Source organism: Alosa pseudoharengus, unplaced genomic scaffold, assembly GCF_046254945.1.
Source record: "Alosa pseudoharengus isolate Yale_2024_CS ecotype anadromous, Long Island Sound unplaced genomic scaffold, YU_APseudo_1.1 YU_APseudo_1.1_scf_10, whole genome shotgun sequence".
In the NCBI taxonomy this organism is placed as follows: Eukaryota; Metazoa; Chordata; class Actinopteri; order Clupeiformes; family Clupeidae; genus Alosa; species Alosa pseudoharengus.
In genome coordinates this window covers 20,165,635-20,218,134 of record NW_027468565.1, presented here as the reverse complement: position 1 = coordinate 20,218,134, position 52,500 = coordinate 20,165,635, and the positions used below count along the sequence as shown (strand labels likewise).

At 43.3% G+C, this 52,500-nt stretch overlaps 3 protein-coding genes and 1 long non-coding RNA gene across 5 annotated transcripts in view; 1 reads left to right on the top strand and 3 right to left on the bottom strand.

Moving 5' to 3' along the window:
* Positions 1–3,918: 3,918 nt before the first annotated feature.
* nfkbib (nuclear factor of kappa light polypeptide gene enhancer in B-cells inhibitor, beta) lies at positions 3,919–10,348 on the top strand. The gene is made up of 6 exons (XM_076267130.1): positions 3,919–4,786; positions 5,044–5,161; positions 6,185–6,389; positions 7,393–7,481; positions 7,765–8,016; positions 8,185–10,348. The coding sequence occupies exons 1-6, from the start codon at positions 4,281–4,283 to the stop codon at positions 8,227–8,229; spliced, it is 1,215 nt and encodes a 404-aa protein (XP_076123245.1). The 5' UTR covers positions 3,919–4,280; the 3' UTR covers positions 8,230–10,348.
* A 272-nt stretch (positions 10,349–10,620) lies between these two features.
* On the bottom strand, positions 10,621–21,546 carry poglut3 (protein O-glucosyltransferase 3). Of its 2 annotated transcripts, XM_076267119.1 has the most exons (8): positions 20,941–21,530; positions 19,922–20,119; positions 13,922–14,205; positions 13,503–13,719; positions 12,897–13,093; positions 12,546–12,740; positions 12,311–12,415; positions 10,621–12,107 (listed from the first exon to the last, which is right to left on the bottom strand). In XM_076267119.1, the coding sequence occupies exons 1-8, from the start codon at positions 21,164–21,166 to the stop codon at positions 11,964–11,966; spliced, it is 1,566 nt and encodes a 521-aa protein (XP_076123234.1). In that variant the 5' UTR covers positions 21,167–21,530; the 3' UTR covers positions 10,621–11,963. The 2 variants fall into 2 exon arrangements, with proteins under 2 accessions (XP_076123234.1, XP_076123225.1); XM_076267110.1 differs by having other exon boundaries at positions 12,546–13,093; positions 20,941–21,546.
* A 267-nt stretch (positions 21,547–21,813) lies between these two features.
* Positions 21,814–31,730, bottom strand: LOC143103285 (uncharacterized). Its single transcript, XR_012982767.1, has 3 exons — positions 31,258–31,730; positions 26,347–26,485; positions 21,814–24,779 (listed from the first exon to the last, which is right to left on the bottom strand). It is a non-coding gene; the product is annotated as an uncharacterized LOC143103285 (long non-coding RNA).
* A 17,713-nt stretch (positions 31,731–49,443) lies between these two features.
* Positions 49,444–52,500, bottom strand: part of ano3 (anoctamin 3) — a 41,627-nt gene continuing 38,570 nt past the window's right edge. The window contains exons 23-26 of the mRNA XM_076298626.1: positions 51,902–52,049; positions 51,567–51,653; positions 50,831–50,936; positions 49,444–49,626 (exon numbers count right to left, since the gene is read on the bottom strand). Of these exons, the coding sequence (XP_076154741.1) occupies positions 49,444–49,626; positions 50,831–50,936; positions 51,567–51,653; positions 51,902–52,049 (524 nt within the window). The remainder of the gene's footprint in view (positions 49,627–50,830; positions 50,937–51,566; positions 51,654–51,901; positions 52,050–52,500) is intronic.

The window sequence follows — 52,500 nt, the reverse complement described above, 5'->3', positions numbered from 1 at the left end:
GCGGAGAAGAGTTTGCTGACAAAGCAGATAGAGAGATAGAGCGGGGGAGAGAGAGAGAGAGGGAGAGAGAGAGAGAGGGAACGAGACAAATAATATCAATGAGATAAAGGAATACAAAAGAGGAAGAGATTATAAAAAAGAGAGAGTGTGACAGAATTATAAATTGGATAAAATAATTGCCAATAACATCAAACTTTTGATGTCATTATAAGGCATTCATGTTCATACAGCAAAGTGTACACATACATAGTATAGGGGAACTAACTGCAATATCAGGCATGAAGCTGTATCATGGTCCAGTATATTTGGCCGTCACAAACTCAGTGTATCCTTTTATTTGGAGTGGCATGTCTTTGTCACAGTCCAATTTCATAGTGTTTTTAATTTAACTACATGAATACCTACACCCATAAATCTTATCATCATCATCATCATCATCATCACCACCACAACCATCCTCATCCTCATCTCACATTTCATTCAAATGCCCTGATAGCCTGTGATTGAGCTGCAGCTTCCATTCAAAGCAAGTTCTCCATGGTCAACATGGCCCACTCCTGACTCTCCCAGCAAACCAGAGGGTGATGTGCAAAGCCATTTTACACCTCAAAGACAAACCCAGACAAAATGTCAGCAGCAGACATGCCCTAGCCCTTGAATTTGGCTGTAATAGGAATCTTTAATCATGATGGGAACACACAGGTAGGCTGCATGACAAAAGCATGAGATGAGTTATTAATGTGTTTTCATCAATTATGGATATGGAGAACAGAGGGGCATGAGGTAAAATGTCATCAGACCTGACGCTAAAAAGAGTCACCTCCTGAAATCAGTGTTAGGTCACAAGGTTCGGTAGACTCATGTTTTACAAAAAGAAAAAAACAACAACATGAGAACTATGTCAGTGCATTTTCAGTATTGCCAGACCAGCGTTGTCATATTTCATCATACCAAAACAGGGTCTTCATGAATCAGTTCCAAATCCAGTGTAAGACATGACAGTCTGTCACTACTATTGAAAACACAGGAGGAAGGAGATGTTGTGGTCGCTTAGAAAAAGAAGCCTGTCTAGTAGAGTACAAAGGCTGCTGTTGTAGTTGTGGAATTTTCCTCCCATGGTCTGTGACTACAAAGGGGAATTTACACCTGTTGTATCAGCTGATCCAATGTGTGCTACATAACATGCACTGTAACGTGACACAGATCTTGGAAGCACAGTGCCAAGACCTCAAGACCTCAGCTATGAGACGGCTATAGGAGGTTATTTACTGACACAAAGGGTACTGCCAAGCACCATAACTGCAACAACAGTCTCTGCATACTACTACAGTCCCTGCATACTTTACTTACATACTTTACCTCAATGGTGTAGTCTAGTTAGCTGTAGTGGGTATACTGTGATGTAGTCTAGTTAGCTGCAATGGTATACTGTGATCAACCCCAAATGCATATCCTTGACTATTTAAGTGGGTATACTGAGATGGTAATGCCTTTTAAGTGGGTGTACTGAGATGGTAATGCCTTTTAAGTGGGTGTACTGCATAGTCCTGCTTATCACGTAGACTACACCACTGCTTTACCTCCTCCTCTCCTCCATCTGTGTGCAATCTACTCCACCTCCTCCTCTCCCTGGCTGAGTCCCTGGGCTGGTCTGAGCTGGTCAAGCAAACAAACAAACCTGTAATAGGTCCCTCTGCGGTCAGCCTGCTTCAGCTGCAGTGCTGCAGGCAGGCCTCTCAGAGAGGGTCTGTATGCTCACTGAGATGCTGTTAACATTGGCCAACAGGGGGAGATTATGAAGGATATTGGATAATACCTCAAAAATTGCTATGAAACCAACAAAAGAATCAGGGAAATATGAGCATGTGCCATCTGAGAGGCCCCATATGTTATATTTGAAATCACTTTGGTATATTACTCACTGCAATTTACTGTATCCACAATGGATTCAAAAACACAAGTCCTCAGACTGTTTTATGGACTGGAAGTTCTGGAACGTTCTTCAAATGTCAGCTTTTTACAGTTCCTCTGTTTTGTAACACTGTTAAGTCGCAGAACTCCACTTCTGCTTATAGACTTACATTTTCACAAACAGCAAGCAGAATAATGGAGGCTGTATTCCTGTTTTATCAGAGTACTATGCATCCTACTAAGAAACCACTTATATCTTTGTTATACACTTAGTTTTGTTTTGCTCTGATGGCAACTGAGGACTACTACTGTAGCCTAAAGCCAATATTTAGCCTACTTCATGTCCAATCTTCAATACTTCTGTTTAAACAATGTAACAAAGCTGTCTTCAAATAAAAATGTTCACAAAACAACTAACCTAGTTAACTTCATTAATGCAATATGAAGGCGTAAGAAATTACAGAATAATGTTAGTGGAGACAGTAGAACAAGCAAAAAATAATTGCACAACCAAGAAAATGTATTAGCCTACAGTGGTGTGGTTTAATTATATCTGGGTTATTAAAGCACCTACAAAAGAATGTTTAGGCATGTTTATTGAGAAACAGGAGATGTTTAGGCTACTTTTTATGCTGACTGTAAACAGTAGGCTAGTGAGTCTTCAAAGTCCATTTGGCCAGGGCACGATGAAGACTAAACTTGTAGGCCTAGGCTAGCCTACGACTGGTAAAGTTCATTAAAATGAGAACACTTCCTGATATATAAAAAAGTAAACATGTCAGCAATCAGAGAAAAGTTGTAAAGAAGCAATGTATCACTTAAACTGGCTGGCACACTGATTTAATGATATGTTATAGCCTATGGCAGGGGTCGGCAAATAGTGGCCCGCGGGCCAATTTTGGCCCGCCATCTATTCTATCTGGCCCGCGAGATGACGTTAATTTGCTGTTTAAATAAAAAAAAAAAAATGATTTTTTTTTAACCCCATGTTTTTAAAAAGAAAAAAAGGGCTACAGCAATCCCATCAATTTCAGAACATTTATTGAGGTATAGATGATAGTCCTACTAAAGTGACAAAACAACAGGTGGAACATCCTTGCAGTTATCCATGGCGCACAGGTCGGAACGGTATTGGCACGCGAGCGCGTAATCTTGTGCAAAAAACAAAACAAAAGTGTCCTGTCTCCCTCTTCCAGTGGGCAAGGTCAAAAATAGCTTATGTTTAGTTAAATTAATAGGCTTGGCATTAATAAATGCAGGCAGGCTCAACACATACCTCTGCTTCCATTCTTCTTTGTAGGTCCTGCATTCTGAATCAATTTTTCTTTTCAAGGCTTTTGACAACGACATTTTGCATCGATAACTAGCATATAGCAATGTTCAGCTAATCATTTACACGTCATCCAAAAGAATAATATTTGTACACATTAGTTACGGCAAGTTGCTAGGCAAGTCGCCTGTTTCATGAGAGACGACAGGAGATGCAGCAGGCGGCATAAAACAGCGCACATAAGCAAATAAACGTTTTTAATGGAATTAAATTAAATGCATTTTAAAAGTTAGATTAATAATTTAAATAGTAGGCCTATAACACCCCCCCCCCCCCCCCCCCATTACAAAAGCTATGGCCCGCGATGCCATTGTCTGAAAAAAAATTGGCCCGGGTCCAAACGTAATTGCCGACCCCTGGCCTATGGCCTGGTTTCGTGGTGTCAAACCTGGCTTTGTGCCGCAGAAGTCACCACAATACGAAACATGATACGACAGTGCCACCCCGTGGAATGAACCTAATCGATACGTAATTTTAGCGATTTTACAGTAACTGCGTAGGTCACCTCTATTCAGATAGGGAAAGGAAATCGTAAAATCAGCATTGTCCTTTCTGCATATTTCATTTATGACACATATCTTTCGGTAAATGACGGTGGCTAAACTGACAGAAATATGATATTCTAATCCTGCTGTTGTTTCCCGTTTCAGTAGTAGCGGAACACGTGATGCGCATGCGCAGGTTGTGTTTCATGGGATCTGGGATCTGTCGGGAATTCCCCTGGACTCTCCAGCTCTTGCCAAACAACCTTATCGGGAAGTAGCAAGGCCAACTTAATCATCTCCTCTGCTCTATGACTGAGCTGGGAAGCTAAAATGAGTAAGAAACAGGGCTGAGTGGCTAGCACAGCAGCGCTCTGCGCTGTTGTTTTGGCTTTTATACGATAAAAGGATTGTTCCGACCTGGAGAACATCTGAAGCAATTTCTGACTCTTGCTAGGCTAGCGAAACTGGACTCATTAGCTAGCCACGCAAAATTGTTAAGCAGGGGAACAATTTAATCTACAGACAGGCCTTCTTTTGTGTAAGAAACATTTTAAATGGCGGGGATACAACGGCACTCGATGGAGGATTCCAACGGCGATTCAAGCAACAAATATCCACGGCCTGCGGTCGGCTGCGAGCTCAAACTCGGCAGCCCCAACGCAGCGTCTGATGACTGGTGCGACAGCGGACTGGACTCTATCAGTGGCGTTGGGCTCAGTATCGATGGCTCATATGACATCGAGTCGCCATCAGCCTGGAGTAGCACTCGGCCAAAGGACTGTTGTCCGTCACTGGGTCATGCTGAGGACCGTTCAGAGGACTGCACGTCCGTGGAGCCAGGAGAGAGGCTAGACTCCGCGATCGGGGACTCGATAACAGATGAGACGGTAGGAAGCCTGTCTCAGGGTCTTGGGACTCTTATCCTGGCCGAACAGGCTGTGGGTAACACCGTCGACACCGGACGGAGTGAACGGGTTTCGGTGGTCAGTCCAGAGGAGGAGCGGCAGAGAAGAGAAGAGTTGTTTAACACTCTAAACTTCTTATCCGAAGACGGAGACACGTAAGTTTATTGTTGCAACAGTGCATCAACCAATGCATGCGCACCAGCCAGGGACATCAGTCAGTGTTCTTGGTGTCCCATCCATGAGTTTACATGGATAGAGGGCACACCCTCGGTGACTGTGTTGTACATCCTGAGTATCGGGAGAAGTTGATGCTTAGTACCTACCTTTGGAGTAGGCATTGGCCTTTATGTTCTGGGTTATGATTGTTTGTGTATTATGTATGAGAATGTGGTCGACTTTGCCTTGCTCTCAGGGCCCTGCACCTGGCGCTGATCCACGAGCACAGGGCTTTCGTCCAGTACCTGCTGGGGGTCATCGCCCTGGAAACCAGCTGGACTCCCTACCTGGACATTCAGAATCACCTGGGCCAGGTAAGATGACAAACAGTAGGAGTCTGGAGTAGGAGGACCGTAGGATTCTGTTTGCCTGTAGGCCTACTTTACCCCTGATATGCACTGAATAGCACATACAAAGTATTTTCAAGAACATAGACAGTGCTAATTCAGATGATCATAAAGGTTGATGCTGATAATACAAAATATAATATCCATATATCCAGTCACATTATATTTTTAAATGATGTATGTGGCTGGCATTATCCTCAGAGATGGATGGTGTGCAACAATTTGCCACTTTTTGTCTTTTATCATTGTCAGTTGTGCTGCTGTTGTTGTTGTTGTTTGTATTGGTGTTTTTTTATGCATGCCTCTTTCAGTAGTTTAATTGCTAATTTCCCACCAATGCTCTTGAAATACCCATTTAGAATGATTGAGGTGGGTCCTGCAATATAACAAATATCTGAAGTCCACTTCTCACATAAAGACAGCTACAGTAAGGACTGCAAAAACATACTACGATAGGTGCAATACATGGGGGAAATATAGTGCAGCCTACTGCTGTGAGGTGTTTTGGCAGAAGTGTCTGACAATAACATGGCCTCTTGCATCATGGGTCAAAAAAAGGGAAGCAGTGAGCTCACAGGAATCTTCACGTGCCATCAGGCATCATGACCAGTTCCCCCACTACGCTAGAATGGAAGCACCTCCCGTTCAAACCTAGAGTGCGGCTATGTTTGGACAAGCTACATTGCAACATTGTTGACCCAGATGATCAGTGGCATGCCTATTCGGAGTTGGTAGGGGTGGAAGCATACAACATGAAATCTTATGAACTCTTATGAAATACCATAGCTTGTGGAGAAGAAAGACTTGAGTTAAATTGACTTGAAAACCACAAATGGCATGTTTTTTTTTTCTTATTTATTTTAGTTAACTTATTATCAGGACTCCTTTATCACACAGTATCTCTTTCTTTTCTCCCTCGTTTTCATATTTGCCATATCTCTGTGTTATATTCTTTGTTTTATTAATTCCCCCCTCTCTTTCCTCTCTCAGACGGCATTACACCTGGCGGTGATAGTGGACCAGCCGGAGTGTGTGCGCGGTCTCCTCTGGGGGGGTGCGAGTGCCGAGCTGCAGGAGCGGGGGGGAAACACACCGCTGCATCTGGCGGTGAGGGAGCTCCGCATGGAGTGTGTGAAGGAGCTCACGTCCTGCCCGCGCCTCTCCTACGAACACCTCTCCGTCACCAACTACTCAGGTAAAACACCTGTGCAGGTACACAAACTCATTACCAGTCACTCAGGTATAGTACCTGCTCAGAGAACACCTTACCACCACCATCTGCTCAGGTATGGTACCTGCTCAGAGAACACCTTACCACCACCAGCTGCTCAGGTGAAACACCTGCTCAGAGAACACTTGACCAAATACTCACATGCTGGTCATAGCGCTACTTGGATTCCAATGTTCCAGAAAAACTTCCAAGGAAGGCACCCTCCATAGTAAATCATTCACATTATGGTACACAGACTTAGTAACTCACAGAACACAGTTAGCAACTATTCAGGTATACCTACTATTGTTACTAGACTTTGCCCCATCACCACTAACTCCACACAGCTGAGACTGTGCTTTAACATAGACCCCAAAATGGAACCCTCTCCAACTCATAAACACACACACACACACACTAACACACTGTTTCTTTCTCTCACACACACACCAGAACACTCTTTCTAGCACACACCTTAAGACATAAACACACTAACAAGTGTCGCTGTCTCCTACCTACGTGTGGAGCACAAGCTGACTGTCAGTTTTGCTGAGTGTAGGTAGCACAGAGCGCCTCATTAAAAAAGCACCATGTTTTCATGTACTGCATCAGATACACAGACCCTCTCTGTTTGGCACTGAAACACTGGCATCAACCCCACAGCTCCTGTAAACAAAATCAGGGGAGTCCGTTGCTGAGGGGACAGTGAGTGCACCTCACAGCACTCTCACGGCTGACATGGTCAAGGATGTCAAAGAGTACCGCACGCAATTTGTAGCTGCACATTGTGAAATGTTCACATCTTCTCCTCATCCTTCCCCCTTTGGCTCTCTTTGTCTCTCAAATGTTCACATTTCTACTTTACCATTTCTCTAGCAATCATTGCATGCAGGGCAGGACATGAGAACATATGCAGATCTAGTTCTAGTAGGTCTCCATCTCTGTCTGACTCTGACTCTGTGTCTTGCCTCATTGTTTCCTTTCCCAGGAGTAAGTGCTCTTCATGTGGCCGTGCAGAAAGGCAGAAGTGACATCATCAACATGTTACTCAGTGCAGGAGCGGATGTGAACCAGAGGGTGAGAGAAGAGATGACTCTTCACTCACGCACACTAACACAAATACACACAGACACATCATCTGCTCCTATCATACTGTATGAGAATCCTCCCTCCTGATGCCACCATGTTATTATTTCCTTCTGTCGCTCCTTTCTCTCTCCTGTCATCCTATCGGCAAACTGTCTTCTACGCTCTCTTACCATATTTCACACATGTTTTGTCTTTTTCTTCTCTCTCTTTATTTCACCCTCTCTGTTTCTGCATCTCTGTCTCTCTCCCACGTGCGGCGTCCTGTCTGTAGGACCTGGGTTCAGGTCGCTCTCCCCTGCACTGGGCTGTAGAGGCTCAGAGTGCCCAGCTAGTGGCGCTGTTGCTGAGCGCGGGAGCAGCAGTGGACCAGCGCTCCTATGCAGGCCACACTGCGCTCTACTGCGCCCTCCACAGGCCCAACCGAGAAGTGCAGGCACTGCTGCGCGCTGGCGGGGCAGTGGATACTCCCATGCAGGAGGAAGAGGAGGACGACGATGAGGAAGAAGAACAGGAGAGTGAAGAGGTGAGTATGCAGAGCTCAAGTCAGCTCTCATACTGTGTCTGTCTAGAGCAGTTTTAGTCAGTGTTTTTAAAAGTGATTAGTTAGTGTAAAATGACTGCTAACAGATTGTCTATGTGCTATCTCAAAGCCCATCTAAAATTGATCTGGCCATCTCTCATGTCTTTGCAGGAGGAGTTTGATGATGTCGTCATTAATGGACAGCGTGTGATGTAAATGGGAGGATGCAAGGGTGTGTGTGTGTGGTGTGTGTGGCTGGCTGGCAACGAGCGTGTGTGGAGGAGAGATGCTCGCTCGTGAACTGTCAGCGATCCAACACCTTGAATGGGACTGTGAAGGAGCGGCGGATCAGATGTATGTTGTGAGGTGGTGTGACTTGTCATATGATGCTGTAGGTCGTAGTGGAGCTCAGTAAGCTAAAAACACAAAATCCGCATCTGGCATCTGGCACTGGGGTGGATCTGGGCCAGAGGCTGGCCAGGCGAGGGCCAGATCCACGCCGGAGGCTAATGCTAACTGGGGATGGGATTCATTTTCTGTCTTTTGTGGGGACTTTTGTATTGGACTTTTTGTTGTTGTTGTTGTTGTTGTTGTTTCTGGTGGAACAAAAGCTGATGCTAACTGCTGAACAGATCAACGAGAAACATGTGAAATGGAAGATGGATTCAAGTACAAAAAAGGTTTTTTGACAAGTCATTCAATTTGGTCATTGCCCATCAGTGAAATTAGGGGCCCTCAGAATATGGTTCAGTAGAATCTCACTGGTGCCATTCTACTGCCAGTCTCATTTCTAACTACTTTGGGTTTCACCTTTATTTTTTATTTTTATTCTCAAAACTAAACCTCTATCTGGTGATGGGATTTCAAAAAATAGGTGGAAGTGTGAGAAATATTAGAGATAGAAATTACAGTGAAATGAAGTTCTTGTACTTTTGTTTTCAAGTCTCTGAAAGGAAATCTGCATGTAAACCTCAAATTCCCATCAATTTGCTATTTCCTATTTGCCTAGTTCTGACTTAAACTGTATGATAACGAGACAGACTCATTATTATGGTACTGAGCTAAACAACATTGTTTGAACCAAGGGTATGACAGATTTTTATTTTTCATGCATTTTGAACTTCACATGGGCTCAGTGAAAAGACCATAAGCAATGTAAGGATTGTGGAGAAAAGTCCAGTTAAGAGATCTGATGAACACTGGTGTACACCCCTGGTGATTTGTGGTGTGTTAACACTTGGTGTGTGGACGGCTAAGAGACACACATGGTACTTGTTAGGAGGCTCTTTCTCTTCTCTCTCCTATTTTTTTTCTTTCCTGAAGATGTGGAGACCGTGGGGGTGGCGTGATCATTTTTGTGTGGAGCCCTGTAGAATAAATGAGATTCGTGGAGCATAACACACAATGCCAGGCAGCTAAGAGTGTGGGGATGTTCTCATCTGATGCTAACCTGTCGAAATCAGCGATCTCACTCCCAAGTGTACAGTATTCCAGTAACAAACCTACAAAGGCAAATGGGTCCTTAACCCCACATTAACACATACCCTTTGGTAGGTATTATTGTGTATATATCCTTAATAATTTAATTGAAAAACATGTGTTTGTGTGTGTGTATGGGTGAGGTAAGGTGTGTGTGTGTGTATGTGTGAGCCATCAGATGCATGTTTATGATCTTGTATTTAAGCATTACATGTTGTGCTGTAGCAGCCTGACTACCTTCACGTATAAGGGGCAGAATCCACTCAGTACTCTTATCAAACTAACTGATTGTGTTGCTGGGTGCGGCCAGCTTTTATTGTCATTGTGATATCTCTGGAATTGTGACACAGGGCTACCAATTAAAGTGAATGCTCACCCAAACGCCAGCGGTCCTATCTGCTTCACACCAGTGTGAAATGACTGTACTCAAATCTGTGGTACTGTCCCAAAGGCCAAATATAAACAGCTAATTGTAGATGTTGTGAGGGGTTCTCCTGAGAGCACACTAACATAGTGAGTGTGTTTAGTAGGAGTAAAACATTACACACAGCCAAAGGCAATTTATCACTTAAAGCTACATGTGTAGAATTTATAATGTACAAAGTACTACAGACCACTGGTCACGGTGAAATAGACATTACCTGCTACACATTCAGAAATTTGGGGTCATTTAGAAGTTTGCTTGTTTTCAATAGAAAATAAACAGATTCTCTGAGAAAAGCAATGTTTTCAGGACAATGATTTCAATTAAAAATCATTTATTCTATCCTTGTTTAACTACGTATCCTATTCATTTTGCTATGTTTCCCTTTCCAGAACATTCTGTGGTGTGTTTTCGTAGGAAAGACATTTTGTAAGTCACCCCACCCTTGAACGCTAGTGCATATCTGACCCAATGCACTAATCTTCTGACAATGCTGTCCCACCCACCTCCTTCCTTTTGCACAAGAAATGGAAATGACAAGCTCTCAGTCCAATCAGAATTAAGTCTAGATTGATTACAGGAACAGATGGCTGATGCGTTGGAAATAATCTAACGTGAAACAGGTCTGTAGTGTTACAGCTATTTATTGGCCCATTAATTGCATATTTCATCATTTTTTATAATGCTTTAATATGAGGCTGGGAAAGTGTTGAAATGGTTTATTTTCAGTATAGCACATGTAAAAAGACTACAGTGCTGACAATAATAATGTGAAATTTTAGTGCATCTTCAGGGGTACAACAAAGTAAATACATCAGTGGGACTCCCTGTTTTACATTTTCACTCCACTAGTCACATTAATTCTCTACTCTCAACCAAACACCTCTTAATGCTGTTCATTGACAATAGTTTCGCATCACAAGAGAAAAATATCTGCTAAGTCAATATGGTAACTCTAAACAACATGTGTATTCAACAAATGTACTCAGCCCTTGGCATAAATGTAGCAGAGAAATTCCACAGTGCAGCGTACAGTTCATTATATACTTGACATGACTGAGGTGAGGTCATTGTGGTATGTCGTAATTCACAGATGCAACTAAAACACGGTTCTGGTGATGACTGTCACCTTAACATCTCCCCAATTTCCAGGATAATAATAGGACATTTTCAGCTTATTTTTAAATAAATGTAAACAGCTCTTTTCAGTAAAAAAACATTTTGGCACTATAACATTTAGGCACTATAATATGATTTACCACCATACAGACAACTTGTGTACACATTAAGGTCACTGTTGAGTAATACAGTTCTAACTGTGCTTTTAAATTGACAAGGCCATACACACAGCTGGTGGATGTAACACCATTAAACCCAGGTGAAATAGTTAAGGGCTTGAACACTGCAGTCATACACACATGATCTGACAAGAAATGTATTACATAATATTGGGTCATTTGATGTCTTTTTTATATATTTTTGGCACGGAAGTGACGACAATAAGTGATCCAATTGTTCCAACTGTTGTCCCCTCCTTCCATAATAACGATGATAATACCAACAAGAGTCGGCACAGTTCAGTAAGTTAAAAAAAAACATTCAGTCATTCAGTAATTACGTACCTATAAACCTTTCCTTGCTGTCATTATGTAAGGTTCCTAAAAGCTCTCCTCTCTTGTTGAGCCTAGCATATCTGAAGCAGATCTCTCCTGGGGGTTGTGTCCTAAACTACACTGACTAAAGCCCAAGGTAGCGTTTCCCAAGAGTCTTTTTGGCAGGTTTCAGCACCGTAATTGGACTAACTAAAGACATATACCCCAATGGAGATGCATCTGTTATAGCTTGCCACTCCGCCACCCCCCCCCCCCCCCCCCCGCTTTATCCATCAGAAGTATTCTCCCCTTTTGTTTTAGAACCTCTCCTGAAATACTGTTCATAGAAATGTTTCGCTCCAGCTGTCTTTTCCATCGGAACTCAGCTTGTTTGTCATGAAGTTCATAACAACACGTCTTCTGTTTTATTCATCATAATGTGCGTGTGTTGTCCATCATAACTCATCTTTCCTGGGGCTGGCCCCACTGGCCTGAGGCCCACGTTGGCAGGAGCAGAGGCTTGCGTGGTCGGATGGCTGTGGCACCAGCTCCATGTCAGGATGTACCGTCGGTTGACCCACTTGCCGTGACGCATAGGTCTGAGAAAGCAAAGAAAAGATACATAGCTTCATCACTACCATTGAGAATATTATTTAAAAATGAAGAAACTTTATTCACTTCACTGATATAATGCTGTTTTATAGGATGACACAATAGTATCATCTTGGTCATTGAATTTAATTTACATGATATTGTGATACAATGACCTCTGCATACAAGGTGAAAGGATAGAAATGGTCACCTGTAAGACCAGGTAGTAGTAGCAATACAGTCTGTGGGGCTGAAGCAGCTCCCTGGCCAATCGCTGGCCTTCTTTAGCTATACTCTCTGCTTCGGCATCATGGTCCTGAGAAGGAGATGAGATTGACACAACAAACACACACACACCAAGCCTAACACACACACATACACACACACACCAGCATATCTTAGCCTTTAATCTTATGTATAAGACACAAATGCCCAGACACTCCTACCTTAGCCCACTTGATCTTTTGTATGAGGTCTGCAAGGTTTCTGTCCACAGGGATGTAATGTTTTCCAGGCTTCATGTGTGTGTAGAAGTGCTCATAGTATGGAGACTTCTGTTTCAGGACCAGACTGTTGCCCAGCATCAGGTAAGGGAACCGGTATGCAGCCACCGTGCCATCCACATTCACCTGGTACTTATACTGACAGACAGAAGAAAATAATATCACTGCATTTGGTAATTGTGGATATATGTCAATTGACATGCTGTATCTTTTTAAAGATGTGATGCTGTGTCTACCAAACTGCTCATTTGTGGGAGGGAAAGACGATTCAGAGGATACCAGAGCCTTTCTCACATTGAAGAAGTCAAAGAAGCCAATCAGTGGTGCTTTGCCGAGCTCCTTCTCCTGCTGCCGGAAAAAGAAGTACGCTGTGATCCCAGCGTCCAGCAGCTGAGGGTTGTCTTTGGACAGGGTGACCAGGTGGAGGCGCTCTTCCCGACTGTCTCGGCCTCTAAAGAAAGCCTTCTCTGTCTTATTGGACCACACCGGGCCTGTGAAACAAAGGCTCATAACTGTCTACACAATTTACTGCTCCATGTAATAAAAGAGTTACCATAACAGGACTCCTTATGATAACATGAATATGGCTTTTTGTGATGAAAATACATGTCTGGGGAGAATCTACTGACACTCTCAATGGTAACTATGGAAAAAGAGTCTCACAGTAAGATTTTCTTTTTTTAAATTTCCTACAACTTGATAAGGGCACCATCAACTATGGTTCTAATCTTCGGTCAACACTACTATTTTCATGTGGCCAAATTCCCTCTTACAATTTGGACTGACCATCTCTTGCGGTTACGGAAGTTACATAAAGGTCTTTGGATGTTTATTTTCATTTGCTGAAATACTCTAACCCCTCCTCAGGGATATAGATGGGATTGCTATGGCATCGCCAACCTGTGTGTCCTTGGATAGAGAGCAGGTCATTGGTCACACCCCTCATGGTCTCCAGTGAGGAATGTGTGATGTCATAGGTGGGCAGGATGATGTCACGTGTATCCGTGGAGCCGCACCATGAGATGACGGGCACGGGTCCCGGCGACTCGCCCATGTTCCTCTTCTCCATAGGCCAATCGCCAACGTTCATGTAAAACTCCACATCTGGCAGACGCACCTATCACAAACCCGACTACGAGATCAGTCAACCACTCATGATGACTCTTTCACCCAAATGTCCATACTTAACCACAACTTAACAACTTAACTTAAGCTCTGGAAAACAGTAATTCATAATTACCGTACATACTTTCCCAGAACTGCACAAACACTGTTATGGGCTAGTTAGGTTAAGTCTGACACACGCCATGGCCACTTACCTTTCTCATGACCGACAGCAGCATTTCGTCCGAGAACATCTTGAAGTCGGTGTACTTGCCCTGTGTGCGGCGGTGCAGCTGGTTGTTGAGGATGGTGTAGTGGATCAGGCCGCCCCTCTGGGCGAAGCGCCGAGGCACTTCCTGGCTCAGCCGCGCCAGGTCGATGAAAGGGAACGTCTCAAAGTCGGCCTCAACCTGAGGGTCACCGGCTGGGCAGTCCAACGCCGCCTGCCAGTCCCCAGCGTCCTCCTCAGGGCAGGCACAGTACTCGTGATACACTGGGCCTAGCAGTGGGGAAGCACACCTTTCACATTTGCTCATCTAACAAATACTTTTTTTGGAAACAGCTTGCAACCTAAGTATAAGTATATACACTCTTTTGATCCCGTGAGGGAAATTTGGTCTCTGCATTTATCCCAATCCGTGAATTAGTGAAACACACTCAGCACACAGTGAACACACAGTGAGGTGAAGCACACACTAATCCCGACACAGTGAGCTGCCTGCTACAGCGGCGCTCGGGGAGCAGTGAGGGGTTACATGCCTTGCTCAAGGGCACTTCAGCCGTTCCTACTGGTCAGGGTTCGAACCAGCAACCCTCCGGTTACAAGTCCGAAGCCCTAACCAGTAGGCCACGGCTGCCCCCCCTATGTATGTATGGTCCATGAGATTGGCCTGAGAACCTCAGTGTCACCAGAAGACGCTATCACAGGGTTCCCCACTCTAAGTCAAATGTACAATTCCATGACTTTTCCCTGACAAAAATTCTGAATTTCCATGATGTATAATGAATGGTACAATATACTGACCAGAGATTTCAGAGCAGCCGCGTAGCGTTCAAGGATCTTTGACTTTTTGAGCGGAAGATGAATAAATAGGCATTGAATAAACAAAGTTGGGCTACCCACAATCACTCAAGCAAACAGTAAAGTTGTTAACCAGATATACACCAATTCTGTATGGAAATATATTTGTATTAATATATTTTGGCAAGTACATTTTAAACTGCTACAACACAATTCCCTGATATTCCATGACTTTGGCCCAAATATGATCAAATTCCCTGACTTTCCATGTCTGGAATAGACTAGAATTACATGATATTCCAGAAATCCCATTACCTGTGGGAACCCTGCTATAAGAGTAGTGATTATTCTGTGATTCTGCTGTGGATCTCCTGTCTCACATACCTGGTCTGACAGCTTTGTGTCATTTTCACACTTTAGCACAGATTTTCCGTCTGTCCTGCATTCACTTCCTGTCTCTCTTTAAAAAAATAAAAAAAAAGGCAAATTCTATATATATGGTGAATGCTGAAAATCGGTACTCTTCCTGATTACCAGTTAGTTAGTTGTCCTCATAAATGAAAAGATGGGCTAAAATTTTAGGTAACTCTTATTATACTCTTAGCAGGTTCTATATCTGTAGTACAATCAGGATGTGCAAGTCACATGCAAAAAGGTCACAAGTCTGTCAGGGAGCATAGACATATCAGTCTTGCACAGCAATGTAGAGGAAGTTGAAAGTGAACTGACCTCCCCTCCCCCAACAAAAAGTTTAAAGGTGAAAAAAACCCATAAGTAATATGACTTTCTGTGTATTTTTCTATGTCCCTTACCCATACTCTTACAAAGATGTCCAATGTGGCTTATGACTGGAAGGCTCTGTAGATATATCCTCCAAAGACATACAGTTATTTTCTGTGTATTAGCCGCATTGTGTATAAGCCGCAGGACAGTGTTTTATGCAAGTTAAAAGAAACAAAACCATATTAATACCATATTAACTGCCCCGTGTATTAACCTCATAGCTGAAGAAATATTGCAAAATCAATGTATAAGCTGCGGCTAATAGTTGGGAAATTACGGTAGTCCCAGCGTGACCAGGCTTTGGCCAATTAATTCCAAGAGCAATAGGGAAATGAATTGAACCACACAAGATGAGCACACAATTGTTTGTCTGCTTTGTGTAGTGTGGGTACACACATATATATATTATTGGGACAAGAGGAAGTTAAAATCAACCTATTTACCAATTGCACAAGGTTCATGAGTAGAGGTTGCTGTCTATACCTCCAACACACACAAACAGGCTCCTGTATGAACACCCATTCCAAAGTAAATAACTGGTCTGGGATGATATGCGCGGGACATGACTAACAAAGAAACAGGTGAAGAAAATGAATACTGACGCCCTCTGTGAGCATCCTGCCTCAGCTGAGCATGTTCAGTTCTACTTCCCCATACAAGCCACAAAGCCACGCCATCAGTGTGAAATGAGTGTGCCAGAGGTTTGCTATGCAGACTTTCTGTCTGGTTATATTTAGAGCTACAGAGTCTAAGATGACGAGTGACATCATTAGAATAAGCCTTTAACAGGAAATCTACAAACAAAATGTGTCGACTATTTTGACATGCTGCAATTGCACAGTTACTACTGCATGGTTTTAATCAGATGTGCCTCAGAACCACTTGAAGGGTTCAGTTGCAAAAACAGTTTTTGATGAATTTACAAATATTTGAAATATAGAAATATAGTAGCCTGACGAGCCAAACCCACATCAAGATGTAAGGTCTGGGAACTGACCATTGGCAATGCTCAATCCGAGGGGTGGGATAAATGGTTGTATTTCAAATTCCCTCTGCACGCAATAGGATAGCGCTACAACATGGCTGCCGTCACCAGTACTACATTGTATTGTAGTATTGCCTGGCAATACTAGTTTTCATACATGACATAACCTATACGATTAGCCTACTCAGTAAACATCACTTCACTAGTTCGCCCGTCAGCATGATTGCTATACTGAGTGTATAAGCGAAGCGCGTGTTTGGCATGGTAGCTGGATAGATAAGGAGGCCGGCTTAAATACCCTGGCGGCGGATGAGTTAATTGCTGTCAATCATCCCTAAGGGCTAAACTTTGTTTAGAAAACATCATAAACTGCTGCTACGTTGCGCAATAGCTCATCATCATGACTTGGTGAACAGTGTTTTCCCCCAGTTGTGTAGTCGTGATACGCAGGACTACGCCGTATACTCACTTAAAAAGCAACAATATTGTACCCACTTAAAGCTGCAGTTGGCTAAATCTTTTTGACCATATTCACTGAAACCGAAACTATGCTCCGACAGAACAACGTAAATCAGCTGGTTTAGAGCCTGTTATTTGTTGCAAAAATCCACAGCTCCCGGTTCTTCTGGTCCAATCAGAGCAGGGCTGTGTGAGATCTGACTGTCAATCACAGTCTGGTGCGCACTGACGAGCACAAACTCAATGAGAGGGTGCTTGGTGGTAGTGGGAGAGGGGCATGAGAGTTGTAAACATTCAACATTTTGGCTAAGTCCCCTCAATCTGTCAGACTTGCCAACTGCACCTTTAAAATACACAACAGTTTGTTTTGTAGGCTATAAGCAGTTTGTTTTGCCAGACACTGAATATTTTGCGCTTTCACTAGCAGAATGAGTCTGCATACATTAGGCCTAGGCCTACAACTGATTACAACCGCGATAGCCTTAAATACTTTAATAAAACAAAATATGATGCGTGACATTGGATTTACATTTCTGTCGTTTATAGTTCACTATGCCTGAAATTAGCCACGGTAGGCCTAGGATTTTCATAGGACACATCACCTGTCTACCTTACTATATATATAATTATCATATAATTAACCAACACCTTGTCAACTGCAGTGCCATTTTCTCCCTCCTCTTCATTTCACGTTTGTCCAGCCTTCCTATTTCAGGGGATAGGCTATCCTTCTAAACATCACCATGAAAAAAGTATTGTGACAGTGCTAAGAGATGAAAAGCTATCGTATGCTTGGTCGACATCACAAAATACTGAGGGGTGGATGAACAACTTATAGCATAGTGCATAGCCTAGTATTGCGCTGATAAATAAAAAGTCGCCTTTGAGGCGCAGTCTACTCTGCATTTGTAATGCTAACTAATCCTAGATTTCCATTAAGTGTGTGCGCTTATACAAATAATGATGTGGCCTACACAATATATCCCAATATATGACACTAGTTGAAGGTAATTAGAAGTCATTCTGTACACAAGTCTGTGGACTGTGAATGTAGGCTAGACTAGGTGGCCAGGTTTAAATATGGACCTACAAACTAAACTGCTTTGTTATATCATTCACCAAAGTAATATCCACCCCTTCATATTGTGTTGATGTAGCCTAGTTTATTGTAAAAGCACAACAATTGGTCGTGATGAATGTCCACAGCAGTTAGGCATGGTAGTAATGGGCAGCTGATTATAAAGAGGATGTATTAAAAAGTCCGAAGCGCTAACCAGTAGGCCACGGCTGCCCCCGTTTGTAAAGCAATTTACAAAAGATTCACTAAACAAAAATGCTGATGTGGTAAATTAATTGTGGAGAATGCAATGCAATCAAGCATATTGGCACAAACTGGCAGCAGAACATGCTGAGAGAAAAAGAGAGCGAGAGAAAAAAAGATGCGCATTTAACCAGGGCTTAAATTTCAGCGCGGGATTGCGGGTATTGCGCATAAATTATTATATAAGTATTGAGCATACTAATAAAAGTCCCGCAACTCTAGCCATTATAATGCGAGAAATTCCCACAGATTTTACAGCACTGTCTGACATTAATCTAATAATGGAGCGGCCTAAATGCGGGACTATTGACTGGACGGACCAACTCTAACTTCATTTGAACCCCATGCAGAGACACACACGCGCGCGCGCAGGACCACTTTGGGGCTGCCTCTCTCTCTCATTGCTCTCTCTCTCTCTCTCTCTCTCAGCAGGATTTGTCACCGCTGAAGTCAAATTATAGGTGCTTCTGCTACAAACGTTTAGCGATCAGGAACCGTCAGGAATTTTGCAAACACAGAAGCATGACAGCCTATAACGCGAGAGAATGTAGATGTGTTCTCCATTTGAGGAACGTTATAATCGATTGCGGACGTGAACAGACAGCTACAGACACAGAGTGCATAGCACGTGTGTTTCAGGCATAGCACAAGCACTAATCTCTGACTGAAAGTGCACAGGACTTGTGCATTTCAGAGCGCTCTCTCTAGGCTGTAGACGGTAATGTTTCATGTAGGGTTCATGTCAGTTAATATAAATTAACATTTAAAAACATGTTCAATTATATCATTATTTTCATATATAAGTCGCACCTGACTATAAGTCGCAGGACCAGCCAAACTATGAAAAAAAGTGTGACAAATACGGTACTTTCACAGTGATGGCACCCCTGCGCTACAACCATGAGTCCCATGCGTTTTCCCATCAGTGGAGCTAGTTGGTAGATCAAACTTTTGCCAACTGAAAAAAAGCTTAACTCGAGTTGCGGCCAAAGCCAATTCAAAGGCCACTGTTCGCCAGCAGCAGCATCCATCTTCTTTGTTTTCAGGAATTCACACGGAACCGTCGCAACTCCGTCGTCATTATTTTAAGCCCGCCCACCGACTCTATACACACAATGTGATTGGCCTGACTAGAGTTTGGTTTTTCCAACGCAGAGTTGCTAGACTACCCTGGCTGCAAATTACATTTGCTGCCGCTAGGGTGCATCTAGATTTCTAGGCTAGAAATATATCCATTTTTGATGAATTTACAGAAATATATTCATTTATTTTTTAACTTGATATTGGGTTGTGTTGATTTGATTTATTTTACTTAAAAACAACCAAATGACAGTTTGATAAAAGATTAGCTGGAATTGACCATAAAACAACAAGCATTTTGCACAAGATAGACTTAACTGTTTTTGCATCTGCATTTGTACTTGTAAACATATTTCATAATGCCGGGTTGTTTGAAGATATTATACAGGTGTGTTTAAACTTCTTCTGACCTTGTCAGTTGTCTCCTTCCTGCCTCTCTACAAATGTGAAACACTTCAAGTGCTCTGGAGAACAACTGTAACTCTAAAGTCAATACTTCCAAACTCATTACATTTGTTGAGGTCTTCACATGATACAGTGTGTGGATCTATCTGTGTGTACTGTACCTGTGAGGATGTAAGGTGATTTGGCCACTGGTTTATTCTTGTGCAGGACCTGCACTGAGAGATCTGAGCTGGGGGTGGTGTATAGCCGGTACCTCACAAGGAAGGACCCATCTTCTCTATCCAGGGGAAGAGGAACGTGGATACGGATATGCTCCTTCCCAGACGCAGATGTAATCTGCACCATAAACGCATCTTTACCTGAAATAAAAACATTACATATATTAATTTAGCACACTTTTATCCATAGCGACTTAGAGCAGTGCAGAAACACTACACTCTTTAAACATCTACATCAGTGTTTCCCAAACTTTTTTTCTGGGGACCCACTTTTTAAAAATGACAGACCATCGCGACCCATTTCACTTCAGATCTAACATGCAACATGCATGCAACCACCAATATTTAATTTATTAGACAACATAAATTGTGCTGGCGACCCAAATAAAATCTCCTGCGACCCACCTGTGGGTCGCGACCCAGTCTTTGGGAAACACTGATCTACATCACAAATATAAAACAGTGCAGTGTATGAAAGAATAACTTGTCTTTCTACAAACAGTGCAGTTTTTTTACTTTTACCAATTAGGTCTGTATGGAGGAGAAAGAGTTTGACATTAGTAGCCTGTTGAGAGTAAATAATGCATGATGAGAATGTGAATTGCGTTTTTATTTATTTTCAATAAAAATATTGGAGTTTTAAATAAAAAGTTTATTCACGAGATCATACATCTCGTGTTGCAAAGATTACAACTTTAAAACCAAGGTTTGGTGTGCTCATGCTTCACCATGAATTTAATTCACTTCTTGGCAAACACAAAAAAGATCATACAAGTTAAGCTAATATTAAAGTTAGCTCTCCAAATAAAGCATTCACTTCAGCATGCCACACTAAACCTGTGACCTGCGCTTGTTTTATGCAATTCAGGAATTCTGCCCAGCAGTTGGTTAGGCTACAGGGGCATGTACCTATGTAGGCTACAGGAGGGATGCGCACACAGTGGCACGCCTATATAGCCTACCTGGAGATGTGGTGAAGTTTTGTCCGGTCGAGTCTACTGCCTGAATGTAGAAGTATCGCACTGGAACTACAACTCTTGGATCCAGCCCAGGACCCCAAACAATACTTTTCTCAGGACTAACTTCAGTCTTCTGGCAAAATGCGAAGTTTGACAGGCCGAAAATGGTCACGATGCAAACAACCGTTGAACTCCTCAACTGAAACCAAATATGAATCATTTTAAGCATCGCGTGTTCGCTCGGTCTCTAGTTTTAGTTAGATACAGGCTTGTATGGTCAGACGGAGGCTACTTGCACGAACACATCTTTCCGCAGGCGAGCCACTTGGGGAGAGAGAGGGAAGGGACTACAATTTTGTAACATTTGGCCGCGTTTGATTGGATGCTCAACGAATACGAAACGCGGCACTTCTCGAGTCTACAGACAACACTTTGTAACTATTTCTAAGCGTGGCTATGGTGACTATCAGAGTATTTCTCTTCTTTGTTATGTATTGTGAACGAAAGGCAAATGCCTTTACTTTCCGCACACCTTTCGTTTGCACCAAACAATTCATTCCGATGTAGTCTCATAAAAAGTGTTCCGGGTGGAAACTAGTTCACCTTCATCCATCCTCCAGAGTCCAGACTATCGAAAGAAGTGCATATAGGAATTATTTACGTAGCCTTACCGTGGCAGTCACACACACACACACACACACACACACACACACAGTCTGCACAGTGCACACATAGGCAACAACACATCTGGTATTAGTCATTATCTATTTACTGCTGTGAAATGTTTGTATTTCTTTAACAGCATTCCGGTGTCTATTGACATATTTCTTATTCATTGCACATTCAAAAATTCATTTTTACTCAAGAACCATAAAATGTCTGAAGGGGAAAAGGGTTTTAATAAAGTAGTCTTACCAAATAATATTTCACAGAAACCACCATTAATCAAATATCCATAATGACAACATCAAGGGGAAAACTGAATGAAGGGAATTAAGACTAAGTTAAAAAATAATCTCATGAATGTTCAGTATTTGTGTTATGCTCTTTAGGGACATCTACTGTCATAAGATTGTCATTGCAGAAAGCATGAAGGCCTTTGGCCTAATCTGTATAGTTGTTGTTCACTAACATTGCACAAAAGAAACATTTATGAGGTTGAATAACAGTTGACAATGATTAGGCTAATGCATTTATGCCATACAGGCTAAACAATCAAAATGTTCTTGATCACTACAGTGAAGACTCTAAGTCCTCACCTGAGCCATACAGCCAATATTCACCCTCAGAGAGTGTGTCTGAATTACTGTCCTCTGACTCTATATAAGTGAGGTAGTAGTTGCCCGAGGGAAACGGGCTGTCAAGACACACTTGACTAGGTGAAAGTAAGGAACCGCTGGACGAAGCAAGGCTACCACCACGCCAAAGGTAACCAGTGGTTGAAAGTCTCTGAACTGGTCCACTGGACACAGTCTGATCCAAAGTGCAGGAGAGAGTTCTGGGTTTGGGTGAGATAGCATCATCAAAGTCCTCACAGTCCCTGAGATCTGAAAGAGTAGTGGTCCTGCTTCCTGTGGATATTCGTCGAAGACCTGCAGTTCTGTTCGAGGAGACATTGGACACAGAGACAGATCGACCATGTGACAAATCAAAGCTCCTAGAAGAGTACACATTTGCTCGGCCACCAGTGGATTGATAAACATTACATGAAGATTTGTGATGTGGTTTTAGTCCCTTGTCATATGCAGTGAAGTAGTTCGGGGGACTCGCCTGTCTGCACTGCCCAGGTGAAGTGGAGAAGATGTCATCGTCTGTGCTCTCGGAACTCCAGTCTAAGCTCATCTGGCTACCTGTAGAATCTAACAAAAGCTTACTTGGCTTTGGGAAGGTCTGTTGCTGACTAAACAAAGTCTGATGCTTCTGTGTCCTGTAGTGGCCTTCAGGGTTTCTCAGCTCTGAGACTGATGACCACCTTTTGTTCCCTTTTCCCTTGCAGTATGAGGGACTAAGCCAGTGTTTTTTATATGGGATGTCTGTGCGATCTATCTCTGACCTTCCATTATGGTCCTCCTGGTGATTAAACTGGCCAGCCTGACACGTGTCAGATGGATAATTCCTCTTCTTTTTGTTTGGAACTGGGTCTGCCTTGAAACTGACCATATCTAATGAATGACCTTTATATAATGATTCTCTACTTAAGTTACCTTGGGATCTGAATTTTGAGTATTGTTGGTTGTATCCTCCGATATTTCCTTTGTCTGGAGCAGGTTGTGATTGTCCTAAGCGGCCAGAGGAGAAAACGCTGAACTTCGATTGGTGAGGATATCTATCTTTGGATAATCCATACTTTGGTAATGTTAAGTTGCTTATAGTTAATGATCTGTGTTCACGCAGAAGCTGGGAGTTATCTGCGCCACTGTGACACAAGGGGATTTGTGAATACTGTAATGAATTAATTTCATGAGTAGAATAACTTCTCCCTCTTGTTTGGTTATGAGGTAGCTGAGGTACGTTTAACTCACAATAGTCTCTTCCTGGTTTAAGTCCTTGGGCATGGTGCTTCGCTAAGATATTAATTCTCTCTGAGGAGGACATAGATCTCATGTTAGAAACAGGCTGAGAAAGGCAAATAGGAGAATCTACACTCGCTGCCTTCTGAAGCAGTCTCTCACATGACTTGGCTTTCACCAGAGGAGTTTCAGAGGAGTAGTAGCTGGCCATGGGAGGGCGCAAGGAGCTAACGGCAGCTGGGTAGGAGTTGAGTCTGGGCACAGCATGCTGGTGGTTTGTACCAGCACCCTGGTTCCTCGGTAAGGGAGAATGTTCCTGCACTGAGGAGGAGTGTCTGTGTGAGAGGTGGGACCTCCAGGCCATGATTCTCTGACTATGGCTAGCCGAGGGTGCCCGTGCCGATCCAACCAGATCCATGCCAAGTGAGATGTCTGTGGCAAAACCGTTCGCCCTTTTTGGGTAGTCCAAACTTGTTTCTACAGTCTTGGATGACTGAGAGGCTGTGGACGTTACTGGCTTATTTGAAGCTCTAAAGATACTCTTCTCTGTGAATAATTTGTTAATATCATTTTGATTTGGACTTTTGGGAGCAGCCACAGGGGCCTCTTGTCTAGTGGACACTGACTCCTGTGTGTTTAAAAGATCATCACAGTGTATTTCTGAGACATTGTAATCTGTTTGTAACCATATAGGAGAAAGGCCAGATGTATTAGTTGTTTTGTTCCTATTAGAAAAGTGATGAGAAGAATTTTCTGTTTCTGCACCACCAGGAGTGTGTTTGATGACTTCACTTTTATCACTGTTCTCCAACCTCAATGTGTGGGTTTTATAAAGAGGGATGGACAGAATAGGTTCACGTGAGTCTTTATTCTCATCAGTTGTGCTTGGACCATCTTTTGTGGAGTTACGTGATACCTCAATGGTATGAGTTCCATTGGGAAGGGGGCTTTCCTTCTCACCTGGCCCAGGTATCCAGGTGTCAGGCATGGATCTGTCTTTGTCCCTGAACTCTGTTTTGTAACATGCAGAAGCCTTGCATTGCACTTGGTCTGTTGTTGTTTTGTGTCCCACGATGCTTTGTTGCTCTGACACGCATCCTTCAGATTTGCTCACTGTGCCAAGTTGGATGCTGAGTTCCACTTTGTGTGTGTCCTGCTGTGATGAGGGCTTGTAGCTCGTCCCCTCTGATGGTAACGTTGGTTCTCGCCACGTACCCATCTCAGCTGGTGAAGCCTCTGTCTGTGTTTGGAGGCTGGCTGGACTTGAATGCGCTGAGTTGATGGGTTTAGGAACATGTGGGATCTGCCTGTTGTGTAGCACTTTGTGTAGATCTGCAGGGAGAAAAAACAGATAAAATCATTGAGATGGACATCATGACACTCCTCTCTGCTCATATTCAGCTAATATTAGTACACAGAATGTTGTCTGTCTTGTATGTCTTGGTGTCATGGGAACGCTGGCGACTACGCCGCTCCGTCCGGCATCTTTTGTCTTATTGTCTTTTGTTTTGTGTCAATGTCTTGTATGTGGAGCGCTTTGGGTTGCACTCTGTGCATGTTAAATGCGCTATACTAAATAAACTGACTTGATTTAACTTGACACTCCTGACAATGTAAGGTAAACTACAGGGATTCATCTATTATTTATTTCAATTATTATACTATTGATTCAAGCCTATTCCCCTTATTCGTGAAACCATACTTCCGTCCGGTTTCCTTCCATGTTCATTCTGTTTACTTAACAGAATGAGTTGAGTTTTTCTGTCAACAGCATTCTGATAGCAATTGTAAGAGTTCGAGCCATATCTGAATCACTTGAGAATAATAACAATCACAATTGTAATGTTCATAAAGACTGTTACATTGAATTCAAACATAGGGTAGACTGAATACAGTTGAGAGACTTTTTGCCCACACAAAATCAAACAAAAAAACAAAAAAAGTGATTTTCCACACGACATTCCACATGCCATTTCCTTAGCTTGTAGACTAAAATATTATCAATCAATAATACCCATAAGTAGTTTATATTTTCCACAATTAGCTCATAAACATAAGGTGCATTTTTGTCTTGACTGTGTCTCAACTGTACCCTAGAGTACAGTTGAGACACCTACCTGGTACAGTTGAGACACCCATCTTTAATGATGTATAGTTAACTAACCGTTAGTTAGAAAGTTGAATAAATAAAAAACATAGCAATTGCAAAGTGTTTGTAGTTCAAATTCATTCATTTCATTTAAATTAGCGTTGGTTAAAAGAAATACATTATGAACAAAATGTGACACAGGAACAGATATGGGGAACAGTAGTATAATATAATAGTATAATAATAGTGTCTCAATTGTCCCCTGCTGACCACCTCACACATTTCTCTACATTTTGCAACGACCTTACATGACACAATGCCATAAAATATACCAGTTTTTAGGACACAGAATAATGTTTGTAATGATACCAGTTACGTTAAACAGTAACATAAGTGCAGTGATGGGAGATACTTGTTTCGTTCAAATTTTCCATGATCAAAGAGGGCACTAATACGCATGTGCATAGCAAAAATCACAACTTTGGCTTGCTGTGCAAGCAAGATATTTAAGGTGTCTCAACTGTACACATGTCTCAACTGTACTCAGTCTACCCGTGACCAAGACGTAATGACATGATTCTGCACAACAGCTCATCAAAGCATTGCACCGTAATGTGTTTTCTAACAGCAGAAAACACTCTCCATATCATTTTCTCACATGATTACACTGTGTCGCATGGTCACGTGTCATACCCATTTATAAAGTGTTTTCCTGGTGCAAAATCGGTGTAGTTAACAATTTTGTGGTCAATCTGGTTTTGTGTCCTTGACTCATATACATTATGAGGGGAAGGTCGATTTGTGTCTCACCTGTTGGTGTCTCTGCTTTCAGAGGAATTGTTTGAAGAGGCAATCCTCTTTGTTTATCTGCCTGTTCTGTTTGTTCGTCATTCTCTGACCGTCTCCACATCATTTGTGTCTTTTCAGTGAAAACACCATGGTCATTAACCTAGGAATTCAAACAGATAGGCGATAATGACTTTGACTTTACAGTGGACTTACAGGTTAACCATTAATTGCATTGATGGACTTGTTTTACTGTTTTATAGCAAAGGAGCTATATCCCAGTGCTCGAATTACGTGCAGAGGAAGCTGAGCTCCCATAGAGTGAGGACTGGCTCCCATGAAAGCAACAAAGTCAAAAATCTGAGGGGGTCTCTCATATCTGAAGGTGTCTGGCATTGCAATTTAATCTTAAACAACCGCTCATTATCCATCCATGTGCGATCTCTTAAATACGTTAAATTAAAATATAGGCTGCTCTTGGGTGCTCCTTGTTGGTGCCCCCCCAATCCCAATCCTCCCCCACCTTTCTTATGCAGCCCTTGCCACTTAATCTACTAAACCCCTCTTCTACTGCACTCCCCCCCCCCCTCTATATGCACAAATAGGCTGACACCAGACATCATTTCACTGCATTTCTTACTTCCAGTAACTATATGCATGTGACAATAAACTTCCTTGTATCCTTGTATAAACTTCCTTGTACTACGGGAGGTAGCCTACTGTAGAGCTACCGCTCTTGAACGCAGCATGACTGCACTTCACCACTGGTGGTGGTCACATCACTGGACTATATGAGCAAACCGTATAGCCTACGATCGATTTGACAGCACTCGCAAGTCTGATAGTCCAGTTGACAGAAAGGTGAACCCGGAAATGTTGAGTACACCAAAGTTTTATGATAGAAATATATAGTATGGGTCCCCAGCATGCAGAAACTGCCAGATGCTAATTTGCATATGTTGGGCAATTTGTGTAATTAAGCGAATTAGCATAAATTAGCATAATCACCTATATTGATCATATTATAGGAGCTGCTTAGCCAAAATGGACAATGTTAGTATGTTTTTAGGGGTTACTGGAGATGCTGAGTCCATATCTGACATGTTCAAGATTCAAAATCACTATTTAAACATGGTTTGGTCACATTCTTACTCTCATTAAGCTGATTTTGCTGAGTTTTGGGGGTGATTTAGACAGATTTTTGGAGGATAAAAATGTTCAGTGTTCAGGAATAATTTGGATCATCAAGTTATTTCTGAATTCCACAACAATTTTGGATATAGCTATTCACTAGCCCTCTGCTGTGACTCACAATTTAGTAACAAAGGGAAGAACTACCCTCTACTAATCCTCCTCACTGTCCTCATCCGTTGTCCTGTCGTCATCTTCTCCAGACTCTTCATCCCTGTCCTGCTCTTTTTGCTGTGTATTGCAACATGTAACATCACTGCCTTTGCATCATTAGGCCAGGCCTGCAGCTGCACAGCTGCACTTTCCAGATGTACACAGTTTTAACCCAGCTTTGGAGCTGATAACATTTAACAAAGCAACAGGACTTGAATCGAGGACTTGAGTCGAGGGTGGGCGAGTTCCTCTCTTTTCTTCATACCTGTCTTCTTACTCAATCCAAACGCGGTGATATCCACAGCCGGTGGATCAGGACGGTCTGCTGCTTTCCAAAGCAGCACCTGTAGATGGGCACGTTTTCCATGGAGGAGCAAGTTGTGTTCTGTAGAAGGCAGTGTCTTCAGTGCTGGAGGAGCCGGGAGTGGGAGACCTCACCGCTAGGTGGAGGCCCAAGCAAAAGGATCCGAAGAGAGCCCTTGTAAGGGGTACTAACAAGCTTACAGAGGCCTTCAGTAGAAGCCGCAGGAGGAGACCAGCCATCGCCTGGGCCTGGCTACGGGAGGAGTGCTTGCCTGAAGAGGATCTCGATGCAGTGGCCACGGTGGAGAAGGACTTCACGCGACCGGGAGAGCGGCCTTGGAAGATGAGGTGGTGACTCCGGCCTGGGCGCTGACTTCACTGCGAGAAGATCTGGAGCCCCTGCCCCCGTCGACGGCTTTAGGCTGGAGTTGGTGGTGGCCCTGGCTGCTGAGCAGAGCAGAGGTGGAGCGGCAAGAAGGTGGTGCCTTGAGGACGGACGGTTTGCGGAGCCGTTTGAGGCACGACGGTTGGGCAACTTCGGCGGAAGGGCCCTCTGAAAAACTGAACTCTAAGCCTTTGGGTGCGTGTGGGAGGCACCATGCTGTGCTGTGCGGGCGCCTGTTCGAGTTGGCCTGTTGGCCGGCGCTCTGATGGCACGAGCCAGAGAGAAGGTCTAGGCCTTGGCATGACCGTGGCGGAGTGGAGCGGCCGGGAGCCGCGGAGGACGGCTCTGCGACAAGGCAGCAGCGGAGGGACGGCAACGCCGGTAGCTGTAGCCTGATTGCGCAGCGTGGTCCGGCTGCGATGGAGCTGAAGTCTGCTGACCTGACTGGCGAGACGACGGAGCGCAGCGTCAGAGGTGCGGTGCCAGTTACGGTGCTCAGTGCTGGGGAGTCTGTGGCAGTGGAGGCTAGGCCCCGCCAGGTGTTGGAGGAACGTTGCGGTGCACATTGCGAAAGTGCGACCTGAGGGGTTCGCTGAAGGGAGCTGGGGACGAGAGGCGACGGCCAGGTGACTGCCAGCACGCCCGCATTGGGTCACTGGTGGTTGTGGTTCCCCGGGGTGAGTAGGGCTCCTGCGGTGTGTGCACCCCACCTGCTGTGGCAGTGCCAGAGACTTTGCTGGACTGAATGTGGGAACGCCCGTGCAGAGGACAGCAATGGCTTGTTGTGGGAGCTGTGTAACGTCGGCGTGCTGGACTGTGCTTGAGATTCCCACAATGTTTCGCGCTGGGGATTCTGGGAGAACTTTGGGGTTGTTATTGTGTGTCCTTGTGCCTGTATTTACTGTTTATGTACCTGTTTTAGCGTAGCATGATTCCCTTTTTAGTTCTACCTTGTGTGTGACCCTTCGTGTTGGTGTGGCTGCATCCAACCCTGTGTGTAAGGTGTTCTTGACTACCCTAGCGTGTGCTTTGTTCTGTGCCTATGTCCCTGCTTCCGACCTTTAATAAAGCTTTTGATTAGACAACGCTGTCTCATCAATCGTTACACTATTAAATTTACTTAGCATCATTAGCATGCTGCACATATTTGTTTAAAGCTCTTGCATTCAAGTTGAATGATCATCTCAATACCAATGTTTCCCAAAAGGGCCTGTCCCAAGGACAACAGTATTACCTTAAACACACATGAGGAAACTGAACAGTCCAATCAGTACACTATGATAAGCAAGCCAACTATGCTACTTTGTTTACAATATTTCCAGGCTTCAACCAGACAGCAGAATGAGGTAGAGTTGTAATAGAAATAGTAGGCCTATATAGGCTAATCTGCATAAAGTGTGCTGTCATATCAGACATTCAGTATTCTCTCTTTTTACGGTATATCAGGATATAAAATAATACAAATATATTATATTGTAATCCTCTGGTGTTCTAATGAAGGCTATTGAAATGTCTAGCCCTCCAAAAAAAGAAAAATGGAGGTAGGCCTATGTATCAAACCGTGGGTCAAAAATCGCAATACGAATTTAATCGTGAGGTTGGTGTATCATTACATCCCTACTGTATATCGCTACAGCCCTATCCTCCAAAAATCTGTCTAAATCGGGCCAAAAAACTCAGCTTAATGAGAGTAAAAACGTGGCCAAAACAAGTCTAAATAGTGATTTTGAATCTTGAAAATGTAATTATGATAATTTACGCTAATCAGCTCAATTAAACAAATTGCCCAACATATGCAAATTAGCATCTGGCAGTTTCGGCATGCTGGGAACCCATACTATATATTTCCATCATAAAACTTGTGTACTCAACATTTCCGGGTCCACAATGGGGCTATGGGCTGTCAACCGGACTATGAAGAAGTCGACCTGCTTTGATGCTAGTGTTTTGTCTATTTACATAGGCGTTCATTGGGCTAGCCTACATGGTTTGATACGTGCTGAAGTCCCGTTTGCTGTTGAACATGCGCTTCACCTCTTCTATGATTGACAAAGATAAATGATGGCCCATAATGCAGCCTACCTCAATGATTGTGTGAACTGATCTGTAGCTATCCCCAGCATTCAGAATTCCGGAAAGTTCCCAGATATTTTGAAACACCTGTTAGCAATCTCTGAATATTCAATGGCTACCCGACAACATCTCAGTGAAAATTCCAAAATTGATCGTCTATTAACTTCCCACGGTTCAACACACGAGACGACTGAACACCCAAGTTATATGTGTAGGCCTACATTAGCCTATAATAGGCCTACTATAGAAGATAATTTGAAAAGAAACATGGACTATTACAATAAATAATATGTTGAAATTAATTAAAAGGAATTAATTTCTATGAAAAAAACTCTGTTGTGTGCGTGTGTCAAGGTAAAGCCTAGGCCTACGCATATACTGCGCAAAAGCGCCACTTGCGCCTAGGCTATTTAATTGTAGGCTATCGCCTTGTTAGGCTATGCACAGGGTGTGCCAACTTTTTATATGAGATAGACACCCCCTTAAAGACAAAAAGATAATTCGAGCCCTGAGCTATCCTAATTTGAATATAATCACATCATGCACAACATAATTGCAATGCTGGATGATTGCCTAACTAACTATAATGCAAAAACAGCATGGGAAAATGGGAAACAATAAAATATTATATTCTGTGTCATCATTATCAGCCTTTTACTTCTTACATCTACAAGTAAACAATATTGTTACTATGGTTATTTAATTGTTGTCTGCATGTGTAAAATGCATCCCTTACAGTCACATGATAGTCTTTTGTATATGAAGTATATGAAGTTATATAGCTTTGGCATGATCATTTGTTTTATGATGAACACTGGTGTTATCTGTACCTGCAAAGGTCTGCTGCTGCTGCTATTGCTGCTTGCATTTCTGCTGCTGATGTCCATGTCTCTATTCCTGCTGCTGATGTCTCTATTCCTGCTGCTGATGTCCATGTCTCTATTCCTGCTGCTGATGTCTCTATTCCTGCTGCTGATGTCCATGTCTCTATTCCTGCTGCTGATGTCCATGTCTCTATTCCTGCTGCTGATGTCCATGTCTCTATTCCTGCTGCTGATGTCCGTGTGTCTGCTGCTTTTTCTTGTGTCACTGTATCTGTCGCTGCCCATGTCTGTATTGCTGTTGCTGATATTCATTTCTATTATGTTTATGGGTGTGTCTTTGCTGCTGTTGCTTGCTTCCCTGTATTTGCTGCTGCTGCTGCGCTGCAAAAATCTGATGCTTAGCAGCGAGGAGATACGAGAGCGTAGGGTTGGCCACCTCTGGACTCCTGCTGACAAATCTCCAGCTTTGCCGGCATAGCTTTCTGCACACATAACACAGCACATTAACATTAGTGATAACATTAAAACCTGACTTCTTGGACCCCTACTGCTACCACAAAAACCCAACCCAAGACATTTCCCAGTTATTTTGACCGCTGCGCAGCGAAGCTTTAGCTTTTTTTCTTCCAGATTTTGATCCGTCGCTCCCCCCACCAGCCTGGAACCCCCCCCCCCCCCCCCCCCGCCCCGAAAGGAGGGTAGGGCGGACACAGTTTATCTGTGAAAATCTTGAGAACAGTTAGGGCCTAGGAGGACCACATTTTTTTGTTGTTGTTGGTCTTAAGGGGCCATGTCAACCCATCCCATATCCACTCAATTGATGTATACCTAGTTAAAAATGAAAAAACAAAAACGAGGCATTGTAATCGCAGGGATCTTTGGCTGACAGGTTCAAAACTGCACATTAGAGGTGTAGGATCATTATGACCTCCTCTGAATGCCAAGTTTTGTGGAATTCTGTTCATGGGGGGGGCCATACAATTTTAGTGACATGCACACACATAAAAAATACACACATTCAGGCAGACACACACACAAGCACACACACGCAGGCGCGCACACACACACACACACACACAAACACAAACACACACACACACACACACACACACACACACACACACACACACACCATTACCCCCACACACACACTCACAAGCGAAAACTCACACACAGAGAAGCACAATTATACATAACAGCAAACACACACATGCACACACTCATTTACACAGAAGTTGAAAGAGCAGGAGATGGAATAGGAGATGGAGACAAATTGACAAGCGTGATTTGTTTTTGCAGGACTATTTTGTACCACTTTGCATCTTTTTTTTACATCTATATAGTTTCCGTAATAAGAAACTTCTGAGTTCTGACGCTGCAGTTAGTTTAGGCGGAGTTATTATAACTTGCATGTGAGCCTGTTACTGACTGATTATTTTTTTTTTATTACAGTAATGGTACAAGTCACTGTGCCACATGTCTGTTTTAGTAAGGGTGGAAGAGTTTAATTAGCAGTATCCAAAACAATATAATGAATAAGGAGATCTAATTTCTTGAAATGTGCCACTCCTTTGGGTAAAATACATAAGCACTCCATGTCTTTGAGTCATCACATTTAACTATTTTCTTTGCAGATTTATGAATGGGTGTGTCCTGTAAAAGTGTCTGCGCCTGAGGTTCTCTTACCTTGCCTGTGTGTGTCTGTGTGCTGGACCTGGTGTGTGTGTGTGTGTGTGTGTGTTTGTGCTGGGCCTGGGTGACTTGCCTGTGTGTGTCTGTGTTGGGCCTGTGTGTGTGTGTGTGTGTGTGTGTGTGTGTGTTGGGCCTGGGTGACTTGCCTGTGTGTGTCTGTGTTGGGCCTGTGTGTGTGTGTGTTGTGCCTGGGTGACTTGCCTGTGTGTGTCTGTGTGCTGGGTCTGGGGGAATCCTTCAGAGGTGGTGGGTTTGCCTCCACAGGAGGGGGCGGCAGTGGGAGCGAGAGTGAGGTGCTCCATACAGCCTGAGCCCGCTGAGGAGACGCACTCTTCATCCCCAGCCCAACGTCTCTCACCGGAAACATCCTTCTGCGGAACATCAGACAGAACATTGAAAATCTTAACAGAGCCAGAACTTAAGCTAAAAGTCACATTAGCATGAATGAATGCAGTTAAATCTTTCAGATTATTAAATGATTCTCATTATTTGCTGGGAAGAACAATTAGCTCACTAAAATAGTGAATTCAAAATGATCCATAAACTTAACTTATGATGAAGGCTACCCTTTTTTATAACTATGTCTGCTGTTTCAAATGAAGTTGTATCTCTTAACAGTCATCTGTTTTAAATATGAGCTGTCACAGTAAACTTCCAAGATGAATTAGTGTCTGTTGTCTGCTTCAGTCCAGAGGTCAAAACTACAAAGCTCACTCAATTGATAAGAAAGCCTGATTGGCCCAGCATGTATTGCAGTTGGCGTCGTATCTTGTGTTTAAACATGTAAATTAATATTGAGGACAGACTGGCTTAGCAGGTCAGAGAATATCCTACTGTAATTCAAACATGGCAAACAAAGATGCTGAATTCCAAATAGCTCTTCAATCTACAAATGGGATAAAAATGGGGCAGTTTATTTCCCTTCACCAGAGGGGAAGACTTATTTGAAGGCTATTAAAGGAATTATCCGGAGTAAAATGCACTTTATGGGGGTGATTGGGGGTACATACGTTGAGTTGACATCAAAATCATGTCATTCGGATGTGTTTTGAGAAAGTTCGATTGTACCGTTTTCAGTCACACAACTCGTAGCCTGGAAGTGAGCAGGGCATTTCAATTTCGCCGCTACAAAACACTATTTTTATACCTCTTCTACAGTTCCAAACAACATAACACTTACGTGGTAGTGAGTAGAGGGTCCCTAAAGCCAAACCGAAGTATCCCGAGGTCTTTATGTGGTCGAATAGAGAGTCCAGAATGAATTTCATCAAGCCAGTACCTTTCCGGAAATGTTGCCATTTCTGCTGTAGGAGTCTTATTGCTGGGTGTGTTGTAACACGCTCTGGAAATTCACAATTTCGTCGCCGTTTAAAAAAAAAAAAAACATAGTCCAGTATTTCTTTCGAAATTGAAATGAAGTTGTATGGACTGGACTATGTTTTTTTTTTTTTAAAAAAGGCGACGAAATTGTGAATTTCCAGAACGTGTTACAACACACCCAGCAATAAGACTCCTACAGCAGCATTTCCGGAAAGGTACTGGCTTGATGAAATTCATTCTGGACTCTCTATTCGACCACATAAAGACCTCGGGATACTTCGGTTTGGCTTTAGGGACCCTCTACTCACTACCACGTAAGTGTTATGTTGTTTGGAACTGTAGAAGAGGTATAAAAATAGTGTTTTGTAGCGGCGAAATTGAAATGCCCTGCTCACTTCCAGGCTACGAGTTGTGTGACTGAAAACGGTACAATCGAACTTTCTCAAAACACATCCGAATGACATGATTTTGATGTCAACTCAACGTATGTACCCCCAATCATCCGTAAATCGATCTAAAGTGCATTTTACTCCGGATAATTCCTTTAAGGCTATTAAGTTAAAGGGCTTCTTCCTTAGCTAGGAGAAGATTAGAAGAGGTCTGTCTCTGCTGTGACATCTTATTATGTAATGCTGATCAGTTTAGGTCAAATGTCTTCTGACTTGAGTGAATGCTGTAACATGATTATCAGACCAGGTTTTGACATCGGATCTATATTCAGATTAAAAGCAAAAGACAGCAGACCGTCCTAGACGTTTATGGAGACAGACCACTTCATAGGCAGATAATGACATTTATGATAGAGACAAGAATTAGAGTAACTGTCTGATAACAAATGTACACACCAGTCAGCAAGTTGTGTTATGCCAACTGTAGCCAGTTTCAAATCTAGACTTAAGACCAAACTTTTCTCAGATGCTTTCTGCTAACTGATCACTTATTTTTTACATTTCTAAATCTGGGAAAGTCTTTCAGATAAAATTTTAATAGTTTCGATGTTGTTTTTCATGTTTTAATTATTACTTTTTAAACACTTTTAAATTATTGCCCTTTTATGCTTTTATGTACTATCACCTTGTGTGTTTTATGTTTTCTTCTTATTATTATTTTATTATTATTATTTACTTTTTAAACTATCCTTTGACTATTGCCCTTCTATGCGTTTATCAGCTATTCCTGTTTGCTTTTGTTTATGTAAAGCACATTGAATGACCTCCGTGTATGAAATGCGCTATATAAATAAAGTTGACTTGACTTAACATTAGTAGTAGTAGTAGTGTTATGCAGTTGGCCAGGTCCTGGCCAGTGAAAGCCACCGAGATGTACAATGTCATAAACTGCAATATCATTACTGGTGCTTCTGAGGAGGAACTACCTTAGTCAGTGACAAGGTCATGCCCTCGGTTACTCAGGAAAACAAACAATGATTATGTGTCTCTCCCATGCCTTTGTGACTGGAATAAGTGTCTGGTGACAATGGGTTAGTCTAAGGCAGCTAACAATTATGCTCAAGGCATTCAGATGTCATCTTAGGCCAACTTTCTTTTTCCTCCTGAAAAGACTTTATATACACATTCAAATTATTTTGTTGAGTTGGTTACTAGTAGGCTACCCTCCACAAGTTTGGGTACATAAAAAAAATTGTGTAAGGACAAAGCGGTATTGCAGATCATATTCCAGGCTTTTGTGTGTAGATATATTGATGCAGTAAGCGTATAGCATCACAGAAATAAATCTCCTTCATAACACCTGCTCCATCTATGCATTCTACATTAGCTTTGTCATTTTTCACCCTTATACTTTTGACTGATTACATTTTTGTACATTATAACACTTTTGGCACACCCAGAAATATCCTGTAGTGGGGCCTCTCCCAGGATAACATGCACACACACAAAAACACACACTTGGACACTTGGCACGCACACACACACACACACACTTGGCACACACACACACACACACACACACACACACACACAGCTATGTCCAGCATGTAGCCACAATGCACAATGCTACTGCGATTCATGTGTAATGGCAGCAGTTTCAAAATACCACTAAGCCCAGTAGTGCTATGAGTCATGATGCCACTTCTTTGAGAAAACACACACACACAAAAAAGCAAAAACAAAACAATAGTTGCCGTTGTTACCCATGAAAACTACAGGTACATTGTCAGCAAATGTTCCACATAGAATTTCCTTCACCAATGAAAATTGTACTTGAAATGTAGCAAATGTGCAGACAATGCAGCTTTACAACGTATAACTCTATGTCATGGAGCGACAGAAGTGTGATAACTCTTTCGTTATCTTATCTTTATCTTCTTTCTTGATTCTTTTCATGGGCAAACTGTTGCAATTGTTAAACTATTGCTATCTTGAAGGTGCAGTCTCAATAACATACACATAAAAGACTAAAACCCACGTAAGTCCATTCCGTGAGGCCTGATTATCTGTCTTGTACAGTAGACTTACCCCACTCTCTCCACCTCGATCATCCTCAGACGCCTGTCTCTCTCCAGCACCTTGAGCACAGACTGTGCCTCCTCCCTGCTGAGAAAACTCAGGTCAAATTCTCTCTCGGCTGTCAACGCCATTGGCACCTCTTCGGTCCCCACCCACATTTATACTTTCTCTTTTGAGTCCGTTTCTTGTTTTACCGTGTCATTACCACAAAGTGGCCCAGCCTCAGTGGCACTTATGCTTATCTGGCATGAGTTTCTCAGGAGATCCATGACTGCCCTGGTGTCACATTAAATTGTGTTTACTTAGAGTTGTGCGAGGGGTGTGTCCTGCCCATAGTGTGCAGTGTTTGACTGGAGGGAGGCACCGATTCTTATCTGTGCTGGCAGGTTCAGAAAGGAGGCCTGGGTGGAGACAGCTTTAGCTGCCTTTAGACACTTGTGATCTCAGCTGTTATACATTATTGTCATTAAGGTGAATTGGAATGTGTGTGTGTGTGTTTGTGGGTGGGTGTGGGTGTGTGTTTGTGTATTTGTCGAGTGTAGCAGGTAGCTTGGGAGGGAAGGATATTCTAGAAGTGGAGAGGTAAGTTATTCTTAGAGCCGTCTGACTCACACTGCAAGCTGCTCTCCCACATAGAAACACATGCGTAATGAGGGGATGAACTGGAAACTGGAATGCTGACAAATCATGTGTTCTGGCTCAATGTGTTTTTGCATTGACATGCAAATCAGAGCCACTTACTGTATGAGCACTGGCTCTCAAGCTCTCACACTAAAGAGGCTCACTGCAGGTTGCTGGGCTGGGTTGGACTATAGACTGCCTCATAATGCTGGTATAACAACTGGGTTTAGCCTCAGACATATCCGTAGGTGGCATTCCTTTAATTGTATTACTTTCCTCCTTGATTGTAGTATTTTTGAGTACCTGTTCTGAAATGCTCATATTTAGTTTATTCTTTGTCATAATAGGCCTATATCATAGCTAAGTGATTACAGACAGTTAATGGTGTAAATCAATTCAATTCAAAGAACTGTATTTATCCATTAGGAACTTCACATGTGGAGGAGCAGCAAGGTGTGTCCAGACCCAACAGTACAGATAATAAATAAACAAACACACATGCACATACACACACACACACCACACACACAGATGCACACACACACCATCAGCCCACATTAGACATATGGCAGACATATGGCAAAGCCTGAATATATCCCCATAATGGAGGAGCAATAAATAAAATAAAAATTAAAAAGAGTCCAGTGTTAAAAGGAGAAAAATTCCCAGGTGTTCAGCCATTCAAAAGTCTTATGGATGCGACAAAGCTTGACAGGGCTCTATTTGTCCTGAACGTAGGGGCTCTGTATCTGTAAAGGTGGTATAAATGAAAACATTTTAAGTTAACAGAATTGATTTAATGTACAGTTAAAGTATTTCATAGACAACATAAGACACAGATATGTAATGGAATAAACTTTATTATGAGATGACAAAAACAGGATAATAAAGACACTGGGGTAATAATGAATGGGGGATGTGTAATTCACTATAGTTGGGCTGAGAACAGGCTGGGCTTGGCTTTGACCGGGTGCTGTGAATCACAGTGGTGTCTGGACAGGTCCAGATGGCTCGGGGGCACTGTGGAGGGTGGCAGGGGCAACGGGCAGCAGCGGGGGACAAGGGACAGGGCACAGAGACAGGGTAGGCGGCAGCTCTGATGCTTGGCCGACGGGCACTCCGATAATGCCAGCGTATGAATAAGGAGAGACCACACTACAGGCTGACATCACAGTGGCAAAGATAACAGACACCACAGGCACTCATCTCTCCTTCCCTCTCTTTCTGAAGAGTGAGGCAACACGGAGAGCCATGCCAACCACAGAACCACAGTCGTTGGATGTAGCAGGATGACTGCGGTCGGCTCTAAGAAGGCCCTTGGAGGGTCTGAGGAGTAGTTCGTCCCCTTTGGCCGGCGTGGCAGCTCTCCAGCTGAGAATGCTGACAGGCAGCAGAAGGTTTTTCTCTGGGCCAGAAGGTTTCTCAGAAGGTTTCTCTCTCGGGCCCTAGCTGATCTCAGGTGGACCTCCTTGATGAGGCCCCGCAGGTGGGTTGCCAGGCAGTGATAGAGGAGGAGGAATTCAGCAGGGGTTTTGGGAAGAAGACGGAAGAGGATTGATAGGGGAGGAGGAATTCAGCAGGGGTTTTGGGAAGAAGATGAAACAGGATTGGCTGAGGGGTGATAGGGATGACTGAAGGCCTTGGATGAAGTCATCATGCTGAGACAGAGGACTGATAATAAATTTAGGATCCCATGTAAGGGTACGGTCATTCTTGTAGGTTTTGTAGTTGGCAGGATGTAATTCTTACATTTTCAGTTGGAAAGCCTTGAGGACATAACCTAAGAGGATTGTTGAAACAGTAGCCTAGATGACATGGCAAGACACAGTTTGGATCTGTATTGTAGCATTGTATATTCTTTTTTTTTTTACTTACTGTCTCTTAAATGCCCTCTATTTCCTTCAAGAGGGATTCATATCACAAAATCAGTCATCCTTAGGTTTAGGCACATGGCTGTTTTAAGACTGGCGGCACACACCGCCTTTTGACTTTTTGTCTTTGCCTTTCTGCTTTGTTGATTCATCCTGCTCCAGAAGTTCCATCTCTTGCCGGATTAAAGCATCGTCATTCTCCTCCTCTGCCTCCTCCATCTTTGTCTCTGTGTTTGCTGTTGCTGTCTTTTGATTCTCCATGTCTGCTTCCAGCTCATGCCTGAGCAAGTCAAGCTCCTGGTTAATCATGTCGTCATCAGTCGGCTCCTTTTTAGCCATCTTCTTTTTCTGAATCTTTTTCTTTTTCTCGGGCTCCTGCTTTTTCTCATCGGCCATCTCCATCACAGGCTCCATCATGTGGTTGTTGCTTACTTCCACTACCGCAGAAGCCTCCAGTTCCCGGTTGAACAGGTCGTCATCAGTCGGCTCCTTTTTAGCCATCTTCTTTTTCTGAATCTTCTTCTTTTTCTCGGGCTCCTGCTTTTTCTCATCGGCCATCTCCATCACAGACTCCATCATGTGGTTGTTGCTTGCTTCGACTATCGCAGCAGCCTTCAGCTCTTGCTTGAACATGTCAAGCTCCTGGTTGAACAGGTTGTCATCGGTCAGCTCTTTCACAGCTTTCTTCTTTTTAACAACTTTCTTCTTTTTCTCAATGGCTTTCTCCACCACAGGCTCTGCCATATGGCTGGTGCTTGCTTCCACTTCCGCGGCTGGTGATTGCTCAGGAGGGGTGAGACGTCTGGTCTTCTTTTTCTGAACGACTGGCCGAGAGGCATTTTCATCAGCATCCCATGGAGAGGAATCATCTGATTCGTTGAGCTCATTTGAGCTCAGTTGGGTGCCTCCTCGCTGTTGCTTTGGTTGCTTGAGTACGACATGACGTTTGGTGTCAGTTTCCATGACTCCAAAGTCATTCTCGTCTGACTCACAGGATGAGAATATGTTGTAATCCACAGTACGGGCCGGCACGGGACGGCCGGGCTTCTTCCTCTGAGCCAGCCGCTTCTTCTCCCTCTCCAGTTGTCTCCACTCGACGTCGAGCTCCCGCAGGCGTGCGTAGTCCTCCTCTCTCATGGCAGACGCCTGTTCCCTCAGCCTCCTCTCCCTGGCCAGCAATCTCTCCCTCTCCGTCTCCACCTCCCTCTGCTCGGCCTCCACCCTCAGGCGGCTCCTCTCCAGCCTCCTCTCGTCCTGCTCAATCCTCTTCCTCTCGGCGGCCTGCTGCTCCTCAAGAGCCAACAGGTTCTCGCGCTTCTGCTTGGTCTTCATCAGTCTCTCCTGCTGCAGCTGGGTCTGGAGGTGCATCTCCTGACTCTGGAGCGCCATGGTCCTCCTCTCGGTCTCCATTCTCGTCCACTCCTCCTCCAGCTGCTGTCGTCTCAGCGCCTCCCTCTCTCTCCGCAGAGCCACCTTCTCGGACAGCTTGCGCTCCTTCTCGTGGACGCGCTCCTTCAGCTGCCTGCACTCCAGTTCTTCCAAGCTGCGCTGCTGCTGCATGCGCTGCTTCTCCGCGGCGATCTTCCGCCATTCCTCCCCCAGGAACCTCTTCTGCTGGGCCTCCATTCGGCTTTTCTCTTCCTCGATCTTCTTCCACTCCTCCGCCACCTCTCTTTTTTGTTTCATTTCCTTCTCTTTCCTCTGGGACTCCCTCTCTCTCATCTTCTTCTCCATGTCCTGGAGCTGGTTTTTTAGGGACTCTAGCTGCCTCAGTTCCAGCCCCATTCTTTCCTCCATCTTTTTCCTTTCGGCGTTGAGCTTGTCCCACTCGTCCTCCAGGTCTTGCCTTGTCCTGGCCTCATTGCGTTGCAGGGTGTCCTGCTCCTCCTCCATGGCCCTCTTTTCAGTCTCGAAATACCTCCATGCGGCCTCTAACTCTCTCTGCCTCACCTCTGCGCTCTCCCGCTGCATTTCAAGCTCCTTCCTCTCTGTCTCAATCTTTCTCCACTCATCCTTCAACTTCCTGCTCTCGTCCTCTCTCTTCCGTGCCTCGCTCTCTCTCTCCATCCTCGCCTCCTCCTCCAATTTCTCCTTTTGGAACTCCAACTCCCTCTGCTCCAGCTCCCTCCTCTCCTCCTCCATCTTCTTTCTCTCTCCCTCAAGCCTTATCCACTCCTCTTTCAGCTCCTGCTGTCTCCGCTCCTCTTCTCTCTTCTTTTCCAGGACCTCTTCCTCGAAACTCTTCTTTTGGAGTTCGACCTCCTGTCTCACCTTGGCGATCTTGTCCATCATACTGTCCATTTCTGCCTTTGCTCCTGCCCTCGCCTTAGCACTGTCCTCCTGTTTCTCCCTCTCTTTTTCCTCAGGACCTCCGGTCCTGTCCCCACACTCCCCTCTCACTTCCTTTAGGTCCCCATCTACAAAAAAAGCACACACGTAATACATCAATACGTGTATGATGCCTACAGTGTTGATGAGGTAGGCCTGCCTTCCTATAGATTGGTACAAATGTGTGTGTACGTAAAAAAACTAAAGTACATTACACAAATTCAGGCAACAACCTTGTATGAAACTCTTACCCGAGGAGCTAATTTTTGCTCTATCCTTCGCTTGTCTCAACTCATCCGTTGTGACCGTGTCCAAGCGGAGTCTGAAGGCCTTCAGCTTGACATCCAACTCTCTGGACAGGAGGCATCGCACCTAAGACACACGGTCACAATACTAAGTTAGGCTAAAGGTCTCTTCATAAGGACTGATTGAAACAAGTGCATTACAGTATCTTCCAATCCATTGTGTGCCATACTTTTTGCAAAAAAATGTGACATTAAATTTCCCCAACACACACACACACACACACACATTTTTTGGCAAAGTCGCTTACCTGTTCCATCCTATCCTCCAGCCAGATTCTCTCCTGCAGGAATTTGACCTCCATCACGTCCTGCCATCCCGCCTCCCACTCCCTCTCCCTCAAACTGAATCGTTGCTGAGTGGACAGAGAATGGTGTTCATAAACCATCATGAAGCAAATCCCATCACTGTGCCATTTCACATATCTAATAGCAGGTAATGAGCTTCAGGACTCTCGCTAATAACACACTATTGATAAATACAGCCCTAGAGACTAGACTTATTAAACTGCTCAAATCCTAAAGAACTCAGGTAAGTGGGCCTATTACATTACATCTTGATGCTCTATTAAACCTATAATAAACCTTGATCAATTTAAATCACCTTCACTGGGAAAGCTTAAAATACAGTAAACTGAGAAGACCATTCTTACCATCAGTTTGCACTCATGAGAAAGTGTAAAATAAAATGCGTATACACCTATAACGGACGACGACCATGCATGTGTTGCTGCAATGAAAATGCCTGTGATAATGGAGTTAAAAACAAACTCGCAACATTTAGAAGAACTTTGATGTCATAGGATGCTTTGGCTTGTTCTCATTGTGACACAAGGGGCAGCACGTCACAGAGTCATGACACGGCTACATCTTGATTTGGCGTTGGCCATGGTTACGCCTCATTCTAATGAAACTAATGAGTTATTTTTTCTACCACCGGGAATGGGAAATGTTAACCTAGCCTACTTCCAGGTGTTTAGAAACAGCAATTTCATCCTTTGGTCATTGAAGTTCGTTTACAATTATAAGATATTTTAAACATTACCGTAGGCCTACATCAGCCGCCTGCTAGCTAGAGTGTTCACCCAGCGTTATACGTGAATGTGTGGTCAGAAAATATGAGTGAGGCCTATGGAGTTTCTGTAAATGGCCATCGTGGGCCTACACTCGTTAATAAATCGGTTGATTGACTGTCTTTTATATAGCCTAACCTAGGCACATTGTCTGATAATGGGCTCTGAAGGCAAGCGTCTGCGCTGTGCTGAGGCTATGACTAATCGGAGGAGGGCCATCTTTAGGCCTTCTGAACTCGAATATGCTCCCAGCCTCCTCTAACCCTACATAGGCTACTTAGGCTACACCCGTTTCTGTCCTGTTCTTTCTTATCGTCCTATCTTACAGGCATATTTTGTGTTAGCCTATGTCTATAGGGCCTTGATAACCCCAATGACATGCCGCATACTATAATATACTGCTGTTGGATGGGCCATTTGTCTTGTGTTTGTGACCATTTGTTGGCAGATTTGTGGGTAGCGTGCTTTTTAAAGTTAATATGAGTAGGGGCTTCTAAATGTGTTTTTACCTTAGATTTTGGCACAAGGGATTTTAACATCTAATCCTGTGTAGCTATTAATGTAATTAATGTAGTGCCCCTTGTTATTTTCATTATTATTATTGAATTAAATTAATAGCCTACATTTTAAGTTGCTTGAATTGAAAGTTGCAGCCAGGCTAGGAAACTGACAATTGCAGTGACAATAATCATCAATAGGCAAATTATCATGATCATCCGTTCTGAAAACATGGAACCAGTTATGAGGTTACCAAGCAAGATTGCTCAAAATGTTGCCCCAGGTGTCATCACATTATCCAGTGGGGCCTGCCTTAAAGATTAAGTCTTACCTGTGTAAGCAAGTTGTCCATGCACAGCAGCACTTCATTTGAATGAGCAACTTGGTGGAAAAAGTAATTTCTTTGTGAATAAGTCTTTCAAGGATTGACCTCTCTGGGACAGGCTACATATGCTGATGCCACAACTCCAATTTAAAAAGATTTACAGAGAAACCACAAACAAGCATTTTCTGTCACAATTAGACTGTTATTATCTTTTTCGAGTGTATTTTACAAGTTCTTACAGTGAACTATCTTTATAGCCTGGTGAAAATAGTCAAGAATTGAACATGTGGCAGACACAGTCTACTAACAATCTCATAGATACACTAACAAGGACACACCCGTTTTAGTGACAATTCCATTGAAACTAATACATTTATAGTTTACTTCCAACAAATTTAATCTTATATAGATAGATAGATAGATAGATACTTTATTGATCCCCAAGAGGAAATTCAAATCTTATCTTATCCAAACATCAGGTTTTCCATTTAAGTGAATTGAGCTCTGAGTTTACTGTGCTTTCTGTTAAAAACCTTGTGAGATTTGGCCAGAGAAGTGTGTCAGTGGAAAAACTTCTTGCGAGCTCAGTGTTTTCCTTGGAATAGAGAGGAGGTGTCAACAAAAGGACTCTGGACCAGGCAGGGGCCTGGTTAGGTGAGAGATATGCTCTAGATCAGGTGCTCCCAACCTTTTTTGGCAGGTGACCCTAATGGTGATGTCACAAAAAATGTTGGCGACCCAATTATTCAAAACATGAGAGAGAGAGTGCATCTCATCTGCATTTTTACTTGTTTGAAATAACTCGCCTGGTTGTTTTGCTACTTTTAGCAATCAAGCATTATTACCCATGATGATCTCATGTAGGATGTCTAATTTTATTTTTATGCTACATAGCTTATTGTAATGTAGGAACCGATTAGTTACTTAACTTGGATATCATGAGGGTTTTCATATGTTATTATTTATTTCTTTTATATACTGTAGGTATACATATATAAGCTTGGGAAACGATGCTCTAGATAAAATTCCTTTGGTCATCTACCTAACATCAGTCTCTCTGTCCAACTCTTTTCTCATTCTCTATGAGGAAAAGAAAACATGTAAGGCATTTAAAAGATACAATCAATGATTTATTACAGAAAAGAGTGATATTCAAATTCATTTCTATGTTACAGGTTGTTCTTTACATTTCATTTTACATGTAAACAGGGATGAAGAAAACACCATCCAGCACTGAAGTATTTAGATCACACACTGGAGTACAATCGATGGTGTGCTTTCTCACTCTTGTCACATCGTTCCCTTACACTCACATATTAGGAGATCCCCCTGTGCCATGGCAGGGATACTCTTGGGGTCTAGGGATAGCCTTGGTCCTTATTAGGATAAGAACAGCAGGTTATGTCCAAACACAAGTGACTGTCTGGTCCCACTTAATTTTCAAAGTCCATCACATAACGGCCAACAAACCATCAAAGCCATTTAAGTACATATCAGATAACGTTTTACGTCAGTTAACTGTCAGCTGTCAACTTACTGCCTGACTGTCAGGTACAACAGTTAACAACAGCCAATACCCATAACTTTGACCCTTACCCCAATCACAAATATATTTGTTTTCAATCAGATATCAGATGATTTGTTGATGGTTTATGATGCCTCATTAAAATAAGTGGGAATGCATGTCCTAATGATGGCAAAGAATGTCAGCAACATCAGACACAACATAACTGTCAGACCGCTTTTTGACAACAGCAAAGATAACTGCTGGGGGTTCAGATAGTGTAACAGCTTTGAGACCAGTAAAATTCCAACAATCTTGAGGTTTGACTATTACTACGTGGATAGGCCAAGATACTATACCACTTTCAACACAAGCTTCCTAATATAAACTCTTCATGTTGCCATGATCAGATGACGTAATTCGATTTTTATTGTTTTGTTAGTATTATTAAATCTTACTACAGAACTCTATTTCCCAGATTATTTGGGAAGTGTAGCAACGAATTGCTTATTATTGATTTATTACTTGGTGAACCTTGCAGCTGCCATTTGAAATTGCAAATGGCATATTGACAGCCAGTTGTGCTTCTATGCAAAACGTTGATCCATCCATGGCATACATACATTAATATGCCGTATCTATTTTGAAAAAATGTTAGTTTATTATGGCTGCAACCCTGTGGACTGTGGGCAGTCATGTTTACGTTCTTTAGTTACAGTAACAGGGCTGTGGCAGCAACTAACTACTCTTTCTTTGCAAGACCCACGTAAGGGATCAAATAAATTGATCATTCCTACACTACGCAGTCATGTTTACGTTCTTTAGTTACAGTAACAGGGCTGTGGCAGCGACTAACTACTCTTTCTTTGCAAGACCCACGTAGGGATCAATTAAATTGATCATTCCTACACAAAATGAGGCCCCTGCCTGCTCTCTCTCTTTCTCTCACACACACACACACACACACACACACACACACACACACACACACACACACACACACACACACACACACACACACACACACACACACACACACACACACACACACACACACACACACACACACACACACACACACACACACACACACACACACACACACACACACACACACACACACACACCAGTAAGACTGGTCACATAAAAGGCCATGTAGTGATACGACAGTTTCATACGTTACTATGATCAGCTGAGGAACAGCAGTGAGCAGTTCTTGTTTTGGTAAGAGACAAAGATTCAACAGTTGTCACAAGTCAATGTTTTCATATTAATGTAAAGCCATGCACTCTGCACCCTACAGTTGCACATATAAACATCTGCGCTGCACTGATCTAAATGGACATGGTCAGTGTCAGTGTAAAGAACATGCATAGATTTTCAAGACAGCCCCCATGGTGAAGGAGTCGAGTCTGCAGTGTCGGGAGTGTTGTCCTCCACCAATTGCATATCAATGGAAATCCAATTTAAAGTAGCAGGGAGTGAATAAAAAGCTCATCTAAACGAACAGAAATGCACAACGTCCTTCTCAGTGTTGAATAAGAAAACAAACACATGCTTTAAAGTGCTTCAGCTGACGAGGGGATGATGCCGTGTGTTTCCATGCAGATGCAGAAGTGCAAAAATATAGACTTTTGAAAATAGCACAATAGGCCTGGATACACCTAAGAAAAATATGTTACAAAGTTTTCACCTGTGAACATTCACAAACACCTGAGGAGAGTGGGACCTTTACACTGGCTAAGAGAACAGGGACATGACACAGTGGCACATGCAAACCATTTTCACATTTCAGCATACACACAAACACACACACACACACAAACACACACACACACACACACACACACACACACACACACACACACACACACACACACACACACACACACACAAACACTCTCACTCACTCACTCACTCACTCACTCACTCACATACATACATACATACATACATACATACATACCGGTACATACAAACACAAACTCACACAACATCAACAATACAGAACATAGAGAAATTCTGACACATATAAACAAGCTTAAAAAACAATTCAATCAAATTAAAACAATTACATTTAAAAACTGTTAAAGCCAGAGCTACGTCTCTTTGATGCTGTAATTGCTTCAACTATATATTAGAGTACGACAATAAAGTTAAGTGTCAACATGACATAGTAGGTTTCAAAAGAGCAGCCAATCCCAGAATACTGGCCACACACAACTACAATGGAAGATTCTGATTCTATGTAAACACTTTTAGTCCATTAGTCTTGTTGGGAGATGCCCCAAATTGTCCTTCTAAAACATCCTTGGTCAGTTTTCCACGAGTGTTTGCGTGTGTGTGAGGGGGACACAATAACAGCACAAGCTTGCGTATATCACAGCTATCCAGACGAAGATCACAAGATTCACACTGAAGGGGGTTCTGGTTCGAGCCGTTTCAGATGCTTGCTCCAATAACCCCCCCCATACTCTTAGGCACGAATGGGCGTGGTGGTATGTCTGTGTTTTGTTTGTTTGTGAAACATCTGGTCTGCTGAACTGTAGGCACACCGAACATTGATATCTTCAAAAAAGTGATGAAACATTCACAACGTAGCAAGCACAGTTATCAAGTGGAGCAGTTTAAAACACCCACAAAAAGCTCACACAAAGCCCAGGAGGGGGAGGGGGGCAGAAAAACTGTCAATTACAAAAAGAAAAACAGACTGATAACGTTATTTTGATACCAAAAGTACATGCATTTTCCAAGAAATTTCTAGAAAAGATTTGAATGTTTCTGTGCTGCATTGATTGCGTTGAGATACAAATGCTTCAGCTGCAGTGAATGAGGGCTTTTGCATGCTTTGAGGGCAAGAGTTACGTACTGTGATGCACAGATCCTGTCTCTTTGCATAAATAATGTCTATTTCTTTTCCTTTCATATTTTTTTGGTGATCACACTAAGAAACTGTTTCTCCAGGACAGTCGCCAGTGGCAGGAGTGTTAGGAGGTTTGCCAGTGTCTGTGTGGATGGACAGTTAAGGAGAGACACACATAGGGAACACACCGCCAAGCTGCACTGAGTCAAAATGGACAGAGGGAGCGCTAGCTGCCAAACATGGGAAGACATGACATTTGCTGAGGAGGGACAAGCAAGTGCTGAGAGGTGGAAAGGGGCATGGGGTGGAAGCGATCCCTTGACCCAAACCTGCATAGTAAACTTGGCGATTTCATGTTTGTTTGTGTGTGTGTGTGTGCGTGTTTATCTTCTCATGTTCAGGTGTGTCTCTTTATGTGTGCATTGTGGTCAGTGTGTATGTCAATGAGTATACTGGAGTTGCAAAGAGCATAAATGGTTAAGGTTGGGGGCTGACCTATGGAGACAGGGGGCTTCTTTGGTGCGGAGGACAGAGATAGTCTGTCTTGGGGCAGAATGGGTAGGGGTGGGGGTCAGTTGTCTTGGTGCGGGATGAGAAGGTTTGGGGTGGGGGCAGTTGAGGCTGGTCCAGTAAGGGAGAAGGGCATGCTCTTCTTCAAGTCTAAAACTCCCTGTTTGACCACAGCAGCTGAGTCAAATGGATACAGTAGGCTGTCCACCACAAGAGCAGGCACTGCAGGGACACCTTATGGGTGTGTGTAATGTGTGTATGACTGCATTGCTCATGCTCATGTCTTGCCTGTGCATCTGTGTGTGTATGTGTGTGTGTGTGTGTGTGTGTGTGTGTGTGTGTGTGTGTGTGTGTGTGTGTGTGTTTGGACAAGGTTTTTCCAGCAAATTTTAGGAATATGCTTGCAGGTTGGCAAGGCAAAAAATATTTTAATGAATATCAAAATACATTGAAATGCATAATTGTCTGGTGCTTCTGTCCAATTAGATTTTCCCTCTGTCTTGTGCTGTGTTAAGTGTTTTGGATTCCCTGAGGAACCCTAGCCTTATGCTCATTAGAAGTAATTGGAAAAAACCCTGTGCTGTATGTTTGTATATGTGCATATGGTCGTGGATGTATTTCAAATGTATGTATTCTGGGCATTAAGCATGTTAGTGTTTTATATTGGTGTATAAGCATCATGTATGAGGATGTATGTGCTTCATATCAGACTGAAAGTTATGTTTTTGTTTTTGTTATTGTCAGGCCTGTTGGTGACCACTTGTTGTGGCAGACTTCGTGTGTGTGTGTGTGTGTGTGTGTGTGTGTGTGTGTGTCGCTAAGGCCACTCGTGGTGATATCTGCGTCCGTTCTTCTTGCGCTCCTTCTGCAGATGCTCCAGCTCAGCCTCGTATATCATCTCCTGCATGAGGTACTTCTCGCGGCGCATGCGGTCGCACAGGTCCTTAGGCATGTCTGGGATCAGGTACGCGATGAACGACTTGATGCCAAACACCAGGTGCTGCCAGGAGAAAGACAGGGGGAGGTCAGGAGCGTGGTGGTGTGCGTAGCAATCATGTTGCCGCCTAAGACTAGGACAGCCCGCATTCAATCCAGAAAAATAACATGCAGCTTAAAAGTATAGCCCTGTAGGCTATACGCAATGAAGGCAGCCGTGGCCTACTGATTAGCGCTTCGGACTTGTAACCGGAGGGTTGCCGGTTCGAACCCCGACCAGTAGGCAGGGCTGTTGTTGCAGGCAGCTCACTGCGCCTGGATTAGTGTGTGCTTCACCTCACTGTGTTTTCACTGTGTGCTGAGTGTGTTTCACTAATTCACGGATTGGGATAAATGCAGAGACCAAATTTCCCTCCCTTATATTTATGTTGTAAGTGAAATGTGCTTTTTTGGAGGCAATTCGTAGTGCGACTGACTCTAGCCTCCTAGCTGCGTTAGCTGTGTGCTATTCCCCACTCTCCTGCTCCAGTACGGAGACGTGGTCTAGAGGTGAATAGATAGATAGATAGATAGATAGATAGATAGATACTTTTTTTGATCCCCAGGGGAGATTCAAGAATCCCCGCCTCTCCTCTTTTCCCTGGTCAACTTTTGTGTGAGACCTTCTACACAGCAAGCACAAGTGCCTGCAAAGAATATAGGGCGCCCCTCCCCACACAATGACTTGACGTGTGAATGATTGCCCATATTGCCCATATGAGGATCCTCCCCTGTATAAAGCATAAAAGCATCTACTAAATCCCACTAACTGCACTTTTTGAACTTTAGGTTAGGATTCTTTTGGTGTGTTGGAAATGGCTGTATTGGGTGTGTGTGGATGGCAAGGTATTATATTTGTGTTTGTATTTATATGTTTGTGTGTATAGAGTAGTGGCTGGGTGTGTTTCGGTTCATTTGGATACAGTACTGTCTGACATGCACTGTCTGATACAGTACATGATAAATGAGTCCATGGCCAACACCAGGTAGCAGAGAGACAGGTGCAGGTTATACTGCAAATTAAGGGAGTCTCTGAGGGGATGAGAGGCTCTCTCACATTCACTTCACCTTGTCTCCTAGTTACCTGCTCTGTAGTGTGAGTGTGTGACTAATGAAGGTAGTGGCTAGTGTCTCTGTCTCTGTGTGTGTGTGTGTGTGTGTGTGTGTGTGTGTGTGTGTGTGTGTGTGTGTGTGTGTGTGTGTGTGTGTCTCTAGGTCAGCTCGTCTACCTCAAAGACGATGATGAAAGCCAGGCGAGCAGCGAGAACGTGCCAGAACTGCAGAGTGAACTCGTACGGTTCTGCACTCCAGGGAGGGGCCCGGTAATCCCGGTACCTGTGGCGGGGGACATATGGAACAGAATCCCGTGGGGAAAGGGGGGGTTCAGTGGGTGAGCAGCTCTGGACATCTGGGACAGAGCTCTTATCATCGTCAATTAAAAATCATGGAAATAATAAGAAAATATGTCATGGAAATACTATAAAATATGTTATGGAAAATAGTAGCTGATCATGATTGCAGATGTCTTTGTCTTTTTTCACATACATCTGGTTCAAATAATAAGCTCTATCTTTGCCAAGTGACAAACAAAAAGTGAGAGGATGAGAGAAAAACCCCAAAGCCCAAGAGACAGATGGTTGACATTTGATGCTACAGCTCCCCCTTGTGGCCATATAAGGGTAAGTTGTGCAATACTAAAGATGACTGAACATTATTCATGACAGTGAATTATCAACTTAGTGTTACAACTCACTGCTTCACCTTTAAAAAGGTCTAAACGATTTTAACCCAACCTTTATGACACTAGAATGACTGTCAACTAATATTTATATCTATATTCAATATCTATTACATTACCTTGGGGAAAATAACCCTCCAATGCCTGAATCATATGCTTACACCAGAACAGGCTTCTCATAAAGAGTAATGTACAGAGATCTTCAGCAGGTGGAGTAGAGTACTAACCTGCAGTATCTGGATGGGGCCAGACTGTTGTTCTCCCCCCTGTCAAACACAGACAGGCTGCTGTTCACATAGCCCATCAAGCACCGACTGGGAGGGGGAAAGAGAGAGAGGGAGAGAGAGAGAGCAAGAGACAGACAGACAGAGAGAGGGGAGAGAGAGAGAGGGAGAGAGAGAGAGCAAGATACAGACAGACAGAGAGAGGGGAGAGAGAGAGAGCAAGATACAGACAGACAGAGAGAGGGGAGAGAGAGAGGGGGGACGGTTGTCATGGCAGAACAGGATACAGTGTCTAGCACTACATTGACGGAGGACAAGGATAGGAAAGTGGGAGTTACTTCTCGTGGTGGTAGCCCTTGTCCACACAGGGCCCGTACTTGAAGGCGTAGACAAATCGAGGGATGTAGTCAGAGGTGATGGCGATGACAAAGGCATTCGTGATGACCGCCAGCACCCCAATCCCCTCCAGAATGCCATGCCAGATCCCTGAGAGGAACACACACCACGACAACGGCACACAACTGTCAGTTTGAACACACACCACGACAAAGGCACATAACTGTCGGTCTGATAGTTACCCAATTTAAAACTGTGTAGGCATCAGTTACAGATTTCTTAGAATATCATATTTGTAGTGACAAAGTCAAACATTCCAAATATTATCTGTTTTGCACAAATTCAACACATAATAGGTATAATATATGTGTAACTCTAAAGGGACACTCAAGCAGAACTTTTCAGGAAGTAGATCACTGAAGCTTGACAGACTGAAATCAGTTGGCCAGTTAGCAGTCCCTACAGTAGGAACATGTAATGGATGACAGTCTCTGGGTTATTCTGAAGGAGATTTCTTGAACCAAATGGACCGAAGTCTGTTGCCTACAACACTTTGACAGGCAAATGTTTAAGGTGATTAGTAAATCTAATCAGACTGATA

Coding starts and splice junctions, on each gene's coding strand:
- nfkbib (XM_076267130.1), top strand. CDS start 4,281: ATGGCGGGGATACAACGGCACTCGATGGAGGATTCCAACGGCGATTCA. Junction 6,390..7,392: donor CTCCGTCACCAACTACTCAG/GTAAAACACCTG, acceptor TTCCTTTCCCAG/GAGTAAGTGCTCTTCATGTG. Junction 8,017..8,184: donor AAGAACAGGAGAGTGAAGAG/GTGAGTATGCAG, acceptor ATGTCTTTGCAG/GAGGAGTTTGATGATGTCGT.
- poglut3 (XM_076267110.1), bottom strand. CDS start 21,166: ATGCTTAAAATGATTCATATTTGGTTTCAGTTGAGGAGTTCAACGGTT. Junction 14,206..19,921: donor ATCACCTTACATCCTCACAG/GTACAGTACACA, acceptor CCCCACTGCTAG/GCCCAGTGTATCACGAGTAC. Junction 12,416..12,545: donor AAAAGATCAAGTGGGCTAAG/GTAGGAGTGTCT, acceptor TCTCCTTCTCAG/GACCATGATGCCGAAGCAGA.